General features: G+C 38.2%; 1 long non-coding RNA gene across 2 annotated transcripts; it reads right to left on the bottom strand.

Annotated features, from left to right (window-relative positions):
- Positions 1 to 21774: 21774 nt before the first annotated feature.
- Positions 21775 to 44991, bottom strand: LOC111091961. 2 transcript variants are annotated; one of them, XR_005376839.1, is made up of 3 exons: positions 40542 to 40602; positions 26802 to 26924; positions 21775 to 22100 (listed from the first exon to the last, which is right to left on the bottom strand). It is a non-coding gene; the product is annotated as an uncharacterized LOC111091961 (long non-coding RNA). The 2 variants fall into 2 exon arrangements; XR_005376838.1 differs by lacking the exon at positions 40542 to 40602 and adding an exon at positions 44570 to 44991 and having other exon boundaries at positions 21786 to 22100.
- Between the last annotated feature and the right edge of the window lie 27098 nt (positions 44992 to 72089).

Raw genomic sequence — 72089 nt, forward strand, 5'->3', positions numbered from 1 at the left:
AAAAAAGGAAAATATAGATGGGTCTTTTTTTTTTAATCTATTTTGCTACTTTGTGCCTTTTAATTGGAGTATTTAGTCTACTTACATTCAGATTATTTATTGATAGATATGTATTTATTGTCACTTTATTATTTGTTTTGTGGTTGTTTCTGAAGATTTTCTCTGATCTTTCCATGTCTTTCTTTCATGTTTTACAGATTTCCTTTAGTGATATATTTGGATTTATTTCTCTTTACTCTTTTTTTTTAAGATTTTATTTATTTATTCATGATAGAGAGAGAGAGAAGCAGAGACACAGGCAGAGGGAGAAGCAGGCTCCATGCTGGGAGCCCGATATGGGACTCGATCCTGGGACTCCAGGATCGTGCCCTGGGCCAAAGGCAGGCGCTAAACCGCTGAGCCACCCAGGGATCCCACTCTTTCTCTTTACTCTTGACATGTTTATTAGTAGTTGTTGACATGTGGTTACCATTAGGTTTGTATATAACCTGCCTCTGTGCATAGCAGTCTATATTAAGTTGGTAATTGTCCAAATTTAACCCCATTCCTTACTTCTTTCCTCCCCACACCTATGTATATGTTGTTATATATTATATACTTTGAGAGTTCCCTGTTTTTTTACAGAAATATTCATTTTATTGCTTTTGTGTTTCCCACCTTATACTGTCACTTTTGATGTCTCCTCCTCTCTCAACGAGTACCTTTAATCTTTCTTGCAGGGCTGGTTTAGTGGTCATGAACTGAAGTTTTTATTTCTTTGGGAAACTCTTTGTCTCCTTGTATTCTGAATGACAGCCTTGCTACAGAGAGTGTTCTTGGCTGCAGATTTTTCCTACTTAGGCAGTCTGAATAAAACATACCCCTCCCTTCTGTCTTTCAAAGTTTCTGTTGAAAACTCTCCTACTGGCCTTATGGGTTTTCCCTTGTAAGTTCCTGTCCTTTTTTGTCTTGTTGCTATTAAACATTTTCTTTATCACTGTATTTTTCCAGCTTATTTGCACTATGTCTTGGTGTGAATCTGCTTTTGTTGATTTTGATGGGACATCTCTGTGCCTCTTGGATCTGGGTGTTTGTTTCCTTCTCTAGATTAGGGAAGTTTTCAGCTATAATCTCTTGAAATACATTTTCTGCCCCTTTCCTCTCTGCTCTCCCTCTGAGACTCCTGTAATAGAAATGCTATTATGTTTGATGGAGTCACTGAGTTCCCTAAATCTACTCTCATTTTGCATAATTCATTTTCTTTCCTTTGTTCAGTTTGAATACTTTCCATTATTCTGTCTTCTAGGTCACTAATTCATCCCTCTGCTCTTCCATCCTGCTGCTCATTCCATCAAGTATGTTTCTCCTTTCATTTATTGGCCCCTTTATCTCCACTATGTTATTGCTTATGTCTGTGGTAAGGGTCTCACTCATGTCTTCTACTCTTTTCTCAAGTCCTTGTGATCATTGCTTTAAATTTTCTATCAGGCATGTTGTTAATGCCAGCTTTTCTTAGATCTCTGGCAGTGGCTTTGTCCTGTTCTTTCATTTGGGACAGATTTCTCTGTTTCCTCATTTTGTCTGCCTGTCTGTGCCTGTTCCTCTGTGTTAAGAAAGTCAGCTGTGTCTTCTGCTCTTGACCGTAGTGACTTTAGGAAGAAGAGTTCCTGGAGTGCCCTGTAGTTCAGTGTTCCCTGTTCTCCAGAACCTGGCACTCCAGAAGAGCTTGCCATGTGTGTTGCTTATGCCCTGCTGTTGTGTCTGAGTCATCTTTCCTTTCAGAGTAGTTGTCTGCACTGACTCTCTGCCTGTTATGGTCTTTGCTTGGTCTCTGTGGTGTGAGTGGGGCCCAGACAGGCCAGCTCTGAGGGGTCGTGCTGAAGTACTTCAATATGGGGTGGCAAGGTTAGAAAAATTTGTGCTGAGTCACTAGTCCTAAGCCAGATCCCCCAAAGGGCAGTGATGGCTGGGGGCTTTATACTTGGGCAGCTTAGGTGCAAGGCTGGACATAGTTTGGTGATGGCTGGGCCCAGCATGCTTTGGTGGTGACTCAGCTCTGTGAAGCAGCTGGGTGTGGCATAGTGGCTGGGTACTGTATGGTGTGCAGCTTTCATCTGAGCCCACTGCCAAGGCTAGCAGACTTGGAGTGGATAAGTCTTCAGGAGAACTCATGGGTTTATTGCACTGCTATCAGGTTACTTAGCAAGTGACTGTGCTGTCCCACATCCCCCAGATGGCCCTTTGTTTATTCTAGAAGACCGAGGAGGAAAACTGCACCTGCTATCTCCCTCGTTTTCAAGATATCACCCAACACATTCTAAAATCAATATGAACAGGTCTATCTTCCATTTGTTGCTGGTGTTGTATAAATCGCCATGTTTATGTTGCCTCCTTGTGCAGGCTGCTGTCTCTTTAGGGTGACAATCCAGCTATCACTCACCCTCCCACAGGAGCCTAACTTTAAGACGACCCTGGTTCCAAGTTGCTCAACTACCTCTTGTAATGATGATATTTATTTTTATTCTGTGTAAATCAATTAACTAACACAGATGGTCAGTTCAATTACCACATAAATTTTGAATTATATGACAAATAATGTTCCCAAGTCCTGTTACTTGAGAACTAGTTATTGTTTATCTTGAGAATATGTATCTAATGGTTAATGTCTGCTTGCCTATACAAAGGATAAGATTAGTTTCTGTCTTTAAAACCTGGGTGGATTGGCTGTGGTGTAGATCACATGCTCATTAAACTTATACCCAAAATAAAACCAACTTCTCTCTTTTATCTTCGTGGAGGTTTTCTGGAATGGGAAGATTTTGTTTTACATTGTTAAGAAACTTTGAAAAAATTATTATAAAACTTTTGTAATTAAAACAATATAGTATTAGTTCAGAGATAGAGATTTCACTAGAATAGAGTTCAAAAACAGACCCAAACACATATGGACATTTAATTTATGACAAATATAGTACTATCAAATAATAGGAAAAATTAACATTATTTTCAATATGCAATGCTGGGCAGAGAAATATACATATGAGATGAAATATTTACTCTTTCACACTATTACAAAAATCAGTTATGGTAGGTTTTAGGCCTAAGTGAAAAGGTGAAATAAAAAAGCTTCTAGAAGATAATATAGGAGAATATATTCACATCATTAACATGAAACTTTACCCCCTACACAGCATTAATTACAATAACTTACCAAAGACATAGAACGTCAAAACATAGACTTTATCTGTAACATATGCAACTGATGACATGTTATAAATAATGTAAAAAAGTCATAATTTAACAATAAAGTAGAAAATCTAATATGAGAATAATTGACCAGACTTAAATCTTAATTTCCTAAAAGACCGATATCCAAAATGCCAATAACCACGAAAAGGTGCTCATAGTCATTAAGTCATTATGAGAGTATAATTTTAAAAAGACAGTGAGAAAGCTTGAGAGTTCCTACCCTGTTCTAACAAAAGTAAATATTTGGGAAAACTAAAAGATCAACAATTTTTCTTGAATTCATAGATGAGGACACAGGGAAAACTGTTGTCCCCAAGATTGGAGAGACAAATGAATACAGGGAATCATAGCTTATTAGTGTGGAGACTCAGGAACTAGTGCTGGCAGTAGAAAAGCCCAAGCTGTCAATGATAAATTGTGGGGGGCTTAGTGTAGAAAACTAAGTTTAAAAATTCCAGGGGACTCAATCCTAAGGGATCCCCACAATTTTGTAAGATTTACCTTCAAAAGATTGACCAGATTCCCACAGTAAGTATCTGAGAAAAATCTTCTCAGTCTTCTTTGAAGTGGAGGGGAAAGTGAGCCATTTTGAAATGCTCCAGAGCACTTTGTTCTTTGCAAGGCTTGTCTCAGAGGAAACTAGTTAATAAGACCCTAATCTGATAGAGTATTATTGGAGCCTAACTGACCTGGGGAAGTGAAATACCCAACTCCAGCCAAATTTAATGAATGTGTGACACTTAAGGGGGGGAGGAAAAAACCTGAAAAGTCCTTGTGAAATTCATAGGTCGAGGCATAGACTCACTGAGCATCTGAGACCTCATCCTAGGACTACAGAACATTTCCCCTCCCCCAGTCTTCACCACTATAATGTCTAATTTATAGCCATTCCTTTTACTCAGTACATAATGCCTATCAAAAAATTATAAGACTGGGATCCCTGGGTGGCGCAGCGGTTTGGCGCCTGCCTTTGGCCCAGGGTGCGATCCTGGAGACCCGGGATCGAATCCCATATCAGGCTCCCGATGCATGGAGCCTGCTTCTCCCTCTGCCTGTGTCTCTGCCTCTCTCTCTCTCTGTGACTATCATAAGTAAATAAATAAAAAAATTAAAAAAAAAAAAACTCAAAAAATTATAAGACATAAAAAAGGCAAAAACACAATTTGAAGATTCAGAGAAAGCATCAGAATTAAATATGGTAGAGAATATTAGAATTATCAGATCAAGAAGTTCAACCATGATTAATATGCTAAGAGATAAAGTAGACAGTATGCAAGAACAGATGAGAAACGTAAGCAGAGATGGAAATCCTAAGAAGGAACCAAAAAGAAATATTAGAGATGGAAAAAAAAAAAACGCACTGTAACAGAAATGAAGAATACTTTTGATGAGTAACAAATAGAAAGTAGTAACAAATATGGTAAATAGTGATTCAGGAGAGGAGAGGGGCAGGATGGCGGAGGAGTAGGGTCCGCAAGTCACCTGTCCCCACCAAATTAACTAGATAACCTTCAAATCATCCTGAAAATCTATGAATTCGGCCTGAGATTTAAGGAGAGACCAGCTGGAATGCTACAGTGAGAAGAGTTCGCGCTTCTATCAAGGTAGGAAGACGGGGAAAAAGAAAGAAGCAAAAGGCCTCCAAGGGGGAGGGGCCCCGCGAGGAGCCGGGCTGAGGCCGGGGCGAGTGTCCCCAGGACAGGAGAGCCCCGTCCCGGAGGAGCAGGAGCTGCACCGACCTTCCCGGGCGGAAAGGGGCTCGCGGGGAGTTGGAGCAGGACCCAGGAGGGCGGGGATGCCCTCGGGTTCCCTGGGACAGTAACAGACACCTGCGCGCCCAGGAGAGTGCGCCGAGCTCCCTAAGGGCTGCAGCGCGCACGGGGGACCCGGAGCAGCTCGGGGGGCTCGGGGGCGGCTCCGCGGAGGGGGCTGCGGGGCGGGAGCAGCTCGGGGGGCTCGGGGGTGGCTCCGCGGAGGGGGCTGTGGGGCGGGAGCGCGAATCCACCAGCGCAGGCCCCGGAGCACAGGGCGCCGGGACACAGCCCAGGATCCGGCCTCCCCCGGGACAGGCAGAGGCCGGGAGGGCCCAGGACAGCGAGGACGCTCCTGCCCCAGCTGAGCAGATCAGCGGCCCCACCCGGAGCCTCCAGGCCCTGCAGACCCAGAGCTCTGGAGCTACTGCGGGAGCTGACTCCAGGGCTCCAGAGCTGGCCCCGCCACTGGGGTTGTTCCTCCTGGGGCCTCACGGGGTAAACAACCCCCACTGAGCCCTGCACCATGCAGGGGGCAGAGCAGCTCCCCCAAGTGCTAACACCTGAAAATCAGCACAACAGGCCCCTCCCCCAGGAGACCAGCTAGACGGACAAGATCCAGGGGAAGTCAAGGGACTTAAAGTATACAGAATCAGAAGATAGCCCCCTTGGTTTTTTTATTTTTTCTACTTTTTGATTTCTGTTTGCTTCCCACACCTTTTTTTCCCTTTCTTTCTTTTTCTTTCTCTTTTTCTTCTCTTTTTTCTTTTTTTCTTCCTTTTTTCTTTTTTCTTTTTCTCTTTTCTTTCCTTCTTTCTCTCCTCTCTTTTTCGCCTTTTCCCAATACAACTTGTTTTTGGCCACTCTGCACTGAGCAAAATGACTAGAAGGAAAACCTCACCTCAAAAGAAAGAATCAGAAACAGTCCTCTCTCCCACAGAGTTACAAAATCTGGATTACAATTCAATGTTAGAAAGCCAATTCAGAAGCACTATTATACAGCTACTGGTGGCTCTAGAAAAAAGCATAAAGGACTCAAGAGACTTCATGACTGCAGAATTTAGATCCAATGAGGCAGAAATTAAAAATCAACTGAATGAGACGCAATCCAAACTAGAAGTCCTAACAACAAGGGCTAACGAAGTAGAAGAACGAGTGAGTGACATAGAAGACAAGTTGATGGCAAAGAGGGAAACTGAGGAAAAAAGAGACAATTAAAATATCATGAGGATCGATTAAGGGAAATAAACGAAAGCCTGAGGATGAAAAAGCTACGTTTAATTGGGGTTCCCGAGGGTGCCAAAAGGGCCAGAGGGCCAGAATATCTATTTGAACAAATCATAGCTGAAAACTTTCCTAATCTCGGAAGAGAAACAGGCATTAAGATCCAGGAAATAGAGAGATTCCCCCCCCTAAAATAAATAAAAACCGGTTCAACACCTCGAAGTTTAATAGTTAAGCTTGCAAATTCCAAAGATAAAGAGAAGATCCTTAAAGCAGCAAGAGACAAGAAATCCCTGACTTTTATGGGGAGGAGTATTAGGGTAACAGCAGACCTCTCCACAGAGACCTGACAGGCCAGAAAGGGCTGGCAGGATATATTCAGGGTCCTAAATGAGAAGAACATGCAACCAAGAATACTTTATGCAGCAAGGCTGTCATTCAGAATGGAAGGAGAGATAAAGAGCTTCCAAGACAGGCAGGAACTGAAAGAATATGTGACCTCCAATACCAGCTCTGCAAGAAATTTTAAGGGGGACTCTTAAAATTCCCCTTTAAGAAGAAGTCCAGTGGAACAATCCACAAAAACAAGAACTGAATAGATATCATGATGACACTAAACTCATATCTGTCAATAGTAACTCTGAACGTGAACGGGCTTAATGACCCCATCAAAAGGCGCAGGATGTCAGACTGGATAAAAAAGCAGGACCCATCTATTTGCTGTCTACAAGAGACTCATTTTAGACAGAAGGACACCTACAGCCTGAAAATAAAAGGTTGGAGAACCATTTACCATTCGAATGGTCCTCAAAAGAAAGCAGGGGCAGCCATTCTCATATCAGATAAACTAAAATTTACCCCGAAGACTGTGAGAGATGAAGAGGGACACTATCTCATACTTAAAGGATCTCTCCAACCAGAGGACTTAACCATCCTCAATATATATGTCCTGAGTGTGAGAGCTCCCAAATATTTAAATCAATTAATAACCAAAGTGAAGAAATACTTAGATAATAATACACTTATACTTGGTGACTTCAATCTAGCTCTTTCTATACTCGATATGTCTTCTAAGCACAATATCTCCAAAGAAATGAGAGCTTTAAATGATACACTGGACCAGATGGATTTCAGAGATATCTACAGAACTTTACATCCAAACTCAACTGAATACACATTCTTCTCAAGTGCACATGGAACTTTCTCCAGAATAGACCACATACTGGGTCACAAATCGGGTCTGAACCGATACCAAAAGATTGGGATCGTCCCCTGCATATTCTCAGACCATAATGCCTTGAAATTAGAACTAAATCACAACAAGAAGTTTGGAAGGACCTCAAACACGTGGATGTTAAGGACCATCCTGCTAAAAGATGAAAGGGTCAACCAGGAAATTAAGGAAGAATTAAAAAGATTCATGGAAACTAATGACAATGAAGATACAACCTTTCAAAATCTTTGGAACGCAGCTAAAGCAGTCCTAAGGGGGAAATACATCGCAATACAAGCATCCATTCAAAAACTAGAAAGAACTCAAATACAAAAGCTAACTTTATACATAAAGGAGCTAGAGAAAAAACAGCAGATAGATCCTACACCCAGCAGAAGAAGAGAGTTAATTAAAATTCCAGCAGAACTCAACGAAATCGAGACCAGAAGAACTGTGGAACAGATCAACAAAACCAGGAGTTGGTTCTGTGAAAGAATTAATAAGATAGATAAACCATTAGTCAGCCTTATTAAAAAGAAGAGAGAGAAGACTCAAATTAATAAAATCATGAATGAGAAAGGAGAGATCACTACCAACACCAAGGAAATACAAACGATTTTAAAAACATATTATGAACAGCTATATGCCAATAAATTAGGCAATCTAGAAGAAATGGACACATTCCTGGGAAGCCACAAACTACCAAAACTGGAACAGGAAGAAATAGAAAACCTGAACAGGCCAATAACCAGGGAGGAGATTGAAGCAGTCATCAAAAACCTCCCAAGACACAAAAGTCTAGGGCCAGATGGCTTCCCAGGGGAATTCTATCAAACGTTTAAAGAAGAAACCATACCTGTTCTACTAAAGCTGTTTGGAAAGATAGAAAGAGATGGAGTACATCCAAATTCGTTCTATGAGGCCAGCATCTCCTTAATTCCAAAACCAAACAAAGACCCCACCAAAAAGGAGAATTACAGACCAATATCCCTGATGAACATGGATGCAAAAATTCTCAACAAAATACTAGCCAATAGGATCCAACAGTACATTAAGAAAATTATTCACCATGACCAAGTAGGATTTATCCCTGGGATACAAGGCTGGTTCAACACCCGTAAAACAATCAATGTGATTCTTCATATCAGCAAGAGAAAAACCAAGAACCATATGATCCTCTCATTAGATGCAGAGAAAGCATTTGGCAAAATACAGCATCCATTCCTGATCAAAACTCTTCAGAGCGTAGGGATAGAGAGAACATTCCTCGACATCTTAAAAGCCATCTACGAAAAGCCCACAGCAAATATCATTCTCAATGGGGAAGCACTGGGAGCCTTTCCCCTAAGATCAGGAACAAGACAGGGATGTCCACTCTCACCACTGCTATTCAACATAGTACTGGAAGTCCTAGCCTCAGCAATCAGACAACAAAAAGACATTAAAGGACATTCAAATTGGCAAAGAAGAAGTCAAACTCTCCCTCTTCGTGGATGACATGATACTCTGCATAGAAAACCCAAAAGTCTCCACCCGAAGATTGCTAGAACTCATACAGCAATTTGGCAGCGTGGCAGGATACAAAATCAATGCCCAGATATCAATGAAATTTCTATACACTAACAATGAGACTGAAGAAAGAGAAATTAAGGAGTCAATCCCATTTACAATTGCACCCAAAAGCATAAGATACCTAGAAATAAACCTAACCAAAGAGGTAAAGGATCTATACCCTAAAAACTATAGAACACTTCTGAAAGAAATTGAGGAAGACACAAAGAGGTGGAAAAATATTCCATGCTCATGGATTGGCAGAATTAATATTGTGAAAATGTCAATGTTACCCAGGGCAATGTACACGTTTAATGCAATCCCTATCAAAATACCATGGACTTTCTTCAGAGAGTTAGAACAAATTATTTTAAGATTTGTGTGGAATCAGAAAAGACTCCGAATAGCCAGGGGAATTTTATAAAAGTTAGCCGTATCTGGGAGCATCACAATGCCAGATTTCAGGTTGTACTACAAAGCTGTGGTCATCAAGACAGTGTGGTACTGGCACAAAAACAGACACATAGATCAATGGAACAGAATAGAGAACCCAGAAGTAGACCCTGAACTTTATGGTCAACTAATATTCAATAAAAGAGGAAAGACTATCCACTGGAAGAAAGACAGTCTTTTCAATAAATGGTGCTGGGAAAATTGGACATCCACATGCAGAAGAATGAAACTAGACCACTCTCTTGCACCATACACAAAGATATACTCAAAATGGATGAAAGATCTAAATGTGAGACAAGATTCCATCAAAATCCTAGAGGAGAACACAGGCAACACCCTTTTTGAACTCGGCCACAGTAACTTCTTGCAAGATACATCCACGAAGACAAAAGAAACAATAGCAAGAATGAACTATTGGGACTTCATCAAGATAAGAAGCTTCTGCACAGCAAAGGATACAGTCAACAAAACTCAAAGACAACCTACAGATTGGGAGAAGATATTTGCAAATGACGTATCAGATAAAGGGCTAGTTTCCAAGATCTATAAAGAACTTATTAAACTCAACACCAAAGAAACAAACAATCCAATCATGAAATGAGCAAAAGACATGAACAGAAATCTCACAGAGGAAGACATAGACATGGCCAACATGCATATGAGAAAATGCTTCCTGCATCACTTGCCATCAGGGATATACAAATCAAAACCTACAATGAGATACCACCTCACACCAGTGAGAATGGGGAAAATTAACAAGGCAGGAAACCACAAATGTTGGAGAGGATGCGGAGAAAAGGGAACCCTCTTACACTGTTGGTGGGAATGTGAACTGGTGCAGCCACTCTGGAAAACTGTGTGGAGGTTCCTCAAAGAGTTAAAAATAGACCTGCCCTACGACCCAGCAATTGCACTGTTGGGGATTTACCCCAAAGATACAGATGCAATGAAACGCCGGGACACCTGCACCCCGATGTTTATAGCAGCAATGTCCACGATAGCCAAACTGTGGAAGGAGCCTCGGTGTCCATCGAAAGATGAATGGATAAAGAAGATGTGGTCTATGTATACAATGGAATATTCCGCAGTCATAAGAAAGGACAAATACCCACCATTTTCTTCAACGTTGATGGAACTGCAAAGTTATGCTGAGTGAAGTAAGTCAATCGGAGAAGGACAAACAGTGTATGTTCTCATTCATTTGGGGAATATAAATAATAGTGAAAGGGAATAGAAGGGAAGGGAGAAGAAATGGGTAGGAAATATCAGACAGGGAGACAGAACATAAAGACTCCTAACTCTGGGATACGAACTAGGGGTGGTGGAAGGGGAGGAGGGCGAGGGGGTGGGGATGAATGGGTGACGGGCGCTGAGGGGGGCACTTGACGGGATGAGCACTGGGTGTTATTCTGTATGTTGGGAAATTGAACACCAATAAAAAATAAATTTATTATTAAAAAAATAGTGATTCAGCTCTATTAATAATTATGTTAAATGTTAATGGTCCAAACACATCAATGAAAACACAGTTTGTGAGAGTGGTTCAAAATGTATGACCCAATTAAATATTGTCTATAAGAAATCTACTTTAGTGAACCCTGGGTCGCTCAGTGGTTTAGCGCCTGCTTTTGGCCTGGGGCATGATCTTGGAGACCTGGGATCGAGTCCCACATCAGGCTCCCGGAATGGGGCCTGCTTTTCTCTCTGCCTGTGTCTCTGCCTCTCTCTGTGTGTGTCTTTCATGAATAAATACATAAAATATTTTTTAAAAATCTAATTTAAATATAAAGATACATATTATTAAAAGTAAATGGATGGAAAAATATATACCATGTTAATGGTAATAAAAAACAGGTGTAGCTATACTAAGTTCAAACAAATTAACCTTCAAAGCAAGTGGAGATAACGAAGAGCATTACAGAATGATAAAGGAGTAAGTTCTTGAAAATATAACAATTGCTAATAGGAAAGTGGTGAACACCAGAGTGACAAATGACAAAAGGCAAAACTAATGGAAAGTTAAGGAGAAATAAATAAATTCACTATCCTAGTTGAAGATTTTGGCATCCCTCTTACAAAAATGGACAGATACAGCAGGCAAAAATCAGAAAAAAAATTGTTAAACTCAATAATACCATCAACAGAATATAATATGCATCTATAGCTACATCATTTAATAACGGAGAGTAGACATTTGTCTCAAGTTCACATGGAACATTCACCAAGACAGTCCATGTTCTGTGTAGTGGTATCTTTTCAGTAAACATCAAAATTTGGGAGTATTCATCTCAGAAGAGAATAAAAGCTAAGCTAGACAAGTACAGTACTGCCTTAGACAATGAAAAATATTGGGAATGTTTGGTAGCAAATAGGGACATGTTAATAGCAATATTAAAGTAACATAGATAGGGCAGCCCGGGTAGCTCAGCGGTTTAGTGCTGCCTTCAGCCCAGGGCGTGTGATCCTGGAGACCCTGGATTGAGTCGCACATCGTACTCCCTGAGTGGAGCCTGCTTCTCCCTCTGCCTGTGTCTCTGCCTCTCTCTCTCTCTCTCTTTCTCTCTCCTTCTCTGTCTTTCATGAATAAATCTTAAAAAAAAAAATAAAGTAACATAGATATTTAAGTTTGGATTGCAAAATTCAGTAAATACTACCAGGATGTGTGGGTTAGAATCTGAAGATCTGGCTGCTTGTGGGGCCCATTGCCAGTCAGAGAAGAATGCATAGATTTTAGATTTTTTTTTTCCTAGCTGTGATCACAAGGGCCCATGATACCAGAAGCTTCTAGTAGCTTACCCTGCTTTCCATGGACCACCACCCATGTTGCAGTTTCTATGCTCTCCTGACACAAGCTAAGTCAATTTTCCATAATATCAACAACTTGGTGCCAAACAATTCTAGAAAGTTTCTCTAACATTCTGATCCTAAATGTGAACATCCAAATCCTGACATGTGTCATAGCAAATGAGAACCAACTGTCTCTAACTCTCCAAATTAACCCTTTAGGAGCACAGATAGGCTACTTACAAAAATAAGTTAATTTTTTTAAAAAAGCCTTTTCAGATGCCTGAGTGGCTCAGCAGTTGAGCATCTATCTGCCTTTGGCTCAGGGTGTGATCCTAATGTGGGGATCCAATCCCACATTGGACTCCCTGCAGGGAACCTGCTTCTCCCTCTGCCTGTGTCTCTGCCTCTCTCTCTGTCTCTCATGAATAAATAAATAAAAATCTTTAAAAAATTAAATTTAAAAAGCCTTAGTTTTGCAGGCTTACTCTCTTCCAGAAAACAAACAATACAAACCAAAACTAAAACAATTTCACCAGTCCTGCAAGGACAAGGTGTCACAAAGTTATGGCAACTGTATATTATGATTGCTTTCAAATCTGCTTTTTCCTGTTTATCCTCACCTCCAGTGCCCCAGTTCAAGCTCTCATCATTTCCATTCTGGACTGTAACTGCTACTACCTTCTTATTCTTCTTCCAACTTCTAACCCAAATTGAGAGAGCAGTCTTCCTAAAGTATGTTGGATCATCTGAGGCTCCCCACTGCCATGGGGATTATGTTCAAATTCCTCCATGTGGAATATAAGCCCTGCCACCATAACCTCCTTTTCTCCTCTTCCCGGACCTGGATTCTGTACAGAAAGAGCCTTCTTTTCCTCTTAGTGCATTCCTTCTTTCCACTTCTTAGGCCTCAGGCTATAAACCACCATTATAGGTAAGTCTTTCGCTCCTAGTCACTGGAGATAGATTAGGATTCCCTGTTACATGCTGACTTATCCCATGTTAATTACTCTTTCACATGTATAGTACATTTTAAATAAATGAGCAGTTTTTTGATCTTTGTCTCCCCTCTTGGACTTGAAGCTTCATGACATTGGGGTAGTGAGTTGCTCTTCACTTTGTGTGGAAATTGTGTGAACTTAGGAGCTATTCATCATTTGATGGAAGACTTCAAGCTGCCTAATTACAATCATGATATAAATGTAATATTTAAGTAAATATAATTATGTTATAAATATTGATTATAATAAATATAATAAAAGTACATTGATAACATAGCAACAAACTGCTAAGCTGCCACCAGTTTCTCCACTAAATGACTTATCCAAAAGAATGTGTGTCTTCATAAAGAATCATAATTTAGGAAAAAGTTAAGCTGGGGAAAAGGCATTTTTTCATTTTTTAAATCTCTGAATGACAGAGTATTAGAGAGTCAATTTATTTTAAATTCATAGACTCTGACATGTTAGGACTAAACATAGCAGTCCCAAAGGACACTAACATAGTAGAAACAATAAGAATAACTTAATTCTTTTGTTTATGTATAAATTTTTGTGAAAGCATTTATAGCAGGGTTATCTCTTTAGATTAAATATATCTCCCTAAAATGTAATCAGTATTTCCTTTGGCTATCAAGTAGTTTTAAACTAAATAACACATATAGTTTAAAAAAAGAGCACAAAATCAAATATTTTTGCTCAAATTTCACTGATTTCAATTAAATAGAGGTCAGCTTGGTCATTTAATTATGTTTAAACTCTGACACATGGCCAGCTACATTTTGGGCAATGAATCCAGTTCTAGTGTTGACTGTACAGCTTCCATGTGCCCTCCATATTTTTCTATGAGAAGATATTTGTTATAATTACTTTTTTAGAGTGGAAGCTCTTCAAGAGAGGGAAGCTTTTAGCATTATTGTCACAGCTACAGTTTATGAGCACAGTGCTCAAGACAAACACCAAAGAAGGTCACTGGGGCCAATCTGGGTTTTGATTAAAAGGCTGACAAATATCATGGTCCCCATTTTCTCAGATCTTGTGGAACAGCATTCTTTCATTGGGATAGATGGATTCGGTGTGGTGTTGTGCTCCAGCCAAGAGTCCTATACTCTTGTATGCAATAAGCACAAAGGATGAGTGCCATGAGCACTAGATCATGGATATTAAGTGGCTTGAGGTCAGGTATCGATGGTTTAGGGAAGTACTGAGAAATGCTAGACTCCCAATGTCAGTTTTCTCACATGGAGAACTTGGGAGTTGTGAGACTATAGGATTTGAGTCTGGGCACTACTGTCCCTCTTAGAAAAGCCCAACACTCTCATATCACCAGGCAACCTGATACAGGTGAATCCTAATGCAATTCATGGCAAATTCTGGCTACTGTCTCCACATACATATTCTTTGTACCTACCCTCTTGTTTTTATGATGACTGAGTTGAGATTGAGCTCAAAATATCTGTTTTTCTTTAAGGCACTGAAATACAGAAGACTGGAAACTTGTTAACAACCAATTAAGAGGAATTGGTCTTTATGTGATGATTTTCTAAATGAGAACTGGAACGAAAAAAGGCAAAGCAACCAAACTTTTTGGGAATACTAGCTCACCCCTGCTATATTTTCTATTCTTGCATTACCCCTATAAAATAGATATTACAGGCCCTCTTTTATTTTATTTATTTATTTTTTCAGGCCCTCTTTTAAAATGAGGAAAAGAAGAATCAGATTAAACAAGGCCTCATCACTTGTTTGAATCCAAACCCCACTTGTTGAGCAGATTTTCTGTGATTCCCTTTAGAGTTATAATACACAATAGCTTGTTTTTATGACAACTACACAAAATGTTTGGGTCAATGATTCAATTATCTGCAGGCCTAAAAATAATTTGTTGCTTACTTTTTTCTCTCTCACACCATTTGACCATTGACTTGTCTTCAGTGGATTCTCTGCTCAAATTCTAATTAAACCTGGGGATCCCCAGGTGGCTCAGTGGTTTAGTGCCTGCCTTCGGCCCGGGGTGTCATCCTGGAGTCCCGGGATCGAGTCAGGCTCGATCAGGCTCCCTGTATGGAGCCTGCTTCTCCCTCTGCCTGTGTCTCTGCCTCTCTCTGTGTCTCTCATGAATAAATAAATAAAGTCTTTAAAAAAAATTCTAATTAAACCACAAATCAGTGGTATTCAAACTTTTTAAAATAAGTGGAATCCATTTTTAAATTAAAGTCTCAATCAGAAGTCCAAAATATAAAAATGACGAAAGAGAAATTGTTCTGGTTAATCTGAGGTAAGGACTCCAAAGCCCCACCTTTTCCTTAAACACAAAATGCCCTTGATCGTATTTTGGAATATCGGTGCTTCAAAAAACAGAGAATTTGAAAACCACTGCTTTGATGAGGAAATATGCTATAAGAAACAAATGAGCATGTCCAGCTGTGAATTTTTTGGTTTCCTGGGAACTCTGTCTTGGAAAGAAGGCCATGCGCCTTAGGAGAAGTGATGGTGGCTCACATCTGTTCAGCTGCTACAGTAGCAAATGAAGGACAACATTTTCTCCAATATGTCAACTCACAAAATGGGAGAATCACCTCATTACCCCTGGATGCCTGTTACTGCAACTCAATTGTATAGTGTACAAATGTTTGTGTCATAAAAATTATGCTCTCTATATATCATGTTGAAATTGAATTAACCTCACCCTTACAATAAACTCTTAGGAAATCACATGGATTTGCAGTTTGACTCCATTTGTCTCCCTGATCTATTAAGAGTGCATTTATCATCAAATGCACTTAAAATAACTTAAAATAACTGACTGCTGTTTGCTATCAACAGTGCAAGTGACCAAGGTACTGACATTATTTGGGGAATACCAACATGAGGCAGAGACTCTATGGGCACACAAGAGGCTAGTAAAGGTTCTCTGAAAGAGGAAAAAAGGAGATTCTGCAGATGGCAGAAATCAAAGCAGAAAATGCAGTCATCGGATATACTACCTTTTGTAATGATGTTACTGCAAATGTGAGGTGGCAAACACAGCTCCCTTTTATGACAACAAGGAATGTCCTACTAGTGTCTATACTTCATCCTACATCAATGGGTTTTACTTACTGAACTTGTTCTAAGAGCCTAAAATGTATATAAATGTTGTGATTATCCTTACTATTTGAGGGTAATTAAAAACAAGAGTTTTATAGTACTGTTATTGCCCTGACTCCAATTTGTTGTACGAAATATAGCAAAAATATGCAGCCCCTTCAGTTTGTGCTTTAACAGGATAGTCTTTTCAGAGACTGCAATGCAAGATGTCCTCTCTCTAAGAGCACCTTCAGCCATTACACCCATATGCCTTCCTCTTCACCTTTAAAACAATACCAGAGCAACAAAACAAAATGGACTCTTCTATTCCTTCTAAGAATCATCAGATTTTTTTCATAGCCAATAACAAACTACCTCAACTTATTCTCACATCACCAGCTTCAGTCTATAGTCATAACCCTGACATCTCTTTCTACCATCATCTACTTCTCCATTTCTGAGTAAGAGCAGAGAGCACTACAGAAGGAAGTCTGTGGGGTTCCTTGGGATTTCAGACTGTTTAGGATGAATCTAAATTTGCTTGGAATCTATACAGTAATGTTGGAAGCATCAGTGGAAGAGAGAGGAAACAATATCCAGGAAGACAGTCTACCTGAGTCATAAATTTTTAAAGTGGAAACTAGGCAGACCAGGAAGATTCTGGGAAGAAGCAATGAGCAGGAAACCTGAAGTCCAATGTGGGATTTCTATTTTTTTAATATTAATATTAATTTTTTTCTGGTGTGTCTTCCTTCTGACAAGGGCACTAGTCCCATCGTGGAGACTCTACCTTTCATGACCTTCTTACTCATACCATCACATTGGGAATTGGAGCTTCAACATAAGAATTTTCTGGGGACGCATTCAGTCCCTAACACTCTAACCTTGTACAAGCTATTTAATAATGCTGAGGCCATAAAAAAGGAAATAAAAAAACCTCCTTCAAAGTTCAAAAGCTTTTGTGATCATATATGAGATGTTGTAGAAAACAGTGTTTAGATTGGTGTGTCATACACAACAAGAACAGGAAAAAAAAATGTGTTCCTTTTTGTCCTCTCAGGAAAATACATAGCTCTTTCTTTCTTTCTTTCTTTCTTTCTTTCTTTCTTTCTTTCTTTCTTTCTTTCTTTCTTTCTTTCTTTCTTTCTTCCTTCCTTCCTTCCTTCCTTCCTTCCTTCCTTCCTTCCTTCCTTCCTTCCTTCTTTTCCTTTCTTTCCTTTCTTTTCTTTTCTTTTCTTTTCTTTTCTTTTCTTTTCTTTCTTTCTTTTTACATAGCTATTTCTTAAAGGAGTAAATGCAATCTATCTCAGTAAAATCAGAATCTCAGGTAAATACTAAATAACATATTACAGTACAGTACGTGCACTATTTGGGGCCTATTCATACTAACAAAGTTTTCCTTGTTGATCCAACTTTCAAATCCAATCCTGTGTTCTATCCCTGTATTTTAACTGGCTATTATAGCAACAAGGAGATTAGGGTGGAGATAGCACGTATACATGAAATAGAGATGTAACATCACAGTCATAAACACATATGTATATTTTTACTTGAATACTATGAATTGCTGGGTATGCAAATTTCTGAATGAGCTATAGTAAAGAAATAAGTGGTATAATAAAAATAAAAAGTTAACTAAGCAAATCAAGGAGAAACAAAAGAGTAGAATTACATGTGCACTCTATAGCTCTATGACAATAAATTTTTAAACCTCGAGACTTCCTAATGGTCTAGACATTCAGCCTTTTGTTGCTAGACTGTGAGATGGCCCAGGGGATCTTTGGGGAAGAGTCCAGGGCAAACACCAGGATTTGGGAAAGAGTTCAGGGATTATGTCAGTAGCTACATACCAAGCAGTATGGAAAGGTTTCAATACTTAACAACCACTATAGCTGTACTAGTAGAAATAAGCTTATCTACATCCATAAATCCCAGATTTACTATTTCTTTTCTTCACAAAGGCCTCTGTTCTATTTGGTTTTTAGATGCATGCTTCAGATATTTTTCTTAGGAGGGAATGGGATGTGTGGATTATTCTAAAAATTCCTAAAATTCCCCAAAATTTAGATAGATGATAGTTAGATAAATAGATTGATAGATGATAGATAGATGACAAAGTAGATAAGAATATAAACATAGAGATACTTGTCAATTAATATTATTCTAAATTTAGAACTCTTATTACAATCATTTTTTTTTATTTTATTTTAAAGATTTTATTTATTTATTCATGAAAGACACAGAGAAAGGCAGAGACATAGGCAGAGGGAGAAGCAGGCTCCAGGCAGGGAGCCTGATGTAGGACTTGATCCTGAGACAGAGGATCACGCCTTGAGCCAGGGGCAGGTGTTTAACCGCTGAGCCACCCAGGTGTCCCTACTATCATTTTTTAAATGATGTTTAAGTGTATAGATACATTTCCTCACTTTTATAATAAAAAATTTTATTGAGGTATAACTTACATACTATAGATTGCATAAACGGCACTAATATTTAGTATGTGGCTTAACAAATACCATCATCTATTTACACTTTTGTAGTTACCACTCATTTCAAGATGTAGAATATTTCTAGAGCCCTGGAAGTTTGTCTCTTATCTCAAGGGTAACCAATATTCTGACTTCTCTCCTCTGACACCTAAATGCAAATTTTTGCAGCTGAAGGTTCTGATAGTCAGATTTTATGTTTCTTTAATTCTTTTGACCTGGGAGCTTATATATTTTTGTCCTTAGAGACTTTGGATTTTACCAAATATGCCTAGGAGGAATGCCGTTTGTGGATTTTTTTTTTTTCTGAGTAATCTAGCCTAGAACTTTGAACATGTTCAGTGTAAAGACTGACCTTTCTCTTCAGTGTTAATCTTCCTCTATCATCTGATTAATTATTATCTCTATTCTCTTTGTTCTTTTTTTCTACTTCTGAAATGCATATATTTAATAAGATAAAATTCTTGGTCTTCTGGGGCTCTTATCTTCTTGCTTATGATTTTCAGCTTCTTTTTATTTTATTCAATGTTTTGAGAGATTTCTGGCTTGATCTCTCAGGCCACTAATTGAAGTCTCAAAAATGGGTAGTCTGTTCTTCAATTCATCTAAAAAATGTTTAATTGTGAAGCCTTGTCTTAAAGTGTGAGGGAGTCTCTTTGCTGCTGTACTTGAATTCCCATGGAAGTATTTATTTATTTTTTAAATTACACTTTCCATTTGTCTTCTTCTAGCAATTCCATTTCACTGGTTCTGATTTTCTTTGTCTTTTCTCTCCAACCTGTGCACTCCCAACTCTACTCTGTTGTAGATGAATAGTGATTTTCCTCAGCCCACTGGTCTAAATAATGGTTATAGAATAATCTAAATGGTGATGAAAAGCTACAAGTACTTTCCCCATAGACCTACAGTATGGAAGCGGGACATTTCCCTGATAGTGGTGATCAGCCTTTCTGTGTGCTTATTTTCTTTTTTTTTTTTTAATTTTTATTTTTTTATGATAGTCACAGAGAGAGAGAGAGAGAGAGAGAGAGAGAGGCAGAGACACAGGCAGAGGGAGAAGCAGGCTTCATGCACCGGGAGCCTGACGTGGGATTCGACCTCGGGTCTCCAGGATCGCGCCCTGGGCCAAAGGCAGGCGCTAAACTGCTGCGCCACCCAGGGATCCCTGTGCTTATTTTCTATCAGTTTATTCTCTTCTGTGAATTTCTCTTCCTTGTTTACTCCCTTTCACATTGGATTGTTTTTTTACTGATGAATTTTGAGGGTTCTTTATATTCTAGGTAGTAGTCCTTTGTCACATATGTAGTTTGCAAATATTTTCTTCCAGTCCGTAGGTTATCATCTGAGAACAGTGTCTTTCACAGGACAAAAACATTTAACTTTTATAAAGTCCAATTTACTGATTCTTTTATCTAATGGATCATATTTTTAGTATCATAAATAACAATTTCCCCCAAATCCTAGGTGTTGCAGATTTTCTCCTATATTTTCTTCAACAAATTATACATTTAAATCTGTAATCCATTTTGAGTGAATTTTGGCATACGATAAGAGGCTTAAGTGAAGATTCACATTTATTGGAGCAATTTAGGTTCACAGCATTTTTTTCCCTCTCATTTGATGATCTTGTTTCCTAATTCACTGAGAAATTGAAGAAATCAGAAACTGAATCAATCAGAAGATAATTTCTCATGAGTTTACAACTCACCTACCTATCGAAAATCATGTACATATGCTCTGCCTTCCCTCATGTTATAACAGATTAACTATCTGCCTTTCTTTCTAAAAGCATTTCCCCCATCCTGTCTTGTTTACATGAGAATAAAACTTCAGCAATATTCCCTTCTGTCAAATATTATCTGTTTCCTAATATAAATCACTTATTTTTATTAGCATATGAACATGCTATTTCTTCTATATTAAAAATCGAACTCAAACTAAATCTAACTGACTCACTTTCTTCTCAAACTACCACCCATTTTTATTTGCTCTTTTTCTCATCAAAAGTACTTCCAAGTACTTAATATAGTCATTGTCTCCATCTCATTTCATTCCATTTTGTCTTATAACCAGACTAATCAGTGATTCCCCCCCCCATTATTCCACTGAAATACTTTTTAAGATAGCCTTTATGTTATTAAGTCTAATGTTCAAATCCTAGTCCCTATCTGATTAGAATAGCTATTGATATAGTTAATCCCTTCCTCCTTTTTGGAAACAAAATCCTGACTTGGCCACCAGTCTAGATTTTCATCCTTCTTCATTGGTTGCTCTTTCTCAGGCCTCATTGTTATTTTTTCTTCTTTTGGCTGGCCTTGTCCCTGGGATTTTCAAACCTTAATCAAAGTTACAGATATTTCTTTCCCTTCAGTTACCGGCATATGGCCTCCTTCTTAGTACCAGCTTCAGGTCTCATGTGCTTTCCACCTGGATCAAACTCCTTCTATATCCAAAGACTTCACTGTGTCTTAACAGAGATGCGCTGTATAGATCTGGATCCCATGGCCCAGAATATTCACAGTGTTCTCTGCTACATTAAAGAAAAGACTCCCCCTTAAGAGGTGAGAATCTAGGGGTATGGGAGTATAATCCAGAAGGCAAAACCATCTGTAATTGATGGACTGGAGAGTAGTAAAACTCCTTTCAGGTAAGCAAATAATTTAAGAGTCTTTGTTTGTTTATTTTTTTATTTTTATTTTTTTTGTGATACTGAAAGACCAGTTGCAGCCAAAGCATAAAGTAAAATGGCAATTGATGAAAGTCTAGAACTGGGGTTTGCTTTAAAATGTCCTATAGCTATGATGCCTAGCTCTGTTGCTGAGGAGATAGCACATCATTGTTAAGTAATATTTTTTCTTAGTATGATTTGTTATCACATTCAAGGGTTTCTTGGCAGGGATCCCTAATAAAAATTTATTATTTTTTCCATTTTTCATTTTTACTTTCATTAGTTTCCTGTAGTGCTTCTACCTATACCTCTTTTTATTTTATTAAAGCTCATATGTGGAAATTATCATACACTAAAGAACATAAATAAACTTTTATTTAGCAGGCTGTGGAAATTAGGGGTATGCAGCAAAGACGATTGAGTTCATTAAGCACCAGTGGTATTAATGTCTTCTCACTCATTACTCATTCACTCCACTGATTGCCTTAACAGAATAGGAGGCACCACTTCTCTGTTAGATCATCAAACTGTTCTCTATGGGTGTCACAGAAGACAAAAGACAGGGCAGGCAGACCCATGGACCTTGGCTCTTCAGAAGACACAATGGAGTAAGAGCATTAATCACTGACACTTCCAGGTGTGTATACATTCTCTCACTCTTCTTTTTCTCTCTGTCTATAAAGGGAGCAGAAGGAGGTGGTAAGAGCCATGTGAGTTTAAGAGCTCCTCTCAAATGAGATTTTTACACTCAGCATTTGGGGCACAAGTTCGGGGGGATCCAGAAAGCAGCATTTTTATCATTTATATTGTACAATAATTTATTTCCACTATAAACCTGTGTTTACAAGTCCAACACAATTCTACCCCTGAAACTACTAGAAGCATCCTTTACTCACAACAATAATACTAAGAACTTATGATACATTTCATCAAAAGTTTGATTCAAGTTCTTATAACATGTATAAACTGATTTTCAGATTCTGAGAATAGAGTTTCTAAGTTTCTTCTGTTTACACATGGGAACAGATTGCAAGAAATTATCATCTATATCTATGTAAGCTAATGGGCAAATGTCACCTACAGCATCACATGAAAAAGGACTGGAGGGATTTTTACTGAGCTAGGAAAAAATGCTTGAAGTGGACTTATTTGAAACAGACTCTGTGGCACATATGGATTCCCTGTGGTGGACCTTACAAGATATGGACGGGGGTGATTTGGTATCTCACAGTGTTAGATCATCCTTTTCTGGAGCAGCTGGTGTGCAATATAGCTGTTCCTCAGTGGATTAGTAATATGACAGGTGCTCCAAGGTGAGTAGCTCCAAGTAGTTATTTATCTAACAATGGCTAATGATTCCTTTGGTAATGACTCTGGTGAACATACCCAGTAATATCATAAGGAACATTCTCTCAGCTCTAGGTATCAGGCCCAGTCCTGAAGCCTCACTTGTGCTATATTATTGAGTCTCCAAAATAATTCTACATGGTATCCCCTTATTTCACAAATGAAGAAAAGGACTAAGTAAAAGGTCATACAGCTGGCAGGCAGTAATGCCAGAAGTGAAAAAGAAGTTTGCTTAACTTGAAAGCTGTAGCACTTGACAGCTACTTTCCAAGACATTGGAAGGCAGAAGCATAACCTACCAATGCTTCTCTTGTAAAAGGCAATAATATACACATCTGCAAAGTAAGTAGCAGGTTGAGAATAGGAAAAGCAGGGCAGTTTGTCACTCAATTTAGCAGCTGTAGACGTTACAGGAAAACCATCATGGAACAATTCCAGTTAACCAAGGGTATAAATAAAGACCAGGGATACCACTTCAACTTTTTTTGTAGTTTGAATGCAAAAACACAATAGAAATGACAATGCACTGAATCAGAATGATACCTTATACCGCACCTCTCTGAGATAGGTTTTTCCTCTCTCCATTCAGTAAGAGTGGTGACAGGAAAGGAGGGAATGACCAGAATTTTATTGATTTTCCAGTGCAGAGTGGTCATTGATGACCCCTTTTCAGAAACGATGTCATGGGAACATCAAAAAAAATATTAGTAAGATGACCACATCTAAAACCAAAATTCTACTACTAGAGAAAGTTAGTAAGTCATGGCCTGCACTTACCCAAGCCTAGAGGAAGAACTTCTATGTTCAACAGATCCTGAAGGCATGAGGACTGAATTTTTAAATTTATTGGTTAGGAAAAATATAGGTGGACTTTATTTTATTATCTGATTATAAAGCAAATACACAATTATCCTGGAAAATTTTGAATTCACAGAACTATATAAAGCAATGTACATCATCCATATTGCAAACCTTCTGAGGCAGTCATTGTTAGCTGACTCAACTTTTTCATACTTTAATCCATTGCTAACTTCAGACCCCAGATGACCCACTAAAGGCTAGATACCCTAAAGGAGACTATATTAATGGAAACTGTATGATTTGTGCTGAAAGAACATAAGGAAAGAAATCCTCTTTCCTCTTCTTCCCAAGGTCTGAACAACCTATTTCTTCCCCTGTGATGGACACTTTGATTTAAAAAGACTGTCTACACTCAGAGTAAATTTGACATGTTACTGGGGCAAAGGATTTTTCTATAGCCATTAGAGATAAGATTGACTGGTAATATGGAGATATGTGCTGTTCTGGGGTAGTCAGAACAAGATCTTTAGATAACAGTTTCTTTGTTAGCTTCACACCAAACTCAACAAAGTACCTAAGGGAAAGAAATTAGTTAGCAAACCACTTGCTTATCAAATCTTTTCCTGTTTTAGGGCTGTCACCCTTTGAGGGAAGATAGTGGGTGAAAAGGTGCCACTTCCCATAACAAAAGGTTCTGAGGCACAGAAGGTTCTTTCTCGAGACTTTATTACTTCATGTTAGTAAAGAGTCCTTCTCTAAGCTCTTTCAAAAAATGAAACTAAAATTACATCAAGGACAATTTCACCAACTTTTCCACTGTGGTATTGTATAGTGCGTGGTGGGTGCTGTAACAACTGTATAGTGTCTATCTGTGTAGAGAAATACATCTCTTTGGTGTATTTACCATTCAGAAAATATGGACCATTACCTGCATGTCAGGGGATAGTTTAGTTGCTGCTCTATGGTAATGAAAAAAGTCTCTGCCCTGAAAGGGCTTAATTATATTTTAGTAAGGGATACAGACAATAAAGAAATATCTCATATAATTCAAAGTGTCACTTGGCAAAAAAAGAAAGTAAAAACATCATATGTATAATGAAATGCTTCTATTTTATACATGGTCTGGGAAAACTCCCTAAGGAGGTGTTTTTGAGTGGAGATTTGAATATAGTGAGGGAACAAGAGCATAGATGACTGGAAGGAAAACAAACCAAACAGATGAAAGACTAAGCACAAAGGCACTAAAGGCACTAAAGACTAAAGCCTTGAGAGGGAGAAGTGGGGGTGGTGAATCTGCTTGGCCTCCTTAAGAAACTGCAGGAAAGAGGCCCTTGTGGCTGGAGTGAGGAAGAGAAAGGGGAGGTGAAAGGAAAGACGTTAAGATCACATAAGGAGAGCTCTAAATATCACAGAAAGACCACACCATGATTGTACCATATGCATCCTCCCATTTCTGCAGCCCTGAAGACTGAATTACTCCCGAGGTACCCACTGTCTGTCTCTGATGATGGGGACACCATTCACTGTCTCACTCCAGCCCAGGTTATTCACTCTCATCTGTACTGAGCTATCATGTGCACCCAGCCCTCCAGCTTCTTCCTTCCTCTCTGTAATTGTGTAGGCAATTTCCTCAGCTTTGAATGCTTTTCTCCATATTGATCTGATGAAAGATGACCCTTCTGAGGAAAGACACCTTTTATGTGAGGCTTTTCCTGGCTCCCACTTGTCTTTCTGCCACTTCTATTTCTAGCATATCTATGACCGCTTTGTGGTAATTACCTGTCTGCATTACTGCTTCCCATGTAAGAAGATGAATTTCATGCAGTCACAAACTCGGTCTTTGTCTTTAGCTTCCTGTGCTTAGCACACGTCCATATGCATGGTAAAAAGAAATAATAATAAATGCGGAATAAGTGAACGAGTTTGTGAGTACCTGAATGAATGAAAATTGTCTGAATGAGTTTTGTGTTTGTTTTACTTCAGGTCAATGACACAAAGACTCATCAAAAAATGGACTTCTCTTTTATTCTCATTCAGCCAAGAAGATGATTTTTTTTTCCCTGAACTTTTTCTTTTTCTAATAGAAAACTATAAGAGAAGTGAATGTCAAGAATGTTCTATGCATGGAAAATATAATAACTACATAATGCACCTGTCAAAATGGTGTTTAAAATAAAATGCTAACAGACCCATATAACTGAAGAGGTTTTGTGGGAGTTGCTATTATAAAGCAGTTTTTAACACACCGCGCAGAAAATTATTACCTACATGAAACTTTTAGAGCAACTATGATTTAGAATTGGAAGCTGTACTTGTCATTACTAGCAAGCCACTTCAAACATATCATACATCTGATCGTTGGTTTGCAAATCCACAGAATGGGCCAACTCACATGTGTTCCAGGATCAGGGAGAGGGATAGAAGACATTTCAGAGGAAAGTTTTTCTTTAAATATTGCCCTTTGTTTAGGATAAATGTCTAAATTTAACATAGAACATTAAGTATCTGAAATTAATATGTGCCTAAATATTATATAGGAATAATGAATGATATTCTATATGATTTAATGATCAAATTAAATTGGAAATAAAGTGCTCTCATGAAAGTTGAGATATTAAAAATCAGAGATAGGGGAATCCCTGGTGGCTCAGCAGTTTAGCACCTGCCTTTGGCCCAGGGCGTGATCCTGGAGTCCCGGGATTGAGTCCCATGTCGGGCTCCCTGCATGGAGCCTGCTTCTTCCTCTGCCTGTGTCTCTGCCTCTCTCTCTGTCTCTCATGAGTAAAAAAAAAAAAAAAAAAAAAAAAAAAAATCAGAGATAGGATGAGAAAATGAACTAAAGATATTTTTTCTGCCCTGTTTATTTACATCCAACTTCTCTTTTCTAATTTTCTTCTTTGGTCACTATTGCTCTAAGTGTCATAGAACCTCTTTTTCTGGTCCGGGCAGGGATGGGATTATTTGTTTGTGAGGTCCAACTAGCAGGACCTTTTCTATGGAGAAAGTTTCTGTACACCCATCATGGATATTGAAATCATGGATGTGGGCAGAGCTAATCCAAGTGTGGACATCAATTTAGTGGTATAACAAAATGGACGAGTCAAAAGAAGAGTTGATACCTGGGGTCCCAGCCAGGAGAAATTGGGGTGGGGGTAGTAGAGAGCAGAGGAAGGATGAGAAAATACAACTAACACTTATTCTGTGTTTACCATGTTGTCAGGCACTAACCTAAACCCTGGAGCAGAGAGTACAGAACTAACCCCCTGCATCTTGGCACTTATTAGGAGCAGACAGACTTGATTGTTTGTTGCAGTAATAGTCTGGCACAAGTGGCTCGGTTCAAAAGAGAGCCTGTTGATGGTAAAAGAGATTGTCATTAATTTTCATGATTTTACCTTCCCTTGATTCTCTTCTTGCCATGAGCATTTCTCTTTCCCTGGGTTTTTAGTCAATTAATCTAATTGTGGATCCCTAAACCACAGTCATTAACAATCTGATTTTCTCTAAATATAATTGACTGAAAATATTCTCAATGCTTCAAATGTCTAAGGACATCTTGCAGATCTTTAGCCATTTTCTCTACTCAATTGCATACAACCATCACCATGGATGCCCCACCATTCCCAGACTTAGCATAGCTGTTATCTCTTTCAAGACATTAATTAAATTATAAATTCAATGAAGATATTTTACATTTATTTAGTAATTTCATTCTACTTAGATTCAGGCTGGCTAATTCTAGGATTTGTGTCTTTGCCTCTACAGTGTTGCTTAGAGCACCTAGTGCAGTGCTTGACACATGGATGGACGCATCACATGCTCAGTTTATTGAAGTGAACTCAATGGTTGAAGTAGATAGGGAAATGAAATAGCTAAGAAAACATAATCTAGGGGAAATACAAGTGGCTCAGCGGTTGTGCACCTGCCTTCATCTCAGGTAGTGATCCCAGGATCTGGGATCGAGTTCCACATTGGGCTCCCTCCAGGGAGCCTGCTTCTTCCTCTGCCTATGTCTCTGCCTCATGAGAGTCTGTGTCTCTCATGAATAAATAAATAAATAATACTTAAAATACTTTGGATTGTTCCAAAAATATCTCTAGCACTAGTCCAACCCTGGAGTCTGTATGTCCATGAGTTTTTTTTCAAAATATTAAGGAATATTATATATATACATATATATATATACACACACACACTGTTGAGCAAAAAAATGCCTATACATATATGAAAAGACAATGATTTAAATGTCAATACTGGGGGATCCCTGGGTGGCGCAGCGGTTTAGCGCCTGCCTTTGGCCCAGGGCGCGATCCTGGAGACCCGGGATCGAGTCCCACGTCGGGCTCCCGGTGTATGGAGCCTGCTTCTCCCTCTGCCTGTGTCTCTGCCTCTCTCTCTCTCTGTGTGTGTGACTATCATAAATAAATAAAAATTAAAAAAAAAATAAATGTCAATACTGTTCATAGCACAAAAATATTTATTAATGCATGCTGGTAAAAGAAATTATGGTACATCACCAAAATAGCATATCACATTAAATACTCTGTGTGTATGTATGTGTGTGTGTTGACAAGAAAAATGCAAGATGCAAAACTATGTGCATATTATTGTGCATGAACTTACTGGAATAATCTACACTGCACAAGAAACTGGGGTAAGATTGGGGTTACAGCTTGAGTTAGCATTAGGGTTTTGGGTAAGAGCTTGAAAGTCAAGCATAAAAGGAAGATTAAATTTTCACTGCATATTCTTTCCAATATTTGCATTTTTATTAGATGATTATATTAGCTTTTTTTTAAAGCTCCAGCTGAGTTAAACAAAAGATAAAACTATTAAAACTACAGAGTAATCTGAGGCAACAAAGTTTAATATTCAAATAGGACCAGAGTCAATTTCCAAAGGTCTTCTGAAGCATTCTTTTTTTGGGATATGACATTATGGCTCAACAGATCAAAGTCAATATCTTTGAATAGCTAGAACTTTTTATATTGCCTTTCCTGTTCTTTCTGTCTCATAGGATTATGAAGTGTCTCTTCAGATACTTTGCCCATTTTTCTAATTGGGTAGTTTGTTTTCCTATTATAGCATTGTAAGACTTCTTAAAATAATCTTGATAAAAATCATTTATCAGATGTGTGACTTGAAAATAATTTTCTCAGTCTGCATTTTGTCTCTTCATTCTAAGAAAATCATTTGAAGAGCCAAAGCTTGTCATTTTGAAAAATCTAATTTTTCATTTTTTCTTTTATAGATCATGTCTTTGATGTAGTATCTAAAAATTCATTGCCAAACCCAAGGTCACATAGGTATTTCTTTTTTTCTTGGAAGTTTTGTAATTTTATATTTTATATTGCTGTTTTTAGTTCATCTTTGTATGAGATGTAATGTCAATGTTTGCTTTTTGGCATGTGGATATCCAAATGGTTCTAACACATCAGCACCATTTGTCCTAAAAACTGTTCCTTCTCTATTAAATTGCCTTTGACCCTATGTGAAAAAAAATCAGTTGATTATATTGTGTGGGTACATTTCTGAGCTCTCCCTTCTGTTTCACCCATCAATGTCTGCTCTTTCACCAACGCCACAGTATCTTAGTTACTGCAATTAATAGTAAGTCTTAATATCAAGTAATTTTAGTCTACCAACACAGTTTTTTTCCCCAGAATGGTTATAACTATTATAGATTCATTACCTTTCCATATAACTTTAGATCAGCTTGTCATAGCCTATGAAAAGTATGCTACAATTCTGATTGAGATTGTGTTGAGTCTATAGATCAAGTAGAACTGGCATTTAAAATCTTGGATATTCAGTTCATGACCATGATACATTTCTCTATTTAGCTTCATACCTGATTCTTTTTCACCACTGTTTTGTAATTTTTAGCCTGCATATTTTGCACATGTTTTGATATATTTATCCTTAAATACTTCATTATTTTGGTACTATTGTGATTAATATTGTTTCTTCCTCCAGTTTCAAGTTCCAGTTGCATATTGCTAGCATACAGAACAATTGGTTTTTATGTAACGACTTGGTATTCTACATGTTAATCTCACATATTAGTTTCAGGAGGATTTTGTGTGTGTGTGTGTGTGTGTGTGTGTGTGTGTGTGTAGGTTTTTTGAGATTTTCTACAGAGACATTCAGGCTGTTACGAAGTACAGAAGTTATTTCTTCTTTCTATTCTGAATGTTTTGTTCTTTATTTGTTATACTGGGTAGGTCTTCCTGTTTGATATTGAGTAGGAATGACATGAGAAGACATCCTGACCCTATCTCTGATCCTTGGGGAAAAGATAATTATGTATGATCAACAATAAATATGAAATAAGATATGGAATGTTTGTGTATACTCTTTAGTAGGATAGGGATGGTACCATCTATTCTTACTTTGCTGAGAGTTTTTATCATAAATGGATGTTGAATTTTATTCATTTTTTTCTGTAATTATTGAAATGAAAATATGATTTTCTTATTTAGTTTGTCATTGCTGTGAATTTCAGTGATTGATTTTTGAATGTTAAATCAGTCTTGTATTCCCAGAATGAACCCCACTTGATTATTACAGTTATCCTTTTTGATACTGTTGTATTTAATTTGCTGACATTTTGTCAAGAATTTTTGTGTCTATATTCATGAAGGATATTGAACTACAGTTTAATGTGCTTGCCTGGTTTTAGTTTTATGTTAACGCTGGGCTTATACAATGAGGAGGAAAAGGGGGAACTATTCCTTCTTTTTTTCTATTTTATGGAAGGGATTTTGTGGAAATTTTATTATTTTCTCCCTAAATATTTTGTATAATTCACCTTTGAAACAATCTGGATCTGACAATCTTCTGTCTCATTTTTAATAAATCTCTAACAAAAATTAAAGCTTTACTAGATATAGGGTTGTTTCTATTACTTTTTCCTTTTTTAGTGGGAATTAGTAGTTTGTGCCTTCTAAAGAATTGGTACATGTCATCTAAATTGTGGGAATTAATGAGCATAGGATTTTTCTTAGTATTCTTTCAGTGTTCTTTTAATGGCTTTGGGATCATTAGTGATGTGCACATTCTTTATATGGATATCTTGTTTTTTCCTCCTTTTCTTTTTGGTCAGCAATGCTAAAGACATCAATTTTACTGATCTTTTCAGGGATCCAGCTTTGGGTTTAATTGATAGTCTCTATTGCTTTTCTATTTTGTTTTCATTATGTTTCCCTTCTGCTTCTTTTTTTTTTTAAAGATTTTATTTATTTATTTATGAGAATGCACAGAGAGGAGAGAGAGAGAGGCAGAGACGCAGGCAGAGGGAGAAGCAGGCTCCATGCACCAGGAGCCCGACGTGAGATTTGATCCCGGGTCTCCAGGATCGCGCCCTGGGCCAAAGGCAGGCGCCAAACCGCTGCGCCACCCAGGGATCCCCCCCTTCTGCTTCTTTTGTGTTTAATATGTTCATATTTTTCTAGTTTCTTAAGGTAGAAGCATAGATCTTCCTTGTTTTCTAACATAAACATTTAATGCTATAAATTTCCCTCTCAACCCTGCTTTAGCTGCTTCTCACAAATTCGATATGCTATTTTCACTTTTACTTAGGTCAATATTTTAAAAATTTCCCTTGAGATTTCCCTTTAGTTTATTTATGTTTATATGTTTAATTTCCAAATATTTAGGGATGTTTCTAAATATCTTTTGTTATTCATTTTTATTTTAATTTTTTATGATCCAAGAAAAAATATAAAGTTGATAAATGAATGCACATATTTAATTTGTTAAGGCTTATTTTATGACTCAGGATATAGTCCAGCTCATTGCATGTTTCATTTGCACTTGAGAAGAATATGTATTCTGCTACTTTTTTAGTGGAGCACTCTATAAATAACAACTGTTAGTATTATTGGAGTTTGATTTGCCAAAATTTTGCATACCACCCAGTGCTCATCCCGTCAAGTGCACTGCCAGTAACTGTCACCCAGTCACCCTAACCCTCTGCCACCTCCCTTTCCACCACCCCTTGTTCATTTCCCAGAGTTAGATGTCTCTCATGTTCTGTCACCCTCACTGATATTTCCCACTCATTTTATCTCCTTTCCCCTTTATTCCCTTTCACTAATTTTTATATTCCCAGAATGAATGGAACCATATAATGTTTGTCCTTCTCCGATTAACTTACTTCACTCAGTATAATACCCTTCAGTTCTATCCACATGAAGCATGGTGGATATTTGTTATTTCTAATGGCTGAGTAATATTCCATCGTATACATAGACCACATCTTCTTTATCCATTCATCTTTTGATGGACACCGAGGCTCCTTCAGTTTGGCTATTGTGGACATTGCTGCTATAAACATTGGGGTACAGGTGTCCTGCCATTTCACTGCATCTGTATCTTTGGGGTAAATCCTCAGCAGTGAAATTGCTGGGTTGTAGGGCAATTCTATTTTTTAACTCTTTGAGGAACTTCCACGCAGTTTTCCAGAGTGGCTGTACCAGTTCACATTCCCACCAAGAGTGCAAGATGGTCCCCCTTTCTCCACAGCCTCTGCAATATTTGTTGTTTCCTGTCTTGTTCATTTTCACCATTCTCACTGGTGTGAGGTGGTATCTCATTGTGGTTTTGATTTGTATTCCCCTGATGGCCAGTGATGTGGAGCATTTTCTCATGTGCTTGTTGGCCATATCTAAGTCTTCCTCTGTGAAATTTTGTTCATGACTTTTGTCCATTCCATGATTGGATTGTTTGTTTCTTTGTTGTTGAGTTTAATATGTTCTTTATAGATCTTGGATACTAGCCATTTATCTGATATGTCATTTGCAAATAACTTCTCCCATTCTGTAGGTTGTCTTTTAGTTTTGTTGACTGTTTCTTTTGCTGTGCAGAAACTTTTTAACTTGATTAAGTCTGAATAGTTCATTTTTGCTTTTGTTTCCCTTGCCTTCATAGATGTATCTTGCAAGAATTTGCTGTGGCCAAGTTCAAAAAGGGTGTTGCCTGTGTTCTCCTCTAGGATTTTGATGGATTCTTGTCTCACATTTAGATCTTTCATCCATTTTGAGTTTATCTTTGTGTATGAGAATGGTGTCAGAGAATGGTCTAGTTTCATTCTTGTGCACATGGCTGTCCAATTTTCCCAGCACCATTTATTGAAGAGACTATCCTTTTTCCAGTGGATAGTCTTTTATGCTTTGTTGAATATTAGTTGACCATAGAGACTGAAGAAAGAAATTAAGGAGCCAATCCCATTTACAATTGCACCAAAAAGCATAATATACTTAGGAATAAACATAACCAAAGAGGTGAAGGATCTATACCCTAAAAACTACAGAACACTTCTGAAAGAAATTGAGGAAGACACAAAGAGATGGAAAAATAGTCCATGCTCATGGATTGGAAGAATTAATATTGTGAAAATATCAATGCTACCCAGGGAAATTTACACATTTAATGCAATCCCTATCAAAATACCATGGACTTTCTTCAGAGAGTTGGAACAAACCACCTTAATATTTGTGTAGAATCAGAAAAGACCCTGAATAGCCAGGGGTTATTGAAAAAGAAAACCAGAAGCTGGATCTGCTCTGGGGGCATCACAATGCTGATTTCAAGTTGTACTACAAAGCTGTGATCATCATGATAGTGTGGTACTGGCAGAAAAATAGACACATAGATCAATGGAACAGAATAGAGAACCCAGATGGGCCCTCAACGCTATGGTCAATGTATGCATTTCATTGGGATAACATGAAATTTATACATTTACTTAGGAAGAATTGATACATGTGCAATATTCCTTGGTCTCCCTTTACATGAACATATTCTTTTTCTCTCTGTTCAAATGAATTTTTTATAATGGGTAATTATTTTAAAGGTTTTCTCATACAAACTTTAAATATTTTTTAAGTATATGTCTAAGTTTGTTTGTTACTTGTGTTTTGTGTTGGGGGACATTAAAGTAAGTCTGGCTTCATGAAATTTGTGTGCAAAAGTTGTTCTCTCTTGCTCTTTCATCATGGAAACCTTCCCACTGTGACACGAAGACCACTACTTAATCCCTGTAATTCTGAAATCTCATTTTCATACACTAATGACGAGCTGGACACAGAGTCAGTTGAAATACATGGGAATCTTTTTTGAGTATATGTGTTTGGAGCTGGTTGAGCCCGTATGAATCTAGGAGGCAGAAGATTGATGTGTAAGCTTAGTAAGGTGAGTTCAAGAAGTTGTAAGTTGGCTTATGGAGCTCTGAGATGTCAGCAGCCCTGCTCTTCCCTTAACTTCATGTGCTCCTTTCTCACCTTGTAGATGGCATCTCTCCTGGGCATATATTCTGTCAGCAGAACATCCTGACATAAATTTTCCTTCACTTAAGTTCACAGGCAGTGTTCAGGAAAACTACCATTAGGAATTGTAACAGTGAAAGTTGAAGCGGGTGGGGTGTAGAGGGATGGGGATGACAATTATGAACTGAAGTAGAAGCATTGTTCTGATGCCGTGAAAAGTGCTTTTAAGTATATTAGTGATATTCCTCTGAAAGCTCGCTTATCAATTCATTCAAAATAAAACAGCCATTATGTGGAAAGTGTGATGCAGAATCAAAGAACATAATGATCCTTTTGTTATAAACAGCTGAGCAAATAAGTCAAGATTCAATCAGGATTCCTAAAAGAAATGTTAAGTATTGGAATTAATGGGTCTTTTGAAAATATTTCTGAATATTAAAAAACTCTTAAAATAATCTGAAAATATCTATTCTTTCTTCCATATATTCTTATTTTCCTTCTTTTTTATACTAATAAGCCTCCCAAAGTTAAATATCTGTCTTAATTAACCTTACTCTTTTTTTTAATTTTATTTATATATTTTTTTAATAAATTTATTTTTTATTGGTGTTCAATTTACCAACATACAGAATAACACCCAGTGCTCATCCCGTCAAGTGCCCCCCTCAGTGCCTGCCACCCAGTCACCCCCATCCCCCGCCCTCCTCCCCTTCCACCACCCCTAGTTCGTTTCCCAGAGTTAGGAGTCTTTCATGTTCTGTCTCCCTTTCTGATATTTCCCACACATTTCTTCTCCCTTCCCTTATATTCCCTTTCACTATTATTTATATTCCCCAAATTAATCAGAACATACAATGTTTGTCCTTCTCCGATTGACTTACTTCACTCAGCATAATACCCTCCAGGTCCATCCATGTCGAAGCAAATGGTGGGTATTTGTAGTTTCTAATGGCTGAGTAATATTCCATTGTATACATAGCCCACATCTCCTTTATCCATTCATCTTTCGATGGACACCGAGGCTCCCTCAACAGTTTGGCTATTGTGGACATTACTGCTAGAAACATCGGGGTGCAGGTGTCCTGGCGTTTCATTGCATCTGTATCTTTGGGTTAAATCCCCAGCAGTGCAATTGCTGGGTCGTAGGGCAGGTCTATTTTTAACTCTTTGAGGAGCCTCCACACAGTTTTCCAGAGTGGCTGCACCATTTCACATTCCCACCAACAGTGTAAGAGGGTTCCCTTTTCTCCGCATCCTCTCCAACATTTGTGGTTTCCTGCCTTGTTAATTTTCCCCATTCTCACTGGGGTGAGGTGGTATCTCATTGTGGTTTTGATTTGTATTTCCCTGATGGCAAGTGATGCAGAGCATTTTCTCATGTGCATGTTGGCCATGTCTATGTCTTCCTCTGTGAGATTTCTCTTCATGTCTTTTGCTCATTTCATGATTGGATTGTTTGTTTCTTTGGTGTTGAGTTTAATAAGTTCTTTATAGATCTTGGAAACTAGCCCTTTATCTGATGTGTCATTTGCAAATAGCTTCTCCCATTCTGTAGGTTGTCTTTGAGTTTTGTTGACTGTATCCTTTGCTGTGCAAAAGCTTCTTATCTTGATGAAGTCCCAATAGTTCATTCTTGCTATTGTTTCTTTTGTCTTCGTGGATGTATCTTGCAAGAAGTTACTGTGGCTGAGTTCAAAAAGGGTGTTGCCTGTGTTCTCCTCTAGGATTTTGATGGAATCTTGTCTCACATTTAGATCTTTCATCCATTTTGAGTTTATCTTTGTGTATGGTGCAAGAGAGTGGTCTAGTTTCATTCTTCTGCATGTGGATGTACATTTTTCCCAGCACCATCTATTGAAGAGACTGACTTTCTTCCAGTGGATAGTCTTTCCTCCTTTATTGAATATTAGTTGACCATAAAGTTGAGGGTTCACTTCTGGGTTCTCTATTCTGTTCCATTGATCTATGTGTCTGTTTTTGTGCCAGTACCACACTGTCTTGATTACCACAGCTTTGTAGTACAACCTGAAATCTGGCATTGTGATGCCCCCAGCATTGGTTTTCTTTTTTAAAATTCCCCTGGCTATTCGGGGTCTTTTCTGATTCCACACAAATCTTAAAATAATTTGTTCTAACTCTCTGAAGAAAGTCCATGGTATTTTGATAGGGATTGCATTAAACGTGTATATTGCCCTGGGTAACATTGACATTTTCACAATATTAATTCTGCCAATCCATGAGCATGGAATATTTTCCCATCTCTTTGTCTTCCTCAATTTCTTTCAGAAGTGTTCTATAGTTTTTAGGGTATACATCCTTTACATCTTTGGTTAGGTTTATTCCTAGGGATCTTATGCTTTTGGGTGCAATTGTAAATGGGATTGACTCCTTAATTTCTCTTTCTTCAGTCTCATTGTTAGTGTACAGAAATGCTACTGACTTCTGGGCATTGATTTTGTATCCTGCCACGCTGCCAAATTGCTGTATGAGTTCTAGCAATCTTCGGGTAGAGGCTTTTCTGTTTTCTATGGACAGTATCATGTCATCAGCGAAGAGGGAGAGTTTGACTTCTTCTTTGCCAATTTGAATGCCTTTAATGTCTTTTTGTTGTCTGATTACTGAGGCTAGGACTTCCAGTACTAGGTTGAATAGCAGTGGTGACAGTGGACATCCCTGTCTTGTTCCTGATCTTAGGGGAAAGGCTCCCAGTGCTTCCCCATTGAGAATGATATTTGCTGTGGGCTTTTCGTAGATGGCTTTTAAGATGTCGAGGAATGTTCTCTCTATCCCTACACTCTGAAGAGTTTTGATCAGGAATGGATGCTGTATTTTGTCAAATGCTTTCTCTGCATCTGTTGAGAGGATCACATGGTTCTTGGTTTTTCTCTTCCTGATATGATGAATCACATTGATTGTTTTACGTGTGTTGAAGCAGCCTTGTGTCCCGGGAACAAATCCTACTTGGTCATGGTGAATAATTTTCTTAATGTACTGTTGGATCCGATTGGCTAGTATTTTGTTGAGAATTTTTGCGTCCACGTTCATCAGGGATATTGGTCTTTAATTCTCCTTTTTGTTGGGGTCTTTGTCTGGTTTTGGAATTAAGGTGATGGTGGCCTCATGGAACGAATTTGGAAGTACTCCATCTCTTTCTATCTTTCCAAACAGCTTTAGTAGAATAGGTATGGTTTCTTCTTTAAACGTTTGATAGAATTCCCCTGGGAAGCCATCTGGCCCTGGACTCTTGTGTCTTGGGAGGTTTTTGATGACTGCTTCAATTTCCTCCCTGGTTATTGGTCTGTTCAGGTTTTCTATTTCTTCCTGTTCCAGTTTTGGTAGTTTGTGGCTTTCCAGGAATGCGTCCATTTCTTCTAGATTGCCTAATTTATTGGCGTATAGCTGTTCCTGATATGTTTTAAAATCCTTTGTATATATTTGGTGTTGGTAGTGATCTCTCCTTTCTCATTCATGATTTTATTAATTTGAGTCTTCTCTCTCTTCTTTTTAATAAGGCTGGCTAATGGTTTATCTATCTTATTAATTCTTTCACAGAACCAACTCCTGGTTTTGTTGATCTGTTCCACAGTTCTTCTGGTCTTGATTTTGTTGAGTTCTGCTGGAATTTTAATTAACTCTCTTCTTCTGCTGGGCGTAGGGTCCATCTGCTGTTTTTTCTCTAGCTCCTTTATGTGTAAGGTTAGCTTTTGTATTTGAGTTCTTTCCAGTTTTTGAATGGATGCTTGTATTGCGATGTATTTCCCCCTTAGGACTGCTTTTGCTGCATCCCATAGATTTTGAAAGGTTGTATCTTCATTCTCATTAGTTTCCATGAATCTTTTTAATTCTTCCTTAATTTCCTGGTTGACCCTTTCATCTTTTAGCAGGATGGTCCTTAACCTCCACGTGTTTGAGGTCCTTCCAAACTTCTTGTTGTGATTTAGTTCTAATTTCAAGGCATTATGGTCTGAGAATATGCAGGGGACGATCCCAATCTTTTGGTATCGGTTCAGACCCGATTTGTGACCCAGTATGTGATCTATTCTGGAGAAAGTTCCATGTGCACTTGAGAAGAATGTGTATTCAGTTGAGTTTGGATGTAAAGTTCTGTAGATATCTGTGAAATCCAACTGGTCCAGTGTATCATTTAAAGCTCTCGTTTCTTTGGAGATGTTGTGCTTAGAAGACCTATCGAGTATAAAAAGAGCTAGATTGAAGTTACCAAGTATAAGTGTATTATTATCTAAGTTTGTCTTATCTTTGGTTATTAATTGATTTAAATATTTGGCAGCTCCCACATTTGGGGCATATATATTGAGGATTGTTAAGTTCTCTTGCTGGATAGATCCTTTAAGTATGATATAGTGTCCCTCTTCATCTCTCACTACAGTCTTCAGGGTAAATTTTAGTTTATTTGATATAAGGATGGCTACCTCTGCTTTCTTTTGAGGAACATTTGAATGGTAAATGGTTCTCCAACCTTTTATTTTCAGGCTGTAGGTGTCCTTCTGTCTAAAATGAATCTCTTGTAGACAGCAAATAGATGGGTCCTGCTTTTTTATCCAGTCTGAAACCCTGTGCCTTTTGATGGGGTCATTAAGCCTGTTCACGTTCAGAGTTACTATTGAGAGATATGAGTTTAGTGTCATCATGATATCTATTCAGTTGTTTTTGTGGATTGTTCCACTGAACTTTTTCTTAAAGGGGAATTTTGAGAGTCCCCCTTAAAATTTCTTGCAGAGCTGGTTTGGTGGTCACATATTCTTTCAGTTCCTGCTTGTCTTGGAAGCTCTTTATCTCTCCTTCCATTCGGAATGAGGCCTTGCTGGATAGAGTATTGTTGGCTGCATGTTCTTCTCATTTAGGACCCTGAATATATCCTGCCTGCCCTTTCTGGCCTGCCAGGTCTCTGTGGAGAGGTCTGCTGTTACCCTAATACTCCTCCCCATAAAAGTCAGGTATTTCTTGTCTCTTGCATCTTTAAGGATCTCTTTATCTTTGGAATTTGCAAGCTTCACTATTAAATGTCGAGGTGTTGAACGGTTTTTATTGATTTTGGGGGGGATCTCTCTATTTCCTGGATGTGAATGCCTGTTTCCCTTCCCAGATTAGGAAAGTTTTCAGCTATGATTTGTTCAAATACATATTCTGACCCTCTGTCCCTTTTGGTGTTCTTGGGAACCTCGGTTAAACATAGGTTTTTCTTCCACAGGCTGTCGTTTATTTCCCTTAATCTATCTTCAGGGTCTTTTAATTGTTTGTCTCTTTTTTCCTCAGTTTCCCTCTTTGCCATCAACTTGTCTTCTATGTCACTCAGTCGTTCTTCCACCTCGTTAGTCCTTGTCGTTAGGACTTCTAGTTTGGATTGCATCTCATTCAGTTGATTTTCAATTTCTGCCTGATTAGATCTAAATTCTGCAGTCATGAGGTCTCTTGAGTCCTTTATGCTTTTTTCTAGAGCCACCAGTAGCTGTATAATAGTGCTTCTGAATTGGCTTTCTGACATTGAATTGTAATCCAGATTTTGTAACTCTGTGGGAGAGAGGACCGTTTCTGATTCTTTCTTTTGAGGTGAGGTTTTCCTTCTAGTCATTTTGCTCAGTGCAGAGTGGCCAAAAACAAGTTGTATTGGGAAAAGGAGAAAGAGAGAGAGAAGGAAAGAAAGGAGAAAAAGATAAAAGGAAAAAAAAGGAAAAAAGAAGAAAAAGAGAAAGAAAAAAGAAAGTAAGAAAGAAAAAGGGTGGGGGAAGCCAACAGAAATCAAAAACCAAAAAAAAAAAAAAAAACAAAAAAAAAAACAAAACCAAAAACCAAAAAACAAAAAAACCCACGGGGGAGTATCTTCGGATTCTGTATACTTTAAGTCCCTTGACTTCCTCTGGAACTCGTCCGTCTAGCTGGTCTTCTGGGGGAGGGGCCTGTTGTGTTGATTTTCAGGTGTTAGCACTTGGGGGAGCTGCTCTGCCCCCTGCCTGGTGCAGGGCTCAGTGGGGATTGTTTACCCCGAGAGGCCCCAGGAGGAACAACCGCAGTGGCGGGGCCAGCTCTGGAGCCCTGGAGTCAGCCCCCGCAGTAACCACAGAGCTCTCCGTCTGCAGGGCCTGGAGGCTCCGGGGCGGGGCTGCTGATCTGCTCAGCTCCGGGCAGGAGCGTCCTTGCTGTCCTGGGCCCTCCCGGCCTCTGCCTGTCCCGGGGGAGGCCGGATCCTGGGCTGTGTCCCGGCGCCCTGTGCTCCGGAGCCTGCGCTGTTGGATTCACGCTCCGGCCCGCAGCCCCCTCCGCGGAGCCGCCCCCGAGCCCCCCCGAGCTCTCCCGCCCCGCACCTCCTCCGCGGAGCCGCCCCCGAGCCCCCAGCCAGCTGCTCCCGCCCCGCAGCCCCCTCCGCGGAGCCGCCCCCGAGCCCCCCCGAGCTGCTCCGGGTCCCCAGTGCGCGCTGCAGCCCTTAGGGAGCTCGGCGCACTCTCCCGGGGCGCAGGTGTCTGTTAGTGTCCCCGGGAGCCCGAGGGCATCCCCGCCCTCCTGGGTCCTGCTCCACCTCCCTGGAGCCCCTTTCCACCCGGGAAGGTCGGTGCAGCTCCTGCTCCTCCGGGACGGGGCTCTCCTGTCCTGGGGACACTCGCCCCGGCCTCAGCCCGGCTCCTCGCGGGGCCCCTCCCCCTTGGAGGCCTTTTGTTTCTTTATTTCTTTTTCCCCGTCTTCCTACCGTGATAGAAGCGCGAGCTCTTCTCACTGTAGCATTCCAGCCGTTCTCTCCTTAAATCTCAGGCCGAATTCGTAGATTTTCAGGATGATTTGAAGGTTATCTAGGTAATTTGGTGGGGACAAGTGATTTGGGGACCTTTCTCTTCTGCCATCTTGCCCCTCCTCCAATTATCCTTACTTCTTGTTTATACTGAGCCCTCAGTTATTAATAGGAGAGCAGAAATAAATGGTCACCAGAATTAATAATGTATGCAATTATTTTCTATTCCCAATGTTGGGTAGTGACTGAAAATGCTCTTTCTAAATATTTATGCAAAAACTCTCATCAGATACAGAATAACATCCCTATTTTTTTTCATATTTGTCAATATTGATCATGTCTTGGCCATACTAATAATGTGTTTAGAAGAGTAAAAATAATTTAGATTTGGGAGTCAGACACGTGGCTTTGAATTCCAGGTTTAATCTATTTGGGTTGAGTCATCAGATAAGTGTTTAGCCTTTCTGGGAATGGGGGAAATAATGTCTATCTTAAATATTATAGTGAATATTAAATGAGACAATATATCCCAGGTGGATACCTTCATGTCCTGTAAACAAGTTTATCAATGAATGATTGTTTACTACCTGTATCATACTTGTCATTATTTTTCTCTTTTTCAACTCTCCCTCCTCCTTTAGAGAAGGATAGGTCAATATAAGAAGTTCATAAATGGGATCCCTGGGTGGCACAGTGGTTTGACGCCTGCCTTTGGCCCAGGGCACGATCCTGAAGACCCGGGATGGAATCCCGCATTGGGCTCCCTGCATGGAGCCTGCTTCTCCCTCTGCCTGTGTCTCTGCCTCTCTCTCTCTCTCTCTCTCTCTCTCTCTCTGTGACTATCATAAAAAAAAAAGTTCATAAATACTTGAATAAATAGAAGGATACTGATGTGATCTCTGGACTAATTCAGGTTTATATACTCTCCAAATTTGAAAACCATTACTCAGCAGCTACATTCCACAATGATAAGAACTCCAATTGTGCAGGCTCAAGTCTTACTACGATGGAGGATACCTTACATCCTCTAAGTTGGATGGAAGCTTTTGTTGGCATAAACACTGAGTAGAATGAATTCATTTTTTTCTTTAAATATTTATTTATTCATGAGACACACACACACACACACACACACACACAGAGGCAGAGACACAGGCAAAGGGAGAAGTGCTCCATGAAGGGAGCACGATGTGGGACTCGATCCTGGGACTCCAGGATCACGCCCTGTGCTGAAGGCAGGCACCAAACCACTGAGCAACCCAGGGATCTCCAAGAATGAATTCATTTTGAGGTCTTCTTTCCAAGCTCACACAGAAATTGCCTGGACCTCCCATCATTCATTCATCAGATGTCGGGTTACTCTATGTGGTTGACTATCTCTGTGTTCTTCATTTGGCAGTGGGAGGAAAGAACTAATTATTGAAAACACATGGGTCTTAAGCATAATATAATGCACTTTACATACATTTTTTACTGATTTCATAAACTAAATCTATAATGGTACTATAATTATTTCTCATATTTTAGGTGGGAAAATTGGAACAGTATAACTATTTTTTAAGTCAAATGGAAATTAAATAGCACTTTCTAATTCTAATACATGAAATCATTTTACTCTACTGCATACTATAATTTTTAGGGGCTTACTATGAAGTCCTTGCACTGACCTAAGAACCACAAAGGGATACTGCAGAACCAAAGATAATGCTTCACTTTTTCTTCTAGCTGGGATAGTGGGATATAGCCTTAAGATAGAAAACAGGTGACAATCCTTAAGATCTCTGAACATGAATATCATGATGACTCCTTGGCTTTTCCTTTGCCGCCTTCTTCCTGTTATTGAAAAGACTCCAAATCTCAGGATCCTGGGACTTCTTGTACTTAAAACTTCTATAATCAAGGAAGCCATTCTATTTCTTAGGACCTTGATTTCTACAGCTTTAAATGAGGTTGGACAGTATGATCACCTAGACACTTTCCAATTCCAGATAGATTTTGATTCTATAATTTCAAATAAAAGTCATTTTTAAATAGTTTCCTTCACCTCATAGTCAAGCCGTTTATTCATGTTTGAGACTTTCTTTGAAATCTTCAACAAATTATATATCTAATTTGATATGTACTCAGGAACAAATACCATGGTTAAGCATACCACAATAAAAATGTGGGAGCGATACAATCAGTGTTTTAATGACTTAGATCCCACCTACCCAGAGAAGCAGATAAGTATACCACAATAACTGAAAGTCTACACAGGATGGTAAAAATGGTATATGACATTACTTAAGGAATAGGGAGGGAAAAGGTATATATAGGGGGTTTGAAATTCTATTTAATTTATATCCTTATATTCAAGGTCTTGTAGGCTACTGAACAAATCCTTCTAAGTCCAGTAATTTATACCACTTTAAAATTTTTTGAGTGGAAGAAGATTTAAATTTAGGTTATAGTGAAATTTTGTAAGTGATCTAACATTTACTGGAGAATTACCACATTCTTGGCTCTATCCACTTGCATGATTGTTTGGTTTCAAACTCACAGTCTTATGCACAGAGGAGGTCATTAAATACCCTCCATATAAGAACAAAATTACTGAGACTCAGAAGGTTTAAGACTTTGCTATTCATTGCACAAGTAGTAAGTTGCACAGTTAGAATTTGAAGTTGATTCTGTGTAGGTTCAGAGAGGAAGCTCTATCTGTAACAAACAAAGTTATCACAGCTTCTTTCCTAAAATATCATTGTATCAATCCTGTGAACTAAAAATTCCCAGTTCTTGATCATATTGAAAAGGGAAAATCAATTATCACTTTTAAATGGCTGATACAATTTACTTAGTGTAAAGAAAATATTTAAAGAGCCATATGTTGGTAAAAGTTGGCAATCCCCTTGGTGTTAGAAGGCCTTAGGTAGCTGGCCCAATAAGTCTGATGCCCCTGGGAGTTGCTAAATCAGGCTTTTTGTTGTTTATTTGGTTTGGTTTGGCACTAAGACGTCTGGGTCTTCCCTTCCAAATCTACAAGGTGTGCCTTCTAAAAAGAGACAGGAATAATTTTTATACTTTGGAAAGTACAGGAATATAGCACAACCAACATGAGGAAGAAATGGAGACAGTAACTTATTAAGGAGATCTACTTCCCCAATCATTACTATAGATTAGATTGGGTAGATGCTGATGTATATGTGTTTTCAGGCCATGGGAATTTGTTTTAGTAAGAGTAGAGGAAAGAAAGTTGATACACATTTATTGATTTCCCCTTGTGTGCCAGGTTTTGTACAGATGTATCTGTATGTGATCAATGCCCCTACTCTTTGAGGTATCCTCCTTTTACATGTGAGGAAAACTTTAATGCTCAGTAGTGTAGTCACTTCCTCAAGGTGAAGTATGAATGTGAGTCTTGGCATGTCTGACTTGACCCTTAAAAATCTTGAAGATAGACTTTACAGTGAGTCCTTTTTCCTTTTCTTTCCCCTCCCTTTTCTTCTTCTTCCTTATCTTTGAAATAACTCCAACTAATTCATCATCACCATGTTTTTTTTAATTAAATCTTTAATAATTTTGATTAGGAAAACTTCATTGAAGATTTGTTTAATTTTCACCCTAGTAAATCCCACCCATGCCCCTACTCAGGACCTCTCTCACCTTGGCCTCCTTTCTTCTGCCTTTCTTGTCTCACAGCAGTCATTAAAGTACAGAGAGCTCTGCCTACACATGGGGGATAAGCCATAAGCCATACTGCTGGGGGTTTGAGTTTCTTTCAATATTATAATCTCAGTTGCTTGCTGGAGAGTAATTAGCAAGAGGGGCATCATATAATTTTCAGAACCATCTTTCAATTATTATCACTGTTTCATAGCAATATCTTCTGGCAGGCCTATCTATCTTGCAAGTTTAAAAATTGCAATATCAAGTGACTTAAAAGGACCAGACCAAGAATGAGTGCCAACAGAAGAAGCACAAAAGTGGAAATGATGATGATGATTACCCACCTCTAAAATAATAGCTCCCTCGTGGTTTCTCTAGTGCCACTTGTATTGGAGGTTAGAAAGATTTTCCTAGCAAAATGACATGCTTGTTTCCCAGGTATTGAGAGAAGGGCTGGGAACTGGTGGCACTGCTGCTTCTTTACCCATAGCCGACATTCTCAGTTGTAGCAAACATTCTAGAAATCTGTCATTATTTCAAAATACCAACAGAGGGTATGGCCATTTCTGTGCAGCTATGAATAATTCATTGAATATTTCAGGTAGTGAAGTCACTAAAAATAGCAAGAAAGTTGAATGCCCTGACCTTAAAACAAAATCTTGCTATTGCTGAATACTATTATTTTTGAAACATGACACTGGGCAAACTAATTTCCTAAAGATTTTGCTTGTCTTATTTTAACTTACTGACTTCACAGGAAAATTCCAAGTTCCTTCTGTAAGACTGAACAAATGCTGCGAAGCCATTCTTAGAACATTGCTCTAGTTCTCAGATGAGATCTCGCTTTCCTTTCACATTCTTACCCAGATGCCTTCACATGACTACCACTCTTGAATATGGAATGAGAGTATGAGAGACTGAAAATACATTCAAAAACCTTGGGAAGAAACTGGGATTTGGGGCAATAGCTCTGTTGTTGTTCTTTTAATGTTTTAAAAAATTATTTTATTGAGTTATAACTTGCATATAATATGTAAGTTTAAGGTGTACAGCACATTGGTTTGATACATTTATATATTGTAACATCATTACCACCCTGGCATTAGCTGACATTTCTATCATGTCACATGATTATTTCATTTGTGGTGAGAACAATTAAGATCTGGCCTCTTAACAACATTGAGGTTTAGAATACAGTACTGTTGCCTGTAATCTCTATACTATGCCTTAGATCTCTATGACATATCTATCTACTGGTTTCAAGCTTGTACCCTTATACCATATCCCCCCAGCTGCCTCCTCCCCAAGAGTCTGTAACCACCATTCCACCCTTTGTTTTTATGAGTTCAGCTTTTTTTCTACCACGAAGGTGGATACTCTATTTTGTTAGGGAGAAAACACCTAAATATTGTAATGATAGTCTAGGTTTATAACTTACTATACACACACACACACACACACATCCTTGGGGAAATCAATCAGCCTCTCTGTTCCTCTATTTTCTCATCTGTAAAGTAGGGATATAAATGAGAGTATTTTATAGATCAAGAAAAATGAGTGGAAAACTCTGTAAACCTTAAATTAGCAGCACAGCAGTCTGAATATTGTCACTGATTCAAGTGAAGAAAGGAAGTGAGATCACCATAAAGGAAATTTGGATAAGAAGCCCCTCTCCTGTTTTGAGTTAAGGGTATACTTTCATGCTATTTTATTCACACCATACATGAATAAGTTACTGTAAAATATTCAGAATTATATGAAGGAAAATGGGAACGTTTACTTTAATGAATATGTTTAGAGTCTTTCTCCCTTTATGTAACCAGTATTAAAAGTTAGAAATATAGTTATCTCCTTTCTCTTTAACTACACACTCAAATTGTCCTTGTTACATTGGAGGCAGTCATGGAAGTGTTGTGGTTTCACCTTTGTGACCCATGTTTGTCATATTCCTGCTTGTAATGTGTTCATATTTTAGATGTAAAGAAAGAGGAATCTCTTTTTGGATGGAGGTGATGACAAACTATATCATTCACATCCGTCCCCTAAGCCAAAACAAAACAAAACAAACCACACAAAACCTTGTTGCTCTAAGTATTAGCATATTTTTTCAGTGAAAAGACAATTATTCCATTATCCATGATTCATCAATTTTTATACTGTTATTAATATAAAAGTTTGAGAATCAAGCTGACAGGAAAATAGTGCCAAATCATTGATGCAGAGCTTGAAAATGATGCATAATTTGGTTGCTCTGTTGTTTTCAGTGGAATGCAAAGCCAAAACAATCACTTTAAATATGTTGAATGTACAATTTTTTTGTCAAGCTTTTCTGAGATGTTTTTAAATTTTACATTTGTGGTGTTACCTTACTATGCTTGAAGTACTGTGATTGAAAATAGCCACTAGTTTATTAGGAATTTCATAAAATTAATGTCAATTATTAATTGAAAAATCTCCATTTATAAATTATAATACTTTATATTAATTGCTAATACAGATAAAATAATATTTTAATAGACATCATATAATCACAATGATGACAATACTCCAAAACTAATTTTCATTTTCCTATTATATTTGGAAGTGAGAGATTTATATCCATGATCTTCAAGGTTAATATCCATGATCTTCAAGGCTTTTTTACTCCCACAAATAATTTTGAAAGCTACACAACTCTTTACACATTTAGAGTTAACATACAAAACTTTTTATTATAAATTTAAATAATTGGAAAATGTAATTACCACAAATACTGACATTTTAAAATAAAACCCTTTAAGCATATCTAATAAAATAAACACTTGAGAAATTTGATATATGTATTTATCCATTTTAAACAAATATCCAAACTCTTTTTAATCACACATTTTATATCATTCCTTAATGTTTTAAAATTTATATCTATAGGGGCATCTGGGTGGCTCAGTGGTTGAGCATCTGCCTTTAGCTCAGGACATGATCCTGGGCCCTGGGATCAAGTCCTGAATCAGGCTTCCTACAGGGAGCCTGCTTCTCCCTCTGCCTATGTCTCTGCCTCTCTCTTTCTGTGTCTCTCATGAATAAATAAAATATTTTAAAAAGAATATTATAAAAAAATAAAATAAATAAATTTATATTTATATTTTCTGTAATTCTGGAAAGATGAAGCACAGGGAAGTTAAGTGACTTGCCCAAGTTTACACAGCACATCTATGACAGTTCTGGGTATAAACTCAGAGTCAATGCGGCAGAGTCTGTTATTTACCTTTATTACTAACCATTTTCCGTTTACATTTTGAATTTAAACAAAGCTGAAAACATGCATGCATCATCTGTTTACAACTTGTGCCTTATGTTGCTTCTTCTTTCATCTGTGAGTGCATACCTTTTTTTTTTTTATTGGTGTTCAATTTGCCAACATATAGCATATCACCCAGTGCTCATCCCATTTAATGCTGTCTTTAGAAGAACATGGTACAGGATGACCCAGTCATTTCCGTGCCCAGGAAATGTATTACATGCTTTTAGAAAGAAAATAATATATTTCTCAGTCTTTATATTTAGCAAAATATTATGAAACTTTTTTGTATTTCTCACTTTATAATCTCTTTGATAAAGAATAGAGAAAACCTACTTTCAGTAACTCAAATAAGAGAGAAAATAATTTTTTGGATGCTATTGCTGCCAATCATCTTTGTGTTTAAAAACAGGGAGACTGATTGCTCTGGGAAGGAGAACCAGAATAAAGTTCATGTTTGTGGAGCTGGACTTTTATTAACCCTTTTGTTTTGGGTCTACTCTTCCTAAGGCAATGGAGAGTCTCAAGTTTTATTCCCACTTTTGAAAAACTTGAAGGATTATGACCTACCCAACAAAAGAATAAAAAACCTGTAGGAAAGTATTGATTGTACTTAACATTACCCTGAGTAGAAAATCAATGAATTTTGTTGAAAATATTTCCTGAATGATTTCTGAACTTATTACTCTCTCTCTCTTGTGAAACCAATGTATTTATTGGGGACCTAACAAGAAGGAAAATGATATTTCCTGAATATTGGGCTAAAAATATCAACTAATACTGTTCACTATTAATCATTAATAATCAATAGCCATTAATTACCAAAAGTGAGGGTACAAGAACACAGGTTATGAATGTCTAACACAAGATAAACAATAGAAGAGAGTTCCTTCTGATGGTCTCTTTTTCCTTGGCTTTTTCTCCTCTGTCTCCTTTGCCATATTTCTCCCTTCTTTCTGTATCTCCCTGTTTCCATCTCTCTCTCTTTTTATTTTTATCTTTTCTCTTTACGATCCTCTTACCACATTATCTCCCCTCCTTTTTCTCTGTCCCTGATTAAGTCTGATTAAGGGCTAATAAGCCCTGCTGTGGTTTTAAAAAAGCCCTAGTTTCAGAATACACCATTGGAAAGTGATACTTGAACCATCTTCTTTGCCCTAGATTCACCCATTTCCACACAAGTATTGTTGATGCCAGTCTCAACAACCATATATTGTCTTGGGGTGGGGGCGGGGCAGAAGGAGAGGAAGAGAGAGAATCTTAAGCAGTCTTCACACCCAGCTCAGAGCTTGATCTCACAACCCTGAGATCATGACTTGAGCCAAAATCAGGAGTCAGATGCTTAACCAACTAAGCCAACCAGGCAACCCCTATTTGTCTTTTTATTCTTAGCAAATCAAAGTGTTATCTAGTAAGAAGCCCACAAAATACTAATGTTGACATATGAAATAGTGAACACCTGCATCTGTCATCTCTCAACTGGAGCTTTCAAAGAATTCTTTTTGTTTTTCAATATATTTCTTTGGTATATCTGTAAATGCTCTAATATCAATGCTCTTATCTCTTCACCAGCCAATACATTCTCACAAAATAACACATTGTGCTTAATCAGCTTATTTGGCTGATTATGGCTATAAAACTAAATGTATGAAGGTTCATACTGCCAACAAAAACTAAAATAAAATCTTTTGCTCTCAAAATGGAAAAAAAATAAAAATAAAAAAAAATAAAAGTAATCAAGATTAAATAGGATGCTGAGTCTTATTCTGAAAGAATTGATAAACCAGTGATAACATCTGTCAATTTCTCTGTGTCACCCATAGAATACATCCCACAGTGTGGAGGGCTTAAAGCACTTGTGAGATGTCAAAATTTATTATTTACTGCGTACCAAATATTGTGCCATCCATTTTAGACACATAATCATATTAGAAATAGATAACATAATTCCTACATCATGTGGATGAAGAAACAGAAGCTTTGAGAACAGTTTAAGGCTATGGAATAGGGATGACCCAGGTCTACTTGGTTCCAAGCTTGTGCAAAGCTGTTTCCCTCACCCCCTCATTGCCTCTAGGCATATATATGGTCATCACCAAATAAATTTTGACTGAAATGGATTATATACCTCAAACTGGTATTCCATGAATAGAATATTTCCAGAAAACTTTAGCTCTTACTCAGGCCAAACCTTTTCCCATAATCTGAATGGTGGCAAGACTCCAGTCTTCTAAGGCATAGATTACTGCCCCATTTCCTTCTGGTTTCAGAATAAATTCTTTTCACTGAGAGTTTGAAGACTCAAACTATGCCTTTTTCTTTGTATTCATGAGCAAATTGAATACAAACTGTTTATGTGAGTAAAATGAACCCTCATATAAACGGAAGCCTTTTTTTTTAATTTGCTATGATACTATGCTATAAACTACAACAGGTTACGATTAAGAACATATACACTCATAAAGTGAAATGTCAGAATGACAAATGTTTAGAGCTAGCAGATTTCTTTCAGCTGTTTTGAAAAGGCAAAACTATGTCTTTTTCTCCCATATATGACCATATGTCTATCACCATGGTATAAAAGCTATTATATTTAAATTCTACTTTTGTTTATTCATTCCATCCTGGCAACAAATATCTAGAAAAGAGCTATAAGGAAATGCTTCAATGATTGATATTGCATTTGCTATCTAAAGCACAAATCAAATTATCTCCAAAGGTACTCAAGTCCCCTTTCTACCTCAAACATAGATAATAAATTAAATTGTCAGCAACACTCTTTGGCTTAAACATTTGTTTTGAAGATTAAAGATATGACCTGTTAGTGAAAATCATACAAATTCTGTTCTTTGGGGGATGGTGGCAGTATGGGTCTATAGAAAGGGGAAAAGCAGTTTATAAATCTTCATCTTGAGTATGAAATTCTTTTAGAACTTGTGTGTCTTGAATACAGCAAAATCATTTTTCTGTAATATGAGAAGCAGGATCTGGTATTGGGCAATACACAGGATCTGGATTCAGATTCTGTCTCTGCTACTTGCTGTGTGGATTTGGGGAAATTCATAACCCATTTCTTCATCTATATAATGAGGATGACACATTAAGTATTAAATGTGATTATGCTGTAAATATCCTCATCATTATCACATCTGACATGTAGTATGCAAGGAGTCAGTAATGGTTTGTATTACAATTATTACATAGAAGGTTGGCAGGGTAGGAAAGATTTGGAAATGCTTTCCAGACTGGTTATAGTCAAGTAAGTTTGCAAAATACACATGAGCATCCTGAATGCTCTGAAAAGTACTGTGCAAAAGAATGTTCCCAAGGTTTATTTAACCAAGTATTTTTCCATGTGTTTACCAAGGACAGCTTCTCTCACACAGTGCCCTAAAACTGTGATATGAACATCCTACAGAAATTAGAATAGTGAGAGGTACCTCAATACCAATCCCTTCATGGGCAGTAAGTTATACTTGAGAAATTTATTGGTTTTGTTGATGATGTGGATTTTAAAATAGAGTGTATGTTTTTTTAATACTAAAGGAATTTGTGGTTATTACTGAAGTTTTAGAAAGTTGGAAATATAAGAGATAACAGTTAATTGTTCTTAGGCTTATCTCTCCCCCTAAAAATTGTTAACTTGAGGTGGGTAATTTTCTATATTTTCCCACCACTTAATTTTATATTATTATATTTACTTATATTCATTCTACATATAAAACCTTGTATCTTTTCCACTTAGCATTTTAACAGTTTATTATAAGCTCCTTATATATATCATTTGTTAAATATTATATTGTTTTCAATTGAGGTGACATGTCATAATTTACCTAACCATTAATTTATGGTAATGTTTTTTATACTTTTACCAAGTCATGATTCTTATAAACTAGTATTAAAGTCTCCTAAAATTATGGATTAAGAGATGCAAAATTCCAGTTATAAAATAAATGAGTCATGGAGATAAAAAGTAAAAAAAAAAAAAAAAGCCCCCCAAATTCTAACATTTTTAAGTTCTAAAGTTTCCTGCTTTAGAATTTCTGATTACCTATTCATAATAAAATCTCAGAATTGGAATGAAAGAAACAAAACTTTATTTACTAATTTATTTATTTGTTTAGCAGATATTTACTAGGTATCTGTCCTGGGTTTGGTGCTATGGCTAGAATCTACCAGTATTAAGCTGTGGATCCTCCCCTGGAAAATGTGCTATCAGATTTTTTAGACTCCAGATATAAATAGATAGTAGATAGATAGACAGATAAATAATAGATAGATGGATAGATAGATTGCTTTTCAAAAGCACTGTCACAATTTGTACTTTGAATTGTAGTGATTTAACTCCAATAGCAATTGTAGAAATATCCAGAAAAACGTAGATACAATATACAGATACAGTTATATATAGCAACAAACAGATATATGTGAATGTTTTTGCACATATTTCACAAAGCAAAGACAACAAAAAATTCTTAAGTTTTCAATATGCTTTCATTGATTTATCAAATTGCCCCAGTATGATTTAGGTAGAGGAAAGTCCATCCTGCCTCTATATCCTGGAATTCTCAGATCCATTTCATTTTAAAAACTTTACTCAGTAAATAGAATTCTAACAAATTCTTTTCAAATGCTTTCCTCTTCTTTTTTTTTTGTATATTTTTTATTGGAGTTCAATTTGCCAGCATATAGCATAAAACCCAGTGCTCACCCTGTCAAGTGCCCCGCTCAGTGACTGTCACCCAGTCACCCCACTCCCTTGCCCACCTCCCTTTCCACTACCCATTGATCATTTCCCATAGTTAGGAGTCTCTCATGTTCTGTGACCCTCACTGATATTTCCCACTCATTTTTTCTCCTTTCCCCTTTAATCCCCTTCACTATTTTTTATATTCCCCAAATGAACAAGACCATATAATGTTTGTCCTTCTCTGATTGACTTACTCCAATCAGCACAATACCCTCCAGTTCCATCCACGTTGAAGCAAATGGTGGCTATTTGTCATTTTAATGGCTGAGTATATTCCATTGAATACATAGACCACATCTTCTTTATTCATTCATCTTTCAATGGACACCGAGGCTCCTTCCACAGTTTGGCTATTGTGGACATTGCTGCTAGAAACATCGGGGTGCAGGTGTCCCAGCGTTTCACAGCATCTGTGTCTTTGGGGTAAATCCCCAGTAGTGCAATTGCTGGGCTGTAGGGTACTTCTATTTTTAACTATTTGAGAAACTTCCACGCAGTTTTCCAGAGTGGCTATACCAGTTCACCTTCCCACCAACAGTGCAAATAGGGTTCCCCTTTCTCCACATCCTCTCAAACATTTATTGTTTCCTGTCTTGTTCATTTTCACCATTCTCACTGGGGTCACATGGTATCTCTTGTGGTTTTGATTTGTATTTCCCTGATGGCAAGTGATGAGGAGCATTTTCTCATGTACTTGTTGGCCATGTCTATGTCTTCCTCTGAAATTTCTGTTCATGACTTTTGTCCATTTCATGATTGGATTGTATATTTCTTTACTGTTGAGTTTAATAGTTCTTTATAGATCTTGGATACCAGCCCTTTATCTGATATGTCATTTGCAAATATCTTCTCCCATTCTGTAGGTTGTCTTTTAGTTTTGTTTACTGTTTCTTTTGCTGTGCAGAAGCTTTTTATCTGAAGTCCCAGTAGTTCATTTTTGCTTTTGTTTCCCTTGCCTTCATAGATGTATCTTGCAAGAAGTTGCTGTGGTCAAGTTCAAAAAGGGTGTTGCCTGGGTTCTCCTCTAGGATTTTGATGGAATCTTGTCTCACATTTAGATCTTTCCTCCATTTTGAATTTATCTTTGTGTATGAGAATGGTGTCAGAGAATGGTCTAGTTTCATTCTTGTGCACGTGGCTGTCCAATTTTCCCAGCACCTTTTATTGAAGAGACTGTCCTTTTTCCAGTGGATAGTCTTTTCTGCTTTGTCAAATATTAGTTGACCATAGAGTTGAGGACCCATTTCTGGGTTCCCTATTCTGTTCCATTGATTTATGTGTCTGTTTTTGTGCCAGTACCATTCTTTCTTGATGATCACAGCTTTGTAGCACAACTTAAAATCTGGCATTGTGATGCCCCTGGCTCTGGTTTTGTTTTCAATATTCCCCTGGCTATTTGGGGTATTTTCTGATTCCACACAAATCTTAAGATGATTTGTTCAACTCTCTGAAGAAAGTCCATGGTATTTTGATAGAGATTGCATTAAATGTGTAAATTGCCCTGGGTAGCATTGACATTTTCACAATATTAATTCTTCCAATCCATGAGCATGGAATATTTTTCCATCTTTTTGTCATCCTAAATTTCTTTCAGAAGTGTTCTGTAGTTTTTAGGGTATAGATCTTTACCTCTTTGGTTACGTTTATTCCTAGGGATCTTATTCTTTTGGTGAGATTGTAAATGGAATTGACTCCTTAATTTCTCTTTCTTCAGTCTCATTGTTAATGTATAGAAATGCCACTGACTTCTGGGCATTGATTTTGTATCCTGCCACACTGCCGAATTGCTGTATGAGTTCAAGCAATCTTAGGGTGGAGTCTTTTGGGTTTTCTATGTACAGTATTATGTCATCTGTGAAGAGGGAGAGTTTGACTTCTTCTTTGCCAATTTAAATGCCTTTTATTTCTTTTTGTTGCCTGATTGCTGAGGCTAGGACTTCTAGTACTATGTTGAATATCAGTGGTGAGAGTGGGTATCCCTGTCGTGTTCCAGATCTTAGGAGAAAGGCTCCCAGTGTTTACCCAGTAAGAATGATATTTGCTGTGGGCTTTTCATAGATGGCTTTTAGGCACTGAGGAATGTTCTGTCTATCCCTACACTCTGAAGAATTTTGATCAGGAATGGATGCTGTATTTTGTCAAATGCTTTCTCTGCATCTATTGAGAGGATCATAAGGTTCTTGTTTTTTCTCTTGTTGATAAGATCTATTACACTGATTGCTTTACGTGTGTTGAACAAACCTTGCATCCCAGGAATAAATCCCACTTGGTCAGGGTGAATAATCTTCTTAATGTACAGTTGATCCTATTGGCTAGTATCTTGTTGAAAATTTTTGAATCTGTGTTCATCAGGGATATTGGTCTACAATTCTCATTTTGGTGGGGTCTTTGGTTTTGGAATTAAGGTGATGGTGGCATCATAAGACGAGTTTGGAAGTATTCCATCCCTTTCTATCTTTTGTAACAGCTTTAGTAAAATAGGTATTGTTTCTTTAAACGTTTGATAGAATTCCCCTGGAAGTCATCTGGCCCTGGACTTTTGTGTGTTGGAAGGTTTTTGATGACTGCTTCCATTTCCTCCCTGGTTATCAGCCTGTTTAGGTTTTCTATTTCTTCCTGTTCCAGTTTTGGTAGTTTGCGGTTTTCCAGAAATGCATCCATTTCTTCTAGATTGCCTAAATTATGGCATATATCTGCTCATAATACATTTTTAAATTAGTTTGTATTTCCTTGGTATTAGTGGTGATCACTCCTTTTTCATTCATGATTTTATTAATTTTAGTCTTTTCTCCTTTTTTTTTAATAAGGTAGGCTAATGGTTTATCTATCTTACTAATTCTTTCAAAGTACCAACTCCTGGTTTCGTTGATCTCTTCTACAGTTCTTCTGGTCTCTATTTCACTGAGTTCTGCTCAAATATTTATTAACTCTCTTCTTCTGCTTGGTGTAGGTTTTATATGTTTTTCTTTCACCAGTTCCTTTAGGTGTGAGGTTAGCTTGTGTATTTGAGGGTTTTTTTTTTTTTTTTTGAGGGATGTTTGTATTGTGATGTATTTCCCTCTTAGGACTGTTTTAGCTGTATCCCAAAGATTTTGAATGGTCCATTTTCATTAGTTTCTATGGATCTTTTTAATTCTTCTCTAATTTCCTGGTTGACCCTTTCATCTTTTAGCAGGATGATCTTTAACCTCCACGTGTATGAGTTTTTTCCAAGTTTCTTCTTGTGATTGAGGTCAAGTTTCAAAACATTATGGTCTGAAAATATGCAGGGGACAATCCCAATCTTCTGGTATCCGTTGAGACCTGATTTGTGACCCTGCATGTGGTCTATTCTGGAGAAAGTTCCATGTGCAGTTGAGAAGAATGTGTATTCAGTTGCATTTGGATGCAAAGTTCTGTAAATATCTGTGAAATCCATCTGGTCCAGTGTATCATTTAAAGCTCTTGTTTCTTTGGAGATGTTGTGCTTAGAAGATCTGTCATTTGCAGAAAGTGCCGTGTTGAAGTCTCCCAGTATTAGTGTATTATTATCTAAGTATGTCTTTATTTTGGTTATTAATTGATATACTTGGCAGCTCCCTACATTAGGGGCAAAAATATTCATGATTGTTAGGTCCTCTTGTGGATAGATCCTTTAAGTATGATAGAGTGTCCCTCTTCATCTCTTACTACAGTCTTTGGGATAAACTTTAATAATCTGATATGAGGATGGCTACCCCTGCTTTCTTTTGAGGACCATTGAATGGTAAATCGTTCTCCAACCTTTCATTTTCAGGCTGCAGGTGTCCTTAGGTCTAAAATAAGTCTCTTGTAGAGAGCAAATAGATGGGTCTTGCTTTTTTATCCAGGCTGAAACCCTGTGTTTTTTGATGGGATCATTAAGCCCATTCTCATTCAGAGTTACTATTGAAAGATATGAATTTAGTGTCATCATAATACCTATTCATTCCCTCTTTTTGTGGATTATATCTTTGGGCATCCTCTTTCTTCTACAGAGTCCCCCTTAATATTTCTTTCAGAGCTGGTTTGGTGGTCACACATTCTTTCAGTTTCTGCCTATCTTGGAAGCTCTTTATCCCTCCTTCTACTCTGAATGAGAACCTTGCTGGATTGAGTATTCTTGGCTGCATGTTCTTCTTATTAGGACCCTGAATATATCCTGCCAGCCCTTTCTGGTGCCATGTCTCTGTGTAGAGGTCTGCTGTTAATCTAATAGTTCCCCCCATATAAGTTAGGGATCTCTTGTCTCTTCCTGCTTTAAAGATTTTACTTTATTTGGAATTCGCAGGTTTCACTATTAAATGTTGGGGTGTTGAATGCTTTTATTGACTTTAGGGGGGATCTCTATATTTCCTGGATCTGAATGCTTGTTTACCTCCCCAAATTAGGGAAGTTCTCATGTATGATTTGTTCAAACTGCTCTCTGGGCCTCTATTCCCTCGGCGCCCTCTGGAACCCCAATTTATGTAGATTTTTCCTTCTGAGGCTGTCATTTATTTCCCTTAACCTTTCCTCATTGTCTTTTAATTGTTTTTGTCTTTCTTCCTCAGTCATCAACTTGTCTTCTATGTCACTCACTCTTTCTTCTACCTCATTAATTCTCATTGTTAGGACCTCCTGTTTTGATTGCATCTCATTTCACTGATTTTTAATTTTGGCCTGATTAGATCTAAATTCTGCAGTCATGACGTCTCTTGAATCCTTTAAGCTTTTTTCCAGTACCAGCCATAGCTTTATAATTGTGCTTCTGAATTGGCTTTCTGACATTGAATTGTAATCCAAATTCTGTAACTCTATGGCAGAGAGTACTGTTTCTGATTATTTCTTTTGTGGTGAGTTCTTTTTAGTCATTTTGCTCAGTGTAGAGTCATTGTATTGAGTGGGCTATGTTAAGAATATCAACCACAACCTAATTAAATTTCACCCTAGATGAGGGTCAGAGATCAGAATTTGAAAGCAAAGATCAGAACGAAATAAAACAAAAGGATCACTTAAGTGAAAAACAAATTTTAAAACATAGTAGTAAAAAATAAAAGGCCAGGAATCCTAAAGAAGAAGAGAAAAAAAAAAGAAAAAAGAAAAGAAAAGAAAAGAAAAGAAAAGAAAAGAAAAAGAAAAAAATGGGGTGGACTGGGAGATGGTGGTGAAGAAGTTGTAGTGGAGGGAGAATGTAGTCTACCTGAGGGGTTCCAGAGGGTAGGATCCTCTTGTGTCTGAGTATATTAAGTTCTGTATATTTGAAGATGCTCAGTCTCAAATTTATGTAAACCAGCATTACTTGTAGAGGGCCACAACATTGACCACCAAAACATACATGGGATAAAAGAGGGAGGCAGAATGGGATGAGGAATGTCACAGATGAACCAGCACAGTATACCACTTGGTTCTGGGTGCATGCTGGTTATGTTTTAAAAGGTATTAACTTCCGCCATTGTAGAACAAAATGAGGCAGAGAAAGGAAACAACACAAAACAAAACAAAACGTATCTTGTATATCTCCCAAAATTAAGTTGAGTATGTTGAAGGGAATCTAGAAGTGGAAAATATATATAGGGCTTGTCATTATAGGAATATGAAAGTCAAAAAGGAAGAATCTTAAAAATGAAGAGGCGGTAAAATATTGTAGTTAAGGTGGGAATAGAGAAAAAACTTGGAAATTTACAGTCTGATTCAAAAACGAATTTTACTGGAAAAAGGAAGAAAAAAAAAAAAGGAGGGGTACCCTGTGGTTCTATATACTGTAAATCCCTCGAGTTCCCTGGAGCTTTCCAGCGCTGGGTGGTCAAGAACTTGCTCTTCCCCTGTCCCTGCAGCTGGTCTTCTGGGGGAGGGGCCTGCTGCTGACTCGCAGGTGTGTGCACCTGGGGAGCTGCCCCGCCCCCTGCCAGGTGCCGGGCTAAGTGGGAGCTGTTTACCCCATGAGGCCCCTGTTCCCTGGTGGCCCCGCTCTGTCCCAGGCACAGGGTGACACGCGGAGGAACCACCACAGTGGCGGCAGCAGCTTCCCAGCCCTGGAGTCAGCTCCCCCAGTAACTCCCGCAGCTCCCAGTCCGCACGGGCCTGGATGCTCCCGGGGCGGGGGCGCCGACCTGCACAGCTTGGGGGCGCCCTGGGCACCAGTGACCTCACTGTTCTGTGCCCACCTGTCCCGGGGGGAGAGCAGATCCCGCGCTGTGTCCCCCCACGTCCTGTGCTGCTGGAATCGCGCTCCTGGGGCCGCACAGCCCCCCCCCGCCCCGCCCGGAGCCACGGCCTGAGCTGCTCCCGAGGCCCCCCGGGCCGCTCCAGCCATTACAGCGCTAGGCCCCGGTGTGCGGGGCGCTGTCCCCCGGGCACCTCCTGTGTTAGTGACCCCGGGACCCTGGGGGCTCCCCCGCCCCTCCCCGGTTCTGCCCAAGTTCCTGCGAGCGCATTTCGGTGGGGGAAGAATCCAGCGCGGATGTGTAAAGTCCCTGCTGCTCTGGGCGGGGCTTCCCCGACCCGAGGCTCTCGCTGGGGCCTCTGGGGGCTCCTCGCGGGGCCCCTCCCCCACTGGATTCTTTTTTCTCCCCTCTCCCCCCCCACCCCGCCTTCCTACCTTGTTAGAAGAGCAAACTCTTCTCTTTGTAGCCGTCCAGCTGTTATCTCTTTAAATCTCAGGTTGATTTCCTAGGGTTTCAGGATTTTGAAAGTTATCTAAGTAAGTTGTTGGGAACAGGTGACTTGGGGCCCCAATTCCTCTGCCATTTTTGCCCTACCCCCTTCCTCTCTCTTCTGAATTCCCACAAATTGGTGCCACCCATAAAATCTTTCTTCTACTTTGGTCATGGCAGCTTAAAGTGGTCTCTCCCTTCAAGGTCTCCCCAACCAGGCCTCAGATCAACATTCCTGAAATCTAACTCTGACCACTCCATCTTCTCAACCAGAAGCCTTCCCTGATTCCCCACTAACCCCAGGGGGAAAAAAATTCAAATACTATTTTTTCAAACCACGTTCTTTTTCTCCTTCACATAACTCCAAATCAAATGCAAATCTTGAACTCCAAGTCTGTACCTTTCACTCTCTCATCTCATTCCTTGGTCTTATTGGTCTAGAAAGCCCCATCACATCTACACAATGATAATAGCTATCTTGTATCAACTATCTGCTTTGTGCTGAGAACTGAATAACTCTTCTCAAAGGTTATCTCACTTTAACCATCACAATTTCTATTTCACGTGGGAAACAATTGTGGTACACTTGAGTGATTTGTCCAAATCCACACAACTTACTTACATGTAGAGTTCTGTTAGACTCCAGAGTACTTGATCTTTCAACCTGAGTACATTTTATGGTCCAAATAGTATTTGTTTTTTAATATTAGATGCCACCAAATTCATGAAGCTCTTTCCAGCATCCCAGAAGTGATTTCTCACCTTCTGAGTTCTTATATATCCTACTCTATCTCTAGCATACCATTGATTATGTTACCTCTTATTTTTTTTTAATTTTTTATTTATTTATGATAGTCACAGAGAGAGAGAGAGGCAGAGACATAGGCAGAGGGAGAAGCAGGCTCCATGCACCAGGAGCCCAACATGGGATTTGATCCCGGGTCTCCAGGATCGCGCCCTGGGCCAAAGGCAGGCGCTAAACTGCTGCGCCACCCAGGGTTCCCTACCTCTTAATTTATTTAGGTAATAGGTCTTCTTTCACTTATTTATTCATTTGATATTTTATTAAGTTTAGGCGTAATAAATGGCAAGGACTTTGCTAGGGTTTTTATAAGGGACTTGCTAGGGATTTGATAAGACAAGAGAAACATGATCCTTGATTTCAAAAAGCATACAATTTAGTTGTGGAAACAAACATTAGGTAAACTCAAAGCAAATATATAATCGTATATTTTACATGCTCTGAGGCAAAAGCATGGAATAAAATGAAGTAATAAAGAAAGATCACATGGGGTCAGAGTAGGGAATGGGGATTGTTCAGAGTCGGCCTTGGTGAGAAAGTAAAATGTCAGCCAAGACATCAAGATGAAAAGAAATTAGCCAAATAAAGACTTGGGAGTGTGGATGAACAGAATTCTAAGCAAAAGGAAAAGCACAGGCAAGGTTTTGAAGCAGAGAAAGACTGTTTCCAAGAATTAAAAGAAGGTCACTCAAGGGTACAGTATAGTGCTGTGAAATTGTTTGTGTGACTGGAGCCCCATAGAGTTTTGCCATGGTGCCCGGAGATCAAGATGCCTTGAATGAACCAATGGAGTGGAAAAGCAGAATGGCATAAGTTTGAAAAGAAAAACAGGACTAGATCATTAAACATTCTACAGTACTAAAGAGTGTTCATATCCTTTAAATCTAAATGGAGATCTCTCACCAGATTTAACAAGTGATTACTATGATCCAATTCAGATATTTATTTATTGTTCTGGAGGGTAAACACTGTGGGTTAACATATCTATGCATGCCTATTTTTTCTTTAAGGTATTTTTAATTCCACAGTGCCTAATTATAATTCTTTGAGGATATCATTTGTTTAATACTTATCTCCTGAGACAGAATGAGTTAGTCTGTTTATCTTCTGAAATGTACATGCTTTGTCATCATAGCTATGCTATTTTCTCATATCCTACACCAACTCTCACTGGAGACTATGTGTGAAATTCTGCACCTTTTCCCCCATGTGATATTTCTTTGCTTTCAATCACGTTTGAACCTTCCCAAATGGCTGACTTAGTCTCTTGATATTGTTGCCAGCGGGAAATGACTATGAACTACAGACATTTGGTGCAATGACTGCTCTAGCAGTCCATGTATACAAGAACAATCAAGCTTTTTATTCTAAAGCTACAGGTCACAGAAAATTCAAGAATGAAGTTTGATGTTTCCTTTGAATCAATTTGTCACAACCTCTGCTAATCTCATTTCTTGAAGGGCTTATTTTCTACCCGATTACAAATTATAGCCTTTGACCTTTCTGAGAGGACTCAATAAAGCTGAATTTTTGGCAAGTTAGAGGCTACACAGAGTAAAAGAAGATTGTTCCTTCCCAAATGGAAGTCTACTGGATGACCAATGCAAATTCCCCATACTGGGGAGGAAAAGTCATTTATATTGCATAAACCAGTGCCAAACAATTAGTAGTAGCTGTATTGAGAAAGATTTGGAGACCACACTGGGCTGAGGAAGAGATGGTACTGCTGATTAATGGTATCTACCATATGTTCAGAGGGAGGAAGTGGCAGCTGGGCATAGAGGTATTTCTGCCTAAACTCATTTAGAATAGCCAGGGCCTTGAGAAGTGTTCTAGCATAGGAGAATTTAATCAAAATACAAAAGGGGATATACACCAACATTCTTACAGAATGCCAAAAAAAAACAAAAAACAAAAAAACAAACAAACCACACACACAAGCATGCAATATAAATAAGATTTGTGAAACTAAAATTAATATTTAAAGAGTGCTATTAAATCAATGATAAACATGAACTCAATATAACTTTAGGTAATAAGTCTAAGCAGATCCTGAATTGTTTTAATGGTCTTTTAATTAGCTTACTTAGTGAAGTTTTCTTTAAATTTCTTATTGTTGTTCCTTGAATCTCTTGGATTTTCATGTGGAAAACTTGTGAGTAATTATAACAAATTCCACTGCAACTTCCAAATATCTTTTCTCTTATTGCTTTGACTAGAAGAACTTCTAAAACAATATAAGCAATGAAGGAGAGAGTGTACATGCTTTTTCTGTTCTTAACATCAGCGTAAATTCTTTTACTATACTACCATTGTGAGTCAGAGGTTACATAAGGGTTATTTTTAAAAAATCAGAATAAATGGGCACCTGGGTGGCTCAGCGGTTGAGCATCTGCCTTTGGCACAGGTCATGATCCTGGAGTCCTGGAATCAAGGCCCGCATCAGGATCCTTGCAGAGAGCCTGCTTCTCCCACTGCCTGTGTCTCTGCCTCTCTCTATATGTGTCTCTTATGAATAAACTCTTTTTTAAAATAATCAGAATAAATAATAAATTGTACAAATAGCTTTTTATGATATTTGTATGATTCATATGGCTTTTTTTCACCTTTGATATATTAATGTAATATATTTCCTAGAAATAAACTTTTGATTATGGTGTACTTTTTGTTGCTATGATTGATAAATATATCAATATTTTATTTAAGATTATTGTTTCAATGCTTAAAAATGAGAATGGCCCAAATATTTTTTTCCTTAGAGATCATTATTGGTAAAACTATTGCATTAATACTATGATTGTTTTATAAAATTATATATTTTGTTGCAGTTTATGTTTTGGAAGCAATCTAAGGTAGTCCTTAAAATCTAGGCCCTCAAAAATCAAAACAGTAAGGTATTGGCATAAAAAGAGACACATAGATCAATGGAACATAATAGAGAACCCAGAAATAAACCTGTACCTATATGGTTAATTTACCAAAACGAGGCAAGAATACACAGTGAAGAAAAGATAGAAAGGAAAGGTGTTGGGAATACTGGATATCCACATGCAAGACAATGAAGTTGTCTCCTTATCTTACACCATACACAAAAATCAACTCAAAATAAATTAGAGGCCTGAATATAAGACCTGAAACTATAAAACTCCTAAAAGGAAATGGAGGGGGTCATTTCTTTAACATTGGTTTTGGTAATGATATTTTTGGATTTGACACAAATAGCAAAGGCAAAAAAAGCCAAAATAATCAAGTGAGACTAGATCAAACTAAAAAACTTCTGCACAGGAAAAGAAACCAAGAACAAAATGAAATTGCAACCTATGGAATAAGAGAAAATATTTGCAAATCATATATCTATTAAGGGATTAATATCTAAAATATATAAAGAACTGATACAACTCAGTAGCAAAACAGACTTTTTTCCAAAGGAGACATACAAAATGTCCAACAGGCACATGAAAAAGTACTCAACATAGCTAACCATCAGGGAAATACAATCCAAACCACAATGACATATGACCTTACACCTGTTAAAATGGCCACTATCAAAAAGACAAGAAATAACAAGCATTGGTAAGGATGTGGAGAAAAGGCAACCCCTGTACACTACTGGTAGGAATGTAAATTGGTGGAACCAATGGAAAACAGTATGGAGGTGCCTGGATAATTCAGTTGGTTAAGCATCGGACTTGTGATTTTGGCTCAGGTCATGATCTCAAGGGTCATGAGATCAAGCCCTGTGTCAGTCTCTTCAGAGTCTACGCAGAGTCTGCTTGAGATTCTCTCTCCCTCTCTCCCTCACCCCCCTTTAAAATAAATAAATAAAATATTTTAAAAATTTAAAAATAGAACTGCCATATGATCCAGCAATCTCACTTCTGGTATTTGTCTTAAACAAAATCACAATCCTGAAATGATATTTGGACCCCCATGTTCATCATAGCATTATTTACAATAGCCAAGACATGGAAACAAGCTAAATGTCCATCAACAGAATAAAGAAAATATGAATATTATTCAGGTAAAAAAGGAAATCCTACCATTTTCAGCAATGTGGCTAAACCTAAGGTATTATGCTACTTTAAATAAGTCAGAGAAAGAAAAATATTGTATGATCTCACTTATGTATGGAATCTTAAAAAACTCTGAACTCATAGATTCAGAGAATAGGTTGGTGGTTGCCAGAAGTGAGGGGAGTGTGGGTGAAATGGCAAAGATAGTCAAAAGGTATAACCTTCCAGTTTTAAGATCAGTAAGTTCTGAGAATATAACAATGTAATGTACAGTATGATGACTATAGTTAATAATAGTGTATTGTATATCTGAAAATTGCTGTTATAATTACAAAGGACCTAGAAGGAGACATTCATTATTTATTATTTATTCCTTTTTGCTAGGTTCGTATTTCCCTGGTTGGGGATAAAAATAAATGAGGTTATGATAAAAAAATCTCTCCTTAATTCTTAAAATTGTTTCAATGTCTCCTACTAAATGCAATAGCTTCCCAACAAGGATCTTCAGACACTCTGGCCAAACTTCTTCTTGATAATAGGGTAGCTCTTGATTATAGGGTAGCTCTTGATTATCTTCTAGCTGAGCAAGGAGGTGTCTGTGCTGTGACCAACGTTACTGGCTATACCTGGATTAATTCTTCTAGAGTAGTTGAAACTTAATTCTGCAAGATCACTGAGCAAGTCATTTGACTTAAAAAGATGACTTGCTCAGTGGGGTCTTTCTTTGACTTATTTTATTTTGAATGTCTTGGGTCTTGGGGACCATGGCTCCAAAGTGAACTCCAAACATTGAGAATTACGCATTTATGGTAATCATAATACTCTCCCTGGTGCATTATATTCTCACAGCTGCTAATCACCAAGCAAATGATTTCCCTAAGACTGGAGTGTCAAAAAAGGAACACAGAGGATGATTGACTTAAAAATTGCAAAACTGAAGATGTAACCTGTGAATATCACAGAGAGATTAAGCAAAAAAGAAAAAAAATTTGTGACTTATGGATACCACACAAAGGACCAACAAAAGCTGTAAGAACAAAGAGCAGTAACTGAGAGTGGTGGTAATGTCTGTTTTTTATGGTATCTCTTAGGTAAGCTGAGAGTCTGATGAAGAGGGTGAATTGTTAAAAAGAAAACCAACGGCCCAAAACGGTAAACCAAGGCTTAATGCCTAATCTATCTACAGTCTCAACCTCCCTCAGTAATGCAGTCTTAACCAGTCAGGAGTATTCTGATCAGCACCAGTGAGTCTGTCGTTGACCCTCTCCATCCCCAAAAGGAGATAAGGTAATCTGCATGAGACCCTCTGTGCAGAGACCCTAAAGGAAAGGAACCTTGCCAGAGATAATCCTTTCTTTTCTTTTACTTACAACTTCCTTGCCCCAACCTCCTTCCTATAAAATCCTTCTACTTTGTACAACTCCTGGGAGTGCTCCTCCACTTGCTAGATTTGATTGATGTTGCCCAATTCATGTATCATTTAATAAAGCCAATTAGATCCTCAACTTAAAAAAAACTTGCTGTTAGTCTGGATCTTAAAAATTCTCATTACATGGAAAAATTGTGACTATATATTAATGGGAAGGGATGTTAATAAATTCATTTAGTGATCATTTTACAATAAATCAAGTCATTGTGTTAGATACCTAAAACACAATGCTATATCTCAATTATATCTTAATAAAAATTTTAAAAATTGTCTTTCAAGTCTGACAAATGTGAGTTAGAAATTCAGTTCAATTACTTATTGTTGTTCCCTATGTGTAAGAAAAGGGACCATAATGTTACCTACTTCATCAGATTGTGATTATTAAGTAGGATATTTTACACTAAGTACTTACCAGCATTTGTAGCAAGTTAACAAGTATTGATGAGCTGTGTAAACACACACACATACACACACTCAAAGAAACACAAAAATTAAGAATGTATTGCATTTTAATGTCAATAAAATTTGCCAGTAAAGTAGTTACAACCTAATGCTCCTTGAACCCTTAATTCTTTGAAAGCTTTTTCCCCTTTCTCCCATGTTTCTTTTAAGTCTCTCTGCCTCTGCTTCTTCTTGTTTTAATATTTAATTGTATCATAAAGATATCTACTATTCCAGTGAAATTTTAAACATGCATTAGTGAGTTACATGTAGCTTTTATTTATTTTTTAAATGAGATTTTTTTTTTTTTAATTTAGGATAGACATAGAGAGGAAGAGAGAGAGGCAGAGACACAGGCAGAGGGATAAGCAGGCTTCATGCCAGGAGCCCGACGCGAGACTCGATCCTGGGACTCCAGGATCGTGCCCTGGCCCAAAGGCAGGCGCTAAGCTGCTGAGCCACCCAGGGATCCCCTACATGTAGCTTTAAAAAAAAAATAATCAGCTGCTTAATCTCCTCTGAATCCATGGCTATATCTCATTTCTCTCTACTGGTAAATTTTTGTTCTTCAACATTGTCAGAGATTTCCCAAAGTGTTTCCCAAAACTAGCTCTCAAGTTAAGCATTGAGTATCTCTTCTTTTAGTTCCCTAATTTATCAATTTCTATCTTTATTAATCTCTTGGTCTCTTTCTCTCTCTTTTTTTTTTTTCTTTTTCTGGGATACATGGTCTCTGGCTGAGGATGGATTGTGGTGAAGGGAGGGGTCTGAAGAGGAAAGACATAGGTGCACATTTGCAGCCAGTGTCTGCAGGAGGCTGTCTCTCCTGCCATCCTCATTATAGACTCTAGGCCTCTGGGTTAAGGATTAGATGGAGAGAGGTTGAGTGGGAGGGCACAAAGCATCCTCTTGCTTATTACATGTGGTCTTTCACCAGCCAAATCTAGCATCAGAATGTGAGGTTTGAAATCAGACATCTAGATTTGAGTCCAGGCTCTGCCACTTATTATCTTCGGAATAAACTCCTTATTTTTTTCTAAAACTCATTTTCCTCATCTGCAAAAAAGCCATAACAACTGAATTTTTCTCACAGGGTTATCATAAGAATTAAATGAGATAATGCAGGGACTGTGTTTACCTCACTGGCATATCTCTACTGACACATACTGATGTGTGTGTGCGTGTATGTACATGTGTGTTTATGTATGAAGTGTTTCTTGAATTAATAATTCAATAATATTTCTTGAATTGAGTCTTGGAATTTTGGTCCCAGCCTTAAAACTACATGTTACTGGAACCCAATCTTCTGAAGAGATTGAAGAGCTCACTGAACCTCTCCAACTATTACGTGATAAAAATGATTGAAGCCACTTGCCAACATAAAAGTGCCTTGTGCACAGTTATTAATAATACTGAGCAGTGGCCATTATAGAAAACCTGCAGCTTTTATGCTTCCATAATTTTAGGCATGCTATCATCCTCTCAAGAAAGAAGAATCGCTCCCAACACAAATCTTACCAGCTCTCTATTTTCCGATAAAGAGAACCTTGCAAATGATGAAAACATTGGCAGGTCCTTTTCACTAGCCCCACTCAGAGGTGGGGAAGGGATGTGGATGAAGAACACTTACTCTGCCCCACACAAATCACCGTGTTTCGCTGTTTCCAAGCGGACAGTGAGATCTTCTATTAACGGCGATGAGAAGGAAAGTGCTCCCCCTTCAAAAAAAAGCCATTTCTGAAAAAAGGCACTTCTTTATGATAAAAATAGCCTGAAAAAATATTTAGAGAAAAATAACCAAAATGGACTCCCAAAAGCAAACTGCATAGTCTTGGACATGGCATGTACTACCATAATTTGTTTCAGAGATGGCAGTTAGAGAAAAACTTTGACATCCTAGAAGCCTCTCCTCTTTTTTTAAATAAAACTTTTTATAATGACTCTACTTCCTGTTCAGGGACTGGAATTATTGTTTATTATACTGGATTGCTGTGTGTAAAAATTTTAAATTAGAATATAATTTACTGGGCTCATAGAAAATATATAACATTTATACTATAGATAAACACAAGTCAGCCTCTATAAACTGCCTAAAATTATGAGAGAAAAATTACTGAGATAAACATTCTAATCATAACCAGGGCACTAAGAGAGTGCATGTGAAAAAATTACCTATAATGTTAAATAAAAACACTTGAATACAAGGGTCCAGAAAGTAGAAGAAATGTATGGGGAGGGACAGATCAAGAGTTCTTTCTGACAGCAATTTTTTGGTAAAATCCATAGGTATCAGAGTATCTCACTTGAGGGAATAAGTCTCTCAGTAAGTCACTCCAGAGAAGAACTTCATGGATCACTTCCTTGTCAGCATCCTGATAGGAGCACTCCGACTGTTCTGTTCATCTGCCTGTGAATGCTAGAAAGCTGCTCAGATGCATCAAGCCATTTCTGGGGTCTCTGTAACCCCAGCTGGGAAAAAAGATTGGGATTTTATTTGAGGAGTGAGGTGGGCAAGGAGAAACCACTACATTTTAAGAAGAGTAGTTTCTAATTTTCTTATTGGCCACTAAGCAGTCTTAGCCAAATGGTTTTTTACAAAAGACTTTAGTTGATTTTTTTTAAAACAGGAATCTGGCAAACTATTGCTTCCTCCTTGATGGGGCCATTATTAGAGCCTGATTCCATGGGATTAAATTTTTCTTTCTTGAAAAAATTATCAGCCGTTATATAATAATGTGAAAGGTGACAGGCAACTATGCTTTGCATATTATAGCTCTTTCCCCAAGACCATATTCCACATGAGGTACTAACATGTTAAGAGATGCCAAATACATGCAGAATGTCCTTCAAGATGGATCTCTTATGGGGCACCTGAGTGGTGCGGTTGGGTAAGCATCTGACTCTTGGTTCCAGCTCAAGTCATGATCTCAGGGTGCTGGGAGTTCTGTATGGAGTCTGCTTAAGATTCTTTCTCCTTCTGCCCCTCCCTGCCATGCTCACACGTGGTCTCTCTCTAAGATAAATAAAATCTTTTTTTTTTTTTTTTAAGATGAGTCTCTTATGCCTTCTTGCATATTTCCCAGGAATTTTCTGAATTCAATATTCAAGTGTCAGTAAAGATGTCTCCAGGACTTTATAGTGTAACTGTGTTCCATTCTACATTTCTTACCCAGTGACAACATGTTTTCATTGTCTGGGATTACTTTTCTCATGCCCAGTGTGGATGTAAGATTAACATAATTAGAAGTGTTTGGTGCTACAAAAGCTGTACTTGGAAGATAAGGAGCAGAAAACCCCTCTGGACAAATAGCTCTGAGAGGAAAGGCCACAGTGAAAAGTTGGGTTATACCAACTTTCAGATGAAATCCCCTCTTCTCATCGTCATTTAGAATATTAAAGATTTTATTTTCAGAAAGGGATGGAATTTGGAAGAAACTGAGCATTTCCCTACTTTGCCATAGTCTTGGTCAGGATCTTTATTGAAAGATGAACTGGGATCCTGCGCGCTCTTGTTCTCTCAGTGTTATGGGAACCATAATATCCATGAAATCTGCAATTTTGTCAGCCAGAGTTGTCTTTATTTAACTTACTCAAGGACTATAAAGGCACTGGTAACAGCACCCACGTGCAAATTTTAATTATAGAAGTACCTGATGAAACCAGGGAAAGGATCAGGGTTTTAACAAACAAAATAAAAACCACAGACAACATAGAGACCTAACGCCCCCTACTGTTAAAAATGTATAAATCTGGAAATATGTTCAACTAGACAGGGCATCAGGTACTTCTCGTTTTACTTCTGATTGGGGCAGTCACCTATGCAGACAGGTTCTTGTTGTCATTTCCACCAACACACCATATGGCCTGGTCAGTCCCATCTCTTCATTGTTATTGTAGCCAAGTGAATATTGTCACATCAAGCACGAGGAAGAGACTGACAAGGAGGGCTCCAGCATATACAAAGCTGCTGTGGAGAGCCCTGCTAATTGCCCTGTGGTCCAAACTCAGCATCACTGTGATTTCCTGACAGCAGTCCAGATGGCTCCAGCCTCTACTCCAGGCATGCCAGCCTGTGGAGGAGGGCACTGCCACCTGCTCGTGGAAGAGAGTTAAGCCCATTAATTCTGATTTACAAAGATGACACAGATTCAAGAGTGTTGGCCATGTGGGACCCCATAGCCCATTTCTAGAAACAGGCCACTGAGGCCTCCTCATTCATTCAGTTCCCTGTCCTCTGGCTTGGCTTGTAACAAAAAGTTAGCTTCAGCCTTTAAACTCTGTTTGCTCTCTAGTTTTATTGCTGGCAGGAAACTGTGCACTTTATCAACATTATCTCATATTGGCAGATCCCAGACACTGAAATGGTAGTTGTTGGGACCATTAAGAGATGCTTCCACGCTCTGCCTGATGCAGAATTTATAGAGTCTCACTGTGTAAGGTCCTGGAAAGTACAGATTGTCTCATTATATGAAATGACAACCTAGCACCTTAGAGATAGGGCAATTCCAAGTACTCACAGGCCTCAGGTACAACTGGGCTTCTGAGGCTTGTTAAAAATGATGCTGATAAACTTTTAAGGTTTTTACAGGATGCATCTTTTTCTATGCTCAAGCCTTTAAGGGAAAATATGCTTTCTTCATCCCAGAAAGCTCCTGCAAATCCTCTCCTGAGGAAATATTTATTCCTATCTAGGCTTCGTTGATGTCTTTGCTCCTTGTTACTTCCCTGTGTTTCTACATTGTATTTGTACATCTGTCTGTCTTTAGTTGGGTTCCTCAGAACCAGAGCCTGAGACGGATTTCTTTGTACATGTTTACTGAAGGAAAGGTCTCAGGAAAAAGGAAAATAAGGGAAGTAGAGTGGGACAGAGAATGGCATGGAGCAAGGCTGTGGCCTCAGCCTGATCCCAGGGGACTCTGGAGCATGAGTTATATTGCAAAGTTGGTCTTACCGTGTGGTGAGGGAGTCAATCAGTCATGCTCCACTGTGTGGAGGAGAGGTTGGCAGCGCTTGTTGTAATCCTCAGACAAGGATTTAGCTTGGTGTAGAAGTATGGTTTCCAAAGGGTGGTCCATGGATTAGCAGCATTACCATCACCTGGGAATCTATTAGAACTCTCCATTCTCAAGGATCTTCCAGGCCACCAAAGCAGAAACTCTGGAAGTTGAGTCCAGAAATCTGATGGTCAACAAGCCTTCCAGGTGATTATGATTCACAATAATACTTGAGAACCACCAGTCTCAATCAATTCTCAGGTGAAGAGAGCTGAGTTTTTCACAGCTATCCTTCACAGCAGCTGCAGGATGGGCGCACAGCTTGATAAAAAGCATCAGTAATTTCTGTCAGGTCTCAGGAAAGCTTTATGCAAAGAAAGAAAAATGGAGACTAATCTTAAGTCTGAGGAGAAGTCAGTTGGGTAACAAAGTGAATTTCTAGGCAGTGGGAGAATCTTATAGGAAGGTTCTAAAGAGTAATATGACCAGAACATTGTGAGCAAGATAAATAATGGTGCAAGTAAGGATTGACTGGTAGGCTAGGGTCAGAAGACCATTTATAATTCTACATAAATTTATAAAATTTATAATCTATAATGGCTAAAAATAGCTACAGTTAACATTGACAGAGCATTTGCTATGTGCCATACACTTTGCTAAGTGCTTCTCACACATTATCTTAATTAGTTCTCATAAACCCAAGATATGGAGAGATCAGGTTAGGACATTGAGCCTTAGTAACTAACTCCAGGAGCACTACAGGGATACAGGGAATAATGAGCTGCATTTTGACTGAAGGTTTTTTCTGGGTACAAAGCCCCAAATCTTAACCACCACCTATTCTGACATGGTATAGATTTTTTTTATTTGTATCTGAAATGCCATGAAAATTTAAATGGCGAAGTGACATAATCAAATTTGTATTGTCCTAAAGAGCATTTTGGCTGCTTTCTGGAAAATAGATTGGGAAGAGCAAGATTATATACAGGGTGAACAATTAGGAGAAAACTGTAATACAAGAGAAAGAGGAATGGTATTAGCTAAGGTTGTAGCTGCCAAGGTAGATAAAAGTGGGTACTAAGGGACATTTTTAGAGTAACTAAGCAGGGTTTAGGAGTTGGAAATGGGCATGGGGAAGAAGTTGAGCATGAGACGATCTCTCAAAATTCTCTAGCTTCCACCACGAAATGGATGACAGCTCCATTCACAATGATATGGGAATTATTACAAGAGGATAATGTTGCAAGGGGAAGACACTGTTCAGATGTAGAAATACTGATTTGTGAGATGCCATTACTTAGATAGTGAGCATGAACCAAGAATATGGCCTAGGACTGAACTTGAGAATCCCTATCTTTTACAATTCAGAAAATAATAAATTCATTAAGGAGATACAGACAGAGGTACTGGAAGGGAAAAGTTAAAAACATAAAAGGGAAGTATGTTATAAGATAAGTCAAAGAAAAGATTTCCAAGTGGAAGTTATGGTCAGTGGTACTGGATGTTACTGATCACCCAAATATAAA

The sequence above is a fragment of the Canis lupus genome, chromosome 23 (genome assembly GCF_011100685.1).
Source record: "Canis lupus familiaris isolate Mischka breed German Shepherd chromosome 23, alternate assembly UU_Cfam_GSD_1.0, whole genome shotgun sequence".
Taxonomy (NCBI): domain Eukaryota; kingdom Metazoa; phylum Chordata; class Mammalia; order Carnivora; family Canidae; genus Canis; species Canis lupus.